General features: G+C 43.6%; 8 protein-coding genes and 1 long non-coding RNA gene across 15 annotated transcripts in view; 4 read left to right on the forward strand and 5 right to left on the reverse strand.

Moving 5' to 3' along the window:
• The first annotated feature begins 278 nt into the window (after positions 1-278).
• On the forward strand, positions 279-3,371 carry LOC115581318 (phospholipase A2-like). 2 transcript variants are annotated; one of them, XM_030416299.1, is made up of 4 exons: positions 279-334; positions 490-649; positions 733-854; positions 2,895-3,371. In XM_030416299.1, the coding sequence occupies exons 1-4, from the start codon at positions 295-297 to the stop codon at positions 3,005-3,007; spliced, it is 435 nt and encodes a 144-aa protein (XP_030272159.1). In that variant the 5' UTR covers positions 279-294; the 3' UTR covers positions 3,008-3,371. The 2 variants fall into 2 exon arrangements, with proteins under 2 accessions (XP_030272159.1, XP_030272160.1); XM_030416300.1 differs by having other exon boundaries at positions 493-649.
• Positions 3,372-4,020: 649 nt separating this feature from the next.
• Positions 4,021-18,557, reverse strand: LOC115581310 (5'-AMP-activated protein kinase subunit beta-1-like). 2 transcript variants are annotated; one of them, XM_030416289.1, is made up of 9 exons: positions 18,176-18,557; positions 16,375-16,527; positions 15,721-15,890; positions 15,524-15,617; positions 15,314-15,428; positions 13,798-13,931; positions 13,644-13,712; positions 13,344-13,391; positions 4,021-4,065 (listed from the first exon to the last, which is right to left on the reverse strand). In XM_030416289.1, the coding sequence occupies exons 2-9, from the start codon at positions 16,519-16,521 to the stop codon at positions 4,036-4,038; spliced, it is 807 nt and encodes a 268-aa protein (XP_030272149.1). In that variant the 5' UTR covers positions 16,522-16,527; positions 18,176-18,557; the 3' UTR covers positions 4,021-4,035. The 2 variants fall into 2 exon arrangements, with proteins under 2 accessions (XP_030272149.1, XP_030272148.1); XM_030416288.1 differs by lacking the exon at positions 4,021-4,065 and having other exon boundaries at positions 12,342-13,391; positions 18,176-18,555.
• LOC115581313 (phospholipase A2-like) lies at positions 11,146-13,083 on the forward strand. Of its 2 annotated transcripts, none has more exons than XM_030416293.1 (5): positions 11,146-11,173; positions 11,316-11,426; positions 11,582-11,741; positions 11,825-11,952; positions 12,187-13,083. In XM_030416293.1, the coding sequence occupies exons 1-5, from the start codon at positions 11,161-11,163 to the stop codon at positions 12,300-12,302; spliced, it is 528 nt and encodes a 175-aa protein (XP_030272153.1). In that variant the 5' UTR covers positions 11,146-11,160; the 3' UTR covers positions 12,303-13,083. The 2 variants fall into 2 exon arrangements, with proteins under 2 accessions (XP_030272153.1, XP_030272154.1); XM_030416294.1 differs by having other exon boundaries at positions 11,585-11,741.
• A 1,757-nt stretch (positions 18,558-20,314) lies between the features above and the next one.
• LOC115581309 (RNA-binding protein Musashi homolog 1) lies at positions 20,315-44,363 on the reverse strand. Of its 2 annotated transcripts, none has more exons than XM_030416287.1 (15): positions 44,184-44,363; positions 43,929-43,969; positions 43,407-43,488; positions 43,154-43,238; positions 35,588-35,629; positions 33,485-33,577; positions 29,116-29,164; positions 28,557-28,639; positions 26,904-27,021; positions 25,735-25,815; positions 24,168-24,224; positions 23,766-23,828; positions 22,709-22,863; positions 21,868-21,913; positions 20,315-21,788 (listed from the first exon to the last, which is right to left on the reverse strand). In XM_030416287.1, the coding sequence occupies exons 1-14, from the start codon at positions 44,240-44,242 to the stop codon at positions 21,872-21,874; spliced, it is 1,050 nt and encodes a 349-aa protein (XP_030272147.1). In that variant the 5' UTR covers positions 44,243-44,363; the 3' UTR covers positions 20,315-21,788; positions 21,868-21,871. The 2 variants fall into 2 exon arrangements, with proteins under 2 accessions (XP_030272147.1, XP_030272146.1); XM_030416286.1 differs by having other exon boundaries at positions 20,315-21,783; positions 44,184-44,362.
• Positions 44,364-50,180: 5,817 nt separating this feature from the next.
• LOC115581308 (hepatocyte nuclear factor 1-alpha-like) lies at positions 50,181-57,472 on the forward strand. 2 transcript variants are annotated; one of them, XM_030416285.1, is made up of 10 exons: positions 50,181-50,777; positions 51,623-51,822; positions 53,525-53,705; positions 53,819-54,015; positions 54,961-55,103; positions 55,189-55,330; positions 55,411-55,596; positions 55,725-55,837; positions 55,921-56,005; positions 56,952-57,472. In XM_030416285.1, the coding sequence occupies exons 1-10, from the start codon at positions 50,476-50,478 to the stop codon at positions 57,080-57,082; spliced, it is 1,680 nt and encodes a 559-aa protein (XP_030272145.1). In that variant the 5' UTR covers positions 50,181-50,475; the 3' UTR covers positions 57,083-57,472. The 2 variants fall into 2 exon arrangements, with proteins under 2 accessions (XP_030272145.1, XP_030272144.1); XM_030416284.1 differs by having other exon boundaries at positions 50,456-50,777; positions 53,501-53,705.
• On the reverse strand, positions 50,296-53,627 carry LOC115581322 (uncharacterized). The gene is made up of 2 exons (XR_003984024.1): positions 53,512-53,627; positions 50,296-51,958 (listed from the first exon to the last, which is right to left on the reverse strand). It is a non-coding gene; the product is annotated as an uncharacterized LOC115581322 (long non-coding RNA).
• LOC115581312 (protein CUSTOS-like) lies at positions 57,277-59,721 on the reverse strand. Of its 2 annotated transcripts, none has more exons than XM_030416290.1 (6): positions 59,546-59,721; positions 59,181-59,211; positions 58,371-58,469; positions 58,202-58,287; positions 58,028-58,115; positions 57,277-57,887 (listed from the first exon to the last, which is right to left on the reverse strand). In XM_030416290.1, the coding sequence occupies exons 1-6, from the start codon at positions 59,661-59,663 to the stop codon at positions 57,536-57,538; spliced, it is 774 nt and encodes a 257-aa protein (XP_030272150.1). In that variant the 5' UTR covers positions 59,664-59,721; the 3' UTR covers positions 57,277-57,535. The 2 variants fall into 2 exon arrangements, with proteins under 2 accessions (XP_030272150.1, XP_030272151.1); XM_030416291.1 differs by having other exon boundaries at positions 58,028-58,117; positions 58,213-58,287; positions 59,546-59,720.
• Positions 59,722-60,555: 834 nt separating this feature from the next.
• On the reverse strand, positions 60,556-67,349 carry LOC115582311 (protein unc-119 homolog B-like). The gene is made up of 5 exons (XM_030418224.1): positions 66,976-67,349; positions 64,918-65,031; positions 63,361-63,469; positions 63,089-63,261; positions 60,556-62,987 (listed from the first exon to the last, which is right to left on the reverse strand). Exons 1-5 carry the CDS (start codon positions 67,202-67,204, stop codon positions 62,875-62,877), a joined length of 738 nt encoding a protein of 245 aa, XP_030274084.1. The 5' UTR covers positions 67,205-67,349; the 3' UTR covers positions 60,556-62,874.
• A 305-nt stretch (positions 67,350-67,654) lies between these two features.
• LOC115582312 (ribonuclease P/MRP protein subunit POP5-like) overlaps positions 67,655-68,082 on the forward strand; it is a 1,993-nt gene continuing 1,565 nt past the window's right edge. The window contains exons 1-2 of the mRNA XM_030418225.1: positions 67,655-67,739; positions 67,822-67,964. Coding sequence (XP_030274085.1) covers positions 67,720-67,739; positions 67,822-67,964 — 163 coding nt within the window. The 5' untranslated portion in view covers positions 67,655-67,719. The remainder of the gene's footprint in view (positions 67,740-67,821; positions 67,965-68,082) is intronic.

Consider the following 68,082-nt stretch of genomic DNA (forward strand, 5'->3'; position numbering starts at 1 on the left):
AACATCACTAGTGAACATTTAAAAGATGTCAAAGAACTTTTATTCTGGCTCTTCACCGGACGTCTTTTCAAGTCATCACAGACGTTGGTTTGGCGTCTCTTCAGTATGTTTCTTATCAGTGAGGTTGTTTAATGAACTGCTTGTCACATTTGGAACTGAACCAACACAGACAGTTTATCTGGTATGTCATCATTAAAGTTCACACCCACTTGTCTCCATCTTTTCTCTTTTTTTCTCACCTGCTGCTCTATAAGAACGGCTGCACCAACACCCTCACCATCTCTGTCTGCAGCCATGAACCTGTCAGGTCCTCTGCTGTTGCTGCTTCTCACTGGTAAGAAAAGAACTGACAATATGGATCCATGAAATGATCTTTATGTCTCTTTCAGGTCTTTTTTAATCCACCACCTCTCTGTCAATGTTGTACCACTGTTTCATGGATGTTTCTGTTCTGCTGATTTGATCCATATTTGTGTTTATGTACCTCAGCAGCCTGTGTGGTCAGCGGTCAGAGGGGGTCACGTGCGTTCTGGCAGTTTGGTAACATGATCCGGTGTGTTCAGTCTGGTGTTAACCCTTTCAAGTACAACAACTATGGCTCCTACTGCGGCCTCAGAAGGCGAGGAACTCCTGTGGATGAAGTGGACCTGTAGGTTGTTTTTCAGTCAACATTATAAAAACAAAATAAATGTGGGATTTTCTCAAGCATGCACTCTTTCCTTCTGTGTTCAGGTGCTGCAAAGTTCATGATGAATGCTACGCAGCACAAATGAGGAATTCTCGATGCAGGGGTTTCTTTAGCCAGCCATATCGTTATCAGTACAGCTGTTCAGGAGGCCAGCCGACCTGCTCAGGTAAGACTGAACCAGGATGCTTTAACTCAACAATTTAAACATTCAATTTGAGGTGTTTTTGAAAACTTTTGTGGTGAAAATCTACAACGCTGTGGTGAGAATCTGACAAAAGCCTTGATTTTAAAGGATCAGTTCACCCAAGAATCAAAAATGCAGGAACAAATTGTGGGGACCCACAGATTCATTCATTGTGGATTTCAAAATGGACTCTGAACTGACCTGAGGGGCCGTCCAGACGAGAACGCTCTTTTGCGAAAATGCACATGTATTGCATCGTTTTGGCCGACTGTCCACACGGATCCTGAAGACGCAGCGCCTGAAAACACACTTTTTTGAAAATGGGTCTTAGGGTGGAAAAATCAGAAAACGCAGCCCTCCCTCGACCTCTGAACCCCGCGACGTCTCATAACAACAACAACAACAATGGCGGACTACATGCTTGTGTTCGTGTTTCTTGCAACTTACTCGCCTGGTAGTTGAGTGTGAGTCGCAGCAGCAGTTCGACCTCATTAACGGTCCACACAAACGATTCTGGTTTCCTTACAGTAGCCATTTTCATCTTCTTCTTGGTGTGTTTGGTTTCTCTGTCTACTGTCTGTTTGTTTACAGCGCGCAAGCTTTATGCGCATGCTCCGTCTCTTCTTCTTCGTTTTTGGCGAATGTCAAGCGCCACCTATAGGCCTGGAATATGAACTACAGCATTTTCGGTCATTTTCAGTGGATCCGTGTGGACGCAAATATTCTTGAAACGATGCCGAGGAAGATGGAGGAAAAAAAGATCGTCTTTGTCCGTGTGGACGGCCCCTCAGTGTCCAAGAATTCCCCATTCCTCACACCTAGGTGCATAATTCAGGTTTGAGTTACTATTGGTCAGGGTGACGGACCCCCCCGCTGATCAGGTAGTCAAAACCCCAGCACCTTCATTGTTCTCTCTCTCTCACTCGACGCCCTCTACCGCCACCTCCCCCTACGGGGCTGCCTGCCTTCAAGATCTGTTCTTCTGGGCCCAACAAGCTGTGGAGAGCTGCAAGCTGCATTTGCAGCAGGCCCAAAGAACTTCTCCTCACTGCAATGACATGAGGTCCTGCCAATCTGAGGATCTGAGGAACACCAAGCAGGTTAGCACCTAGCTGCTATCCCTGCAAAGGAAAGGAGCGACCAGTTTCCTCCTCTGCCGACTTTCATCAAACCTTGCACAGAAAGAACAGCATTCAACATCGGAATCCCAACCTTCTCCTGCAACCACCAGCACCTTCTCTTCAAAGAATGGTAACGTTGAACTGGGCTTAGATAGCAAACCATAGCACAGGACTTCAAACCCTGGTTGATGTAATGTGTTCAATGTATGTGTTTGTTCACTGTTTTGGTGTTATTGTGGCCTCAGGTCAAATTATGCTTCACACAGACTCAGAGTCTCTGCATGCAACTAACCATCTTCTATATCCGGCATCACGTCACACACACACACACACACGTATACAGTACATGTTTGTTAGATTGTGTGTTTTCATCTTTGTGCTGAATAAAAGACTTTTGAACCTTCTTGCTGTCTACTTAATATCGTACAAGAGTGAATGTTTCCGACCTCTACACTGTTAAGAACTCCAAAATCCTTCAACCATTACAGCTGTTATGACAAATTTGGTTCTAGTTATTAAGTAAATTATTAATCAGAGTGATAAACAGTTTAGTACCTTTTTGTGAGACCAATTTGGTAAATTTGCTGTTTTCCCTTCTTCAAGGGTGGTGACCCGAAGTCATCTAATGTAAATTGGATCATATTATTTATTATGATTAATAATTATCCCTGATAATCATTCATTATTATTGATATCCAAATTTAACCTAAATTAAAATTTAAAATAAATCTCCCCTTTAATGTTGCATAAACACTACTTAATTGTGCTTCGTGTAATGCAAGGCCCAACAAGACCGCGCCTACCGCTTGCTCATGTAATTGCTCAAAAATGTTTTTAATTTGTTTATTGTTTGTAACATCACAGTCTGTATTATGTGTATTTTCTAACTTTGTCTTCACAGCAACCAACGACTGCTGCAAGGCTGCTGCATGTGAGTGCGATCGGAAGGCAGCTCTCTGCCTCGCTTGGACCAGACACAACCCTGAACACAAGAACCTGGATGCGATTCCGTAGAAACTGAGTTAACCAACAAAACACACAAGAGAGAACATTGGATTTCTCTTTAAAGTTTAATTTCTTCATGATTTTTAAAACCTGATTTGAAAGAAGTTTGATTATGATTTATATTTTCACTTAATCAAAAACAGGAAGTGAGATTGTCAGTTTGGATTTCAACCTCTCTGTGTCCTCATGTTTGCAGAGCTTCTGTAGCAGAGGTTACAGCTGAGCTGACCTCACCATCCAGTCACAGTCTCTTATGATTTTTACTGTTTTATCAGTTAAAGGAACAGTTCACATAAAAATACAAATCCAGTTATTATCTCCTCCCTCCATGCTGATGGAAAGTCGGGTGTATCTGGGGACTAAAACTTAAAAGCATCATTAAACGCTCTAAAACTACATTTAAACTTTGCTGAATTAGCTGTTAGCACTTCCTGTTAGCAGTGAACCTGTGGATGTACAGACAACTATCACTGGATCACTGTGATACTGAAGACAACTTAAAAACATGATTATTCTTAGGCAGGTTCTGCACATGTGAGGAGCGTCTTTTTTTAAGCAGATTTATGAAGTCATCATCTCCCTCCATGTTGATATAAAGTCAGGTGAAGTGTTGTATTCCACAGAACAGTTCTGGAGCTTCCAGATGCTTCAGTTGCTAAACAACTGATTTTCTTTTGTGGGTGAACTGTTCCTTTAAAGAATAATCTAAATCACGTGTTGTATGTTTGTGCATCATGTGTAACTACAAATCTACAGACAAATCTGGGTCCAATCAGTTCAGCATTAAAAAAATAAAAACATTCACGTGTGTTTCTCGTGTCTTCTGTCAGTTTCTGATTGATACTAACTTATAAGAGAAGACGCTTTAAACTGTCATTATTATGGATTATACATCGACATCATTGTGCAGAAAATTAGAGAAAAAGAAGGTAAAAACATCAGGAGAATATTTAGGTCCAGTTTTAACAAAACACTCCAAGTAGCAGCAACAACTTATTATCATTTCAAAATAAGAGTCTGGAACATGGCTCTGTGGATTATATTGGCTTGTAGAGAAGAGTGGTCACATACTTCTTTAGTACAGGTGTCACTTCTTGCTCTATATCCAAATAATCATTACTGAGACAAACAGACTCAATGTTTCCACTCAAAGAAAGAAAGAAGTTCATGTAGAACATTTGCTGAATTAACAAGCAGGTCCAAATAATGCAGAATGAGTCAGAGACAGAGTTTCACAGAGTTTATAAAGTGTCTCCAACTCAACAACTCACTAAACTGACACATTTGTTAAGGGAGTCTGGGGACTTTCTCCACAGCGACAAAGAAGTAGCCTATATTGTTACTGTTTAGTGTCTTTGACAAATGTGACATGTTTAGATCAATAACATGTTTCTTCTTTCATAAATGCTGCTGGGGCTGTGGAAGCTCAGAGAGGGACAGGAAGAGAGTCAACAAGCTGGTCAGAAGGGCCGGCTCAGTCTTGGACCGCCCTATGGACTCCATTGAGGAGGTGGGTGAGAGGAGGATGTTAGCCAAGCTGACATCAATCATGGACAACCCCTCTCTCCCCATACATGAGTCTGTGGAGGCTTTAAGCAGCTCGTTGAGCAGCAGACGGCTTCACCCACAGTGTAAAAAGGAACGTCATTCATTCCAACTGCTGTCACACTGTTCAACACCAATAGGGGAGACAGGGGGATGGTTGAAACAAAGGGATAGTTGTAACATCACTTTCACCAATAAGGGATAACGTAAGAGTCATGTCATCAATTTCATGTATAACCTCTCCCTCCCTGATCTTGCATGTGAATTTGCATGGCTGTGATAAGAAGTGTGCAGATTTTAGAGCCAAAACATACATTTTCAGATAACAAAGTAATTTTTTGGATCAAGCCTAACTTTTGATTAGTGTACTGATTTGATGTTTGGTAACTTATGTTAGTTTAAAGAGAAGGTTCTTATGTAAAATATGAGTCATTTCATCTATGCCACTTTCAAACAACCATGCTGATACAGCGAGCTAAACAATAGCTGACGGGGGTGGGGATGGTTGTAACACCTTAGAAGAAAATGTCACAACCATCCCTGAATCACAGTTCACATATTTTATCTACTTTACTCTGGATAGAAAGCTGCCCAGTGCGGGCGATCACAGCAGTTAAAGTCCTTGATGTACAACAAATTACAAACCCAAAGAAATATGTAAATTGCAAGTTCTAGAACTGTGACTCTGATCTCTCTGACAGACACAGTGTGCATGATTGTTGTTTTACTAATTGTCAAACAACTTCCTGTGACTTTACGTGGACTATGAGCTACTTTTGACCTCCTGCTGAAGGCTTCCATTTTTATGTATATAACACTCATGGGTATTATCACAAAATGTTCTTTAAGAAAGCTCTTGTGATGTTAGGATCCACACCGCTGACACTGTTCTTCATTTAGCTATCAGTGATGAGTGATCCTGTTTCTTAGTGAAGCACAGGAAGATGCTTTAGTGTCAGCACATGCACAGTAAACCTCTATCGATGCATATTTTGTGGTGTGGTCTCAGTTTTTAGTTATTCAATCTCACTGTTACAATTGACCCCAGGTTGTGTTACAACATACCCTGGTAGTGGGGTAGGTTGTAACAATGGCACTCCTTGCATTTGACATCACAAAATGATTTCTGTGATATAGTTGGAGAAGTGAACAACATTGCTATTTGTAGTAGACAAACAAGGGTACTTTGTGTCAATATTTGAGTGCCCTACCGCAAACATTCTGCAAGTTATAGGAGCTGAGACAAAAAGTGTTACAAGCATCCCCGGTCCCCCTAACCCTTAATGTAGCACCATAAGCACCTACTTATCTTACACTACTTCACTTTACCTCCGCCATCTTGTGCAATTATCCTGTGCAACAATACCATTTTATTTTTTGTACATATTCATATTCATACACTCAGTCTGTTTATTTTTAAACACTGTATTCAAACACTATTTACTGATGCATCCAACCTCAACAAGGCAATACTCTGACACTTAACTTATAGTCCTTTCTATCTTTTTTCTCTTCTTCAAATCTTTTTTAGTATTTTTTAGTATTCTAAGTCCTGTGTTTATTGTATGTCTGTCTACGTGCTATTGTGACAAGTGAATTTCCCCGAGATGATTAAAAGACTAAAGTCTAAATGGAGTGTAAATGGTGAAATCAGTGTAAACAGTGTTTTCAAACAGCTGATCAGTGTTGCCAGGTAAGACTTTAGCACTTTAGACACAAAAGCAGACAGGCTGGTACAGACATGCTGCCACAAACTGACACTTTTTACAAGGAAACAAACAACTTAAGCTTCTGATTTTCAAGTCATCAAAGACGTTAGTTTGACATCTCTTCAAGATGTTTCTGATCAGTGAGTTTGTTTAATGAACTGATTGTCGCACTTGGAACTGAACCAATACAAACAGTTTATCAGGTAAGTTTAGTAAGTTTAGCAGTTTATCACCCTTATTTAAAGTTCACACCCACTTGTTTCCATTTTTTCCTCTTTTTTTCCTCAACTGCTGCTCTGTAAGAACGGCTGCACCAACACCCTCACCATCCAGACCATCTTCACCATCAAGACTATCCTCACCATAAAGACCATCCTCACCATCCAGATGACCTTCACCATCCAGACCATATTCCCCCTCCAGACATCCAGACCATCCTCACCATCCAGACCATCTGCACCATCCAGACCATCCGCATCATCCAGACCATCCGCATCATCCAGACCATCCGCACCATCCAGACAATCCTCACCATCCAGACGATCTTCACCATCCAGACGATCTTCACCATCCAGACCATCCTCACCATCCAGACCATCTTCCCATCCAGACCATCCTCACCATCCAGACCATCCTCACCATCCAGACCATCCTCACCATCCTCACCATCCTCACCACCCAGACCATCCTCACCATCCACACCATTTTCACCATCCTCACCATCCTCACCATCCAGACCATCCTCACCATCCTCACCATCCAGACTATCCTCATCATCCACACCATTTTCACCATCCTCACCATCTAGATCATCCTCACCATCCAGACCATCTTCACCATCCAGACCATCTTCACCATGCAGACCATCCTCACCATCCAGACCATCCTCACCATCCAGACCATCTTCACCATCCAGACCATCTTCACCATCCAGACCATCTTCACCATCCTCACCATCCAGACCATCATCACCTCCCAGACCATCCTCACCATCCAGCCCATCCTCACCATCCATACCATCCTCACCATCCAGACCATCTTCACCATGCAGACCATCCTCACCATCCAGACTATCCTCACCATCCACACCATTTTCACCATCCTCACCATCTAGATCATCCTCACCATCCAGACCATCTTCACCATCCAGACCATCTTCACCATCCTCACCATCCAGACCATCATCACCTCCCAGACCATCCTCACCATCCAGCCCATCCTCACCATCCATACCATCCTCACCATCCAGACCATCTTCACCATGCAGACCATCTTCACCATGCAGACCATCCTCACCATCCAGACCATCCTCACCATCCAGACCATCCTCACCATCCAGACCATCTTCACCATGCAGACCATCTTCACCATCCAGACCATCTTCAACATCCAGACCATCCTCACCATCCAGACCATTCTCACCATCCAGACCATCTTCACCATCCTCACCATCCAGACCATCCTCACCATCCAGACCATCTTCACCATCCTCACCATCCAGACCATCCTCACCATCCAGACCATCTTCACCATCCAGACCATCCAGACCATCCTCACCATCCAGACCATCTTCACCATCCTCACCATCCAGACCATCCTCACCATCCAGACCATCTTCACCATCCTCACCATCCAGACCATCCTCACCATCCAGACCATCTTCACCATCCTCACCATCCAGACCATCTTCACCATCTTCACCATCCGGACCATCCGGACCATCCTCACCATCCGGACCTTCCTCATCATCCAGACCATCCTCACCATCTTCACCATCCAGACCATCCTCACCATCCAGACCATCCTCACATCCAGACCATCTTCACCATCCAGAACATCCTCACCATCCAGACCATCTTCACCATCCTCACCATCCACACCATCTTCACCATCCAGACCATCTTCACCATCCAGACCATCCTCACCATCTACACCATCCACACCATCTTCACCATCCAGACCATCCTCACCATCCAGACTATCCACACCATCCAGACCATCCAGACCATCCTCACCACCCATACCATCCTCACCATCCGGACCATCTTCACCATCCAGACCATCCTCACCATCCAGACCATCCTCATCATCCAGACCATATTCACCATCCAGACCATCCTCACCATCCGGACCATCTTCACCATCCTGATCATCCTCACCATCCAGACCATCCTCACCATCCAGACCATCCTCATCATCCAGACCATCTTCACCATCCTCATCATCCAGACCATCTTCACCATCCAGACCATCCTCACCATCCAGACTATCTTCACCATCCTCACCATCCAGACCATCTTCACCATCCAGACCATCCTCACCATCCAGACCATCCACACCATCTTCACCATCCACACCATCTTGACCATCCAGACCATCTTCACCATCCAGACCATCCTCACCATCTACACCATCCTCACCATCCACACCATCCTCATCATCCAGACCATCCTCACCATCCTCACCATCCCCATCATCCAGACCATCTTCACCATCCACACTATCCACACCATCCTCACCATCCTGACCATCCAGACCATCTTCACCATCGTCACCATCCAGACCATCTTCACCATCCAGACCACCTTCACCATCCAGACCATCCTCACCATCTTCACTATCCAGACCACCTTCACCATCCTCACCATCCAGACCATCTTCACCATCCTCACTATCTAGACCATCCTCACCATCCTCACCATCCAGATCATCCTCACCATCCAGACCATGTTCACCATCCTCACCATCCAGACCATCCTCACCATCCAGACCATCTTCACCATCCAGACCATCCTCACCATCCTCACCATCCAGACCATCCTCACCATCCAGACCATCCTCACCATCCAGACCATGTTCACCATCCTCACCATCCAGACCATCCTCACCATCCAGACCATGTTCGCCATCCTCACCATCCTCACCATCCAGACCATCCTCACCATCCAGACCATCCTCACCATCCTCACCATCCAGACCATCCTCACCATCTCTGACTGCAGCCATGAATGTGTCAGGTCCTCTGCTGTTGCTGTGAGCAGCTCCTTCAGCAACAGACAGCTTCACCCACAGTGTAAAAAGGAACGTCATTCATTCCGGCTGCTGTCAGACCGTCAACACCAATAACCCTTAATTTGGCACTATAAGCACCTACTAACCTTGCACTACTTCACTTCTCCCTACACCATCTTGTGCAATTATCCTGTGCAACAATACTATTTTATTTTTTATACATATTTATATTCATACACTGAGTCTGTTTATTTTAAAACACTGCATTAAAACACTATTTATTTATGCTTCCAACCTCAACAAGGCAAAACTCTGACACTTTATTCAAATGTATATAATGCACATTTTTGCCTCCTGTATATATAATGCACATAATGTATAGTCCGTATAGTTTTAGTATTCTAATTCCTGTACTTGTTGTATGTCTGTATGTCTGTTTCCTGAATTTCCCCGATGCGGGATAAATAAAAGTCTAAAGTCTAAAGTCTAAATGGAGTATAAATGGTGAAATCAGTGTAAACAGTGTGTTCAAACAGCCGATCAATGTTGGCAGGTAAGACTTTAACACTTTAGACACAGAAGCAGACAGGCAGGTACAGACATGCTGCCACAAACTGACACTTTTTACAAGGAAACAAACAACTTAAGCTTCTGATTTTCAAGTCATCAAAGACGTTAGTTTGACGTCTCTTCAAGATGTTCCTGATCAGTGAGTTTGTTTAATGAACTGATTGTCACACTTGGGACTGAACCAACACAAACAGTTTACCAGGTGAACCCTGAGTTAAAGTTCACACCCACTTGTCTCCATTTTTTCTCTTTTTTTCTCAACTGCTGCTCTATAAGTACAGCCGCACCAACACCCTCACCATCCAGACCATCCTCACCATCCAGACCATCTTCACCATCCTCACCATCCAGACCATCCTCACCATCCTCACCATCCTCACCATCCAGACCATCCTCACCATCTTCACCATCCTCACCATCCAGACCATCCTCACCATCCAGACCATCTTCACCATCCTCACCATCCAGACCATCCTCACCATCCTCACCATCCAGACCATCCTCACCATCCAGACCATGTTCGCCATCCTCACCATCCTCACCATCCAGACCATCCTCACCATCCAGACCATCCTCACCATCCTCACCATCCAGACCATCCTCACCATCTCTGACTGCAGCCATGAATGTGTCAGGTCCTCTGCTGTTGCTGTGAGCAGCTCCTTCAGCAACAGACGGCTTCACCCACAGTGTAAAAAGGAACGTCATTCATTCCGGCTGCTGTCAGACCGTCAACACCAATAACCCTTAATTTGGCACTATAAGCACCTACTAACCTTGCACTACTTCACTTCTCCCTACACCATCTTGTGCAATTATCCTGTGCAACAATACTATTTTATTTTTTATACATATTTATATTCATACACTGAGTCTGTTTATTTTCAAACACTGCATTAAAACACTATTTATTTATGCTTCCAACCTCAACAAGGCAAAACTCTGACACTTTATTCAAATGTATATAATGCACATTTTTGCCTCCTGTATATATAATGCACATAATGTATAGTCCGTATAGTTTTAGTATTCTAATTCCTGTACTTGTTGTATGTCTGTATGTCTGTTTCCTGAATTTCCCCGATGCGGGATAAATAAAAGTCTAAAGTCTAAAGTCTAAATGGAGTGTAAATGGTGAAATCAGTGTAAACAGTGTGTTCAAACAGCCGATCAATGTTGGCAGGTAAGACTTTAACACTTTAGACACAGAAGCAGACAGGCAGGTACAGACATGCTGCCACAAACTGACACTTTTTACAAGGAAACAAACAACTTAAGCTTCTGATTTTCAAGTCATCAAAGACGTTAGTTTGACGTCTCTTCAAGATGTTCCTGATCAGTGAGTTTGTTTAATGAACTGATTGTCGCACTTGGGACTGAACCAACACAAACAGTTTACCAGGTGAACCCTGAGTTAAAGTTCACACCCACTTGTCTCCATTTTTTCTCTTTTTTTCTCAACTGCTGCTCTATAAGTACAGCCGCACCAACACCCTCACCATCCAGACCATCCTCACCATCCAGACCATCTTCACCATCTCTGTCTGCAGCCATGAACATGTCAGGTCCTCTGCTGTTGCTGCTTCTCACTGGTAAGAAAATAACTGACAATATGGATCCATGAAATGATCTTTATGTTTCTTTCAGGTCTTTTTTAATCCACCACTTCTCTGTCAATTATGTACCACTGTTTCATGGATATTTCTGTTCTGCTAATTTGATCAATATTTGTATTTGTGTGCCTCAGCAGCCTGTGTGGTCAGCGGTGTGAACCTGTACGCTTCTGTAGCCAGCTTTGGGAACATGATCGAATGTGTTCAGCCTGATGTTAGCGCTTTACAGTACAACGGCTACGGCTGCTACTGCGGCTTTGGTGGGCGGGGAACTCCTGTGGATGAAGTGGACCAGTAGGTTGTTTTTCAGTCAATATTTAAAAAACTAAATAAATGTGGGATTTTCGCAAACATGCACTCTTTCCTTCTGTGTTCAGGTGCTGCAAAGATCATGATGAATGCTACGCAGCACAAAAGAGGAATTCTCAATGCAGGGGTACCTTTAACCAGCCATATGTTATTTCTTATGATTACAACTGTGGACGTGGCTGGGCGAGCTGCTCAGGTAAGACTTAACCAGAATACCTTAACTCAACAATTTAAACATCAAATTTGAGGTGTTTTCAAAGACTTTTGTGGTGAAAATTTGCAGCACTGTGGTGAGAATTTGACAAAAGCCTTGATTTTAAAGGATCAGTTCACCCCAGAACGAAAATGCATGCACAAATGTTTTTAATTTGTTTAGTGCTTATAACATCACAATCTGTATTACGTGTATTTTCTAACTCTGCCTCGACAGCGTCCAACAACTACTGCAAGGCTGCTGCATGCGAGTGCGATCGGGAAGCAGCTCTCTGCTTCGCTCGGACCGACTACAACCTTCAAAACAAGGGCGTGAATAAGAGATTCTGTTGAAAATGAGTTAACCAACAAAACACAAGAGAGAACGTTGGATTTCTCTTTAAAGTTTAATTTCTTCATGATTTTTAAACAATACCTGATTTAAAAGAAGTTTGATTCTATAAGAAAATGTTTAACTTGATCAAAAACAGGAAGTGAGATTGTCAGTTTGGATTTCAACCTCTCTGTGTCCTCATGTCTGCAGAGCTTCTGTAGCAGAGGTTACAGCTGAGCTGATCTCACCATCCAGTCACAGTCTCTTATGATTTTTACTGTTTTATCAGTTAAAGGAACAGTTCACTTAGAAATACAAATCCAGTCATTATCTCCTCCCTCCATGCGGATGGAAAGTCGGTGTATCTGGGGACTAAAACTTGAAAAACATCATAAAATTCTCTAAAACTACATTTAAACTTTGCTGAATTAGCTGTTAGCACTTCCTGTTAGCAGTGAACCTGTGGATGTACAGACAACTATCACTGGATCACTGTGATACTGAAGACAACTTAAAAACATGATTTTTTTAAGGCAGGTTCTGCTCATAAAGTCAGGTGAGTTTCACAGTAAAACAGAGTTTCATCATGCTGAACAACTGAAGCAGCTGCAGACTTGATTTAAAATATAAAAAACAACCAAAACAACATGAAATTACTGGATTTTCATTTGTGGGTGAACTGTTCCTTTAAAGAATAATCTAAATCACATGTTGTGTGTTTATGCATCATGTGTAACTACAAATCTACAGACAAATCTGGATCCAATCAGTTCAGCATTCAAATAAAAACATTCACGTGTGTTTCTCGTGTCTTCTGTCAGTTTCTGATTGATACTAACTTATAAGAGAAGAAGCTTTAAACTGTCATTATTATGGATTATACATCGACATCATTGTGCAGAAAATTAGAGAAAAAGAAGGTAAAAACATCAGGAGAATATTTAGGTCCACTTTTAACAAAACACTCCAAGTAGCAGCAACAACACATTATTATCATTTCAAAATAAGAGTCCAGATCATGGCTCTGTGGATTATATTGGCTTGTAGAGAAGAGTGGTCACATACTTCTTTTTGTATCGGTGTGTTGCACTGAGAACCATCACCCCATCCTAAAAAAAAAAGCTGAAGTTAACAATGTTTTTATCACTTCTGTCTCAATTTAATAGGAAAGATTTATAGTACATAATAATTATTGACAAAAGATTCTGGATAAAGATAGAAATATAAGGGAAAGTCAGTGAATATAAAATTTAAGATTATGACGAAGCATCAAGATCTTTAATCTAACAGACAGAGGGGTTGATCCATATTTCCTCCTGATTTCAAAATAAAAGCACTTGTGTTCCAGGTGAACGTGTTACCTTGATGGAGAGGGCGTACAGGTGATTGAGCATCACATGGTTTGGTTCTGGAAGCAGCGTCGGGTCACACTGATGAAGAATCAGAGAGAAGATGAATTCTACTAGTTTGCGTGCTGTAGTAACAGATTTACAGAGTCGTGGAGTCCGTACTCACAGAGATTCCTGTGTCCTTGTTGAGCAGCACTTGCAGCAGGTGTGGAGGTAAGAAAGGAGGATTTTTGATCTTGTCTTCTGGTCGGATGACATATGGATCCTGTTGGTACGGACCAGGAGGGGAACTGGACAAGTCTGTTGAACAATGACCACATGACACTATTTAAAAACAGCTGAATGAAATGAATAAAGAAGGTCTGTGCAGCCATGTTAGTCATTAGTTATAAAATGACTGACATTCTAATATGTCAAGCGAATTAAAATAATTAGAGGCTGATCAGACCAGGTATCAATATTCATTCATATCAGTCCTCAGTGAGCACCTGTGATCAGGTGTCACTTCATGCTCTATATGCAAATAAACATCACTGGGACAAACAGACTCCATGTTTTTACACAAAGCTGAAGTTCATGTAGAAACATGTGCTGAATGAACAAGAAGGTCCAAATAATGCAGAATGAGTCAGAGACAGAGTTTCACAGAGTTATAAAGTGTCTCCAACTCAACAACTCACTAAACTGACACATTTGTTAAGGGAGTCTGGGGACTTTCTCCACGGGGACAAAGAAGTAGCCTATATTGTTACTGTTTAGTGTCTTTGTAACATGTGACATGTTTAGATCAATAACATGTTTCTTCTTTCATAAATGGAGTGTAAATGGTGAAATCAGTGTAAACAGTGTGTTCAAACAGCTGATCAATGTTGGCAGGTAAGACTTTAGCACTTTAGACACAGAAGCAGACAGGCTGGTACAGACATGCTGCCACAAACTGACACTTTTTACAAGGAGACAAACAACTTCAGCTGAAAGATTTAATGCTGAATTAACAACAAGGACACAATGAGTTAGAATCTGTTGTAGATATAGTTGCATAATCTTTATAAAGTGTTACGCTACTCGACAACTCCTAAAATTAGCTGATTTGTTAAGGGAGTCTGGTGAGGTTGTGATGAAAGTTGGCCTCATGTATTATATTTAATGCTGAATTTACAACGAGGACACAATGAGTTGGAATTTATCAGAGACACAGTTTCACAAAGTTTGTTAAGTGTCTCCTCACTCAATAATTCTCAAAATTGGGCGATTTGTTAAGGGGGTCTGGCGATATTGTGATTTATAGCTGTAGTTGTTGTGGCTTCTTTTTCTTTGTGTTTCACAGAAACAAACTGACACTTTTTACATGGAGACAAACAACTTCAGCTTCTGATTTAATGCTGAATTTACAACAAGGACACAATGAGTTAGAATCTGTCAGAAACACAGTTTCATAATGGTTATAAAGTTTGTTTGAACTCAACCACTCTTAAAATTACTACATTTGTTAATGGAGTCTGGTGATGTTGTGGTTACATGTTCAATGCTTCTTCGTCTTCTCTCAAATGTGTCATCAATGTGTTTTGATGTCTCTGGAGTTGGATCACTCAGGATGGATGTTGACACGAGGTCTGAACAGACTCTTGTTAATCATTTCAGTTTGAAAGCAGTCAGTAATGAATGAATACAGGTGTGAGTACCTGAGAGGTCTGCAGAATCCTCTGAGTCGATCCTGAGGGCATCAAACACCTCAAAGTCAGTCGTTTTCACCTGGATGACGTTATTCACCGTCCCTGTTTTAGACGTCATGACGGCCTGGGACACAGACAGACAACAGGTCACAAATTAAGAGTTCAGCGCTGATGTAATTTAAGAAGGAAGAATTCTCTCTGAGGCGTTCTCTTTCTCACCCCGGTAGGATCCAACGTCCACTGTCCGTCCACACAGAACTTGTACTGGTGCTCTCCCTCCGGCAGGTCCACAATCGCCACGAAGTTCTTCTGACTGAGTTTGAGAGGAAACCATGAGTGACACCAACACAAACACACACACACACACACACACACACACACACAGAGACCATTCAGCACTCAGCGTGAGTCATCACCTCCTGTTCAGGGGGATCTTGGTGGCCCAGTTGTTAAAGGAGCCGGACACAAAGACGTCTTTGGCGACTCCAGACCACCTGAACACGGTCGGTCTGGCCTGCGTCGGACTCTTGCCTTCACTCTCCAGGTCCTGCTGCCAGGCCAGAAACTCCTGTATTTCCTGTGGAGCCTGAAGAACATGATATGAGTGAGATACAGGGAGATAAACATGAGTTTATATGAGATCTCTTCTTCTATCTGTGATCTTCCTGTCCTGAGTCAGAAGAGACTAAAAACATGAGTCCAATTCACTAAACCCTCTTGTATATCTCAGACCAGGGAAAGCATCTAACTAAAAGGTCCGTGTGTTTGGAATCAGACTGATAACATTAATTAATACTAAAATAATTAAAGGAGCAGTCTGTAGTTTAATCAGGAGAGAAAGCTAAATAATCAAACTCTCTTTGTTTTCACGACTGAACAAACAAACTGACACGATTCATACTGTTCTACTTTGTTTACATGTGGCGGACCCTGCCACCCCTCTAGCTTCAAACAGTGTTCTATGATTAACTTAAAAGGTAACAGTTCACACACTTTCAACAAGAAATAAAAATGTGGTTTCTCAAAAGCCAGTCTGGGGTTCTGGTTCTGGTACGAGCTTGTTCTCACACCTTTGGGTCATCTCTCTGGAACAGGTCCGCGTCCTCGGAGCTGTCCATCAGGATGTTGGGTCGAGCCTCCTTCCCTCCCTGCTGTCCGTCTCTGTAGGTCCGGTCCCCCTGACCCCCGCCGGACCGATCGCTGTTGCTGTTCCCCATCTCAGTCTGCAGACACACCAAACACACCTGCAGTTCCACAGCTGATTATATTTAATCTGTCTTCACTGATTCTGATACTCAAATGTATCATTTACGTTTCCAGGAGCTTCGTCCTGACTCTGTGTGTACGTTTGTATGTGTACAGTTGCTTGTAAAATCATTCACCCCCCTTGAACTTTTCCACATTTTGTCACGTTTTAACCACAAATGTAAATGTATTTTATTGGGATTTTATGTGACAGACCAACACAAAGTGGTGCTTGATTGTGAAGTGGATGGATTCTCCCCCCTGAGTCAATACTTTGTAGAACCATCTTTTGCTGCAATGACAGCTACAAGTCTTTCTGGGTAAGTCTACCAGCGATGCACATGTAGAGACTGAAATATTTGCAAAATAGCTCAAGCTTAGTCTGATTGGATAGAAAGTGTCTGTGAACAGCAATTTTCAAGTCTTGCCAGAGATTCTCAAGTGGATTTAGGTCCGTTCCATTGCAGCTCTGGCTGTATGTTCAGGCTCGTTGTCCTGCTGGAAGGTGAACCTCCTCCCCAGTCTCACGTCTCTTGCAGACTCTAACAGGTTTTCTTCTAAGATTGTCCTGTTTTTGGCTCCATCCATCCTCCCATCAACTCAGACCAGCTTCCCTGTCCCTGCTGAAGAAAAGCATCCCAACATCATGATGCTGCCACCACCATGTTTCACGGTGGGGATGGTGTGTTCAGGGTCATGTGCACATTGCGTTTTGCATTTAGGCCAAAAACGTCAAGCTTTGTGGAGAGCATGACTGATAGTTGTCCTGTGCACAGATTCTCCCTCCTGAGCTGTGGATCTCTGCAGCTCCTGCAGAGTTATCAGGCGCCTCTTGGATGTCTTGGCAGGTTTGCAGTTGTGCAACACACTTTACATTTTCAGGTGATGGATTGAACAGTGCTCTGTGAGATGTTGGGATATTTTTTCATATCCTAATCATGCTTTAAACTTCTCCACGACTTTATCCTTGATCTGTCTGGTGTGTTCCTCGGGTTCCATGATGCTGTTTGTTCACTAATGTTCTCTAGCAAACCTCTGAGTCTTTCACAGAACAGCTGTATTTACACTGAGATTAGATTACACACAGGTGGACTCCATTCACTAATTATGTGACTTCTAAAGGAAACTGGTTGCACTGGATTTTATTTAAGTGTATCAGAGTGAAGGGGGGGTGAATACTTTTGCACACCACCTTTCAGTTCTTTATTCTTAAAAATGTTTGAAAATGATGTATCATTTTCCTTCCACTCCACAGTTATGCATCACTTTGTGTTGGTCTATCACATAAAATCCCAATAAAATACATTTATGTTTGTGGTAAACGTGATAAGATCTATCTATCTATCTATCTATCTATCTTCTATTGCAGTGCTGTAAAAAGTAGTGAAAAGTCCGGTTTCTCTGAACTCTAATACCCACAATGCTTTGCTGATAGTCACAATTTGACCTTCTGGATCCTCAAACTTTCTGCTTATTTCCAGGTTTGCTTTCAGCGGCAGCAGCAGCTCGACCTGTGAACACACCTGGCCGTGTGAACCTGGTGGAATCACCCTTTAAACACAAGTTTCACTTTGTCTGCTGCGGCCAGCTGCGTGAGCGGATTTCAAAATAAAACCAAGATCCCACCTGAGTGCTGTGATCCCGTTTCTATGTGGAGGTCTGACGCCTCCTGTACATCAGTCTGTCTGCTCGGTGTCTGTCTGTCTGTCTGTCTGTCTCTCCGCTCTCTCTCTCTCTCTCTCTCTGTCTGTCTGTGTCTGTTGTTTCCGTCTCTGAGCTGCAGCTCCTCTTTTTCCTCTCGGGGTGAAAACTCGGTTCCGTTCCACAGATGAGGCTCCACCAGCTGCTGTCGGCTCGGTTCTGTCTCCTTGCTCCGGTTCTTCTTCTGTAAACCCGCTCTGAGGAGCTGATATCAGCGCGTTTTCACCTCTTCGGTGTTCTTTAACTTCAGAGTGCGTGTTTGTGTCCGTGCGTGAGTGTGCGTGAAGCGTTGAAAACACACCTCTTCCGCCTCCTGTCCGCGAGCGCAGGAGTTAAAGTTTAACCCCACTGCTGCCGAAGACACGGAAATACACTGAGGGGGACAGAGTAACGGAGTACATTTACTCAAGTCACGTAAAGTGCATCAAACACACACTGAGGGCAAGATACAAGGTAATTTAACTTAGCGAATTATAGTGTATCTGAGTACATTTACGCAAGTAACGTAAAGTTCATCAAATACTCACTGAGAGAAAGATACAATGTTACTTAACTTAGCGAGTTACAGTGTAACTAAGTACATTTACTCAACTACCGCAAAGTGCATCAACCACACACTGAGAGAAAGATACAAAGTAACTGAGTACATTTACTCAAGTTACGTAGAGTTGATCAAATACTCAGTGAGAGAAAGATACAATGTAACTGAGTACATTTACTCAACTACCGCAAAGTGCATCAAACACAGAGAGAAAGATACAAAGTAACTGAGTACATTTACTCAAGTTACGTAGAGTTGATCAAATACTCAGTGAGAGAAAGATACAATGTAACTGAGTACATTTACTCAACTACCGCAAAGTGCATCAAACAGAGAGAAAGATACAAAGTAACTGAGTAAATTTACTCAAGTAACGTAAAGTTCATCAAATACACACTGAGAGAAAGATACAATGTAACTAAGTACATTTACTCAAGTTACGTAGAGTTTATCAAATACTCACTGAGAGAAAGATACAGTGTAACTTAACTTAGCGAAATATAGTGTAACTGAGTACATTTACTCAAGAAATATAGAGTCAAATACTCACTTAGAGAAGTTACAATGTAACTGAGTACATTTACTCAAGTTACATATAGTTAATCAAATACTCACTGAGAGAAAGTTACAACGTAACATAACTTAGCGAATTATAGTGTGTATAGTGTACATTCACTCATCTACCATATAGTGCATCAAATACACACTGAGGGCAAGATACAAAGTAACTGAGTACATTTACTCAAGTAACGTACAATTTACAGTATCTCTACTTGAGTATTTCCATGTTCTTCTACTTCCTCATTACTTTATTATATTTAATATTTTCACTACTGGTACTGACTAAATGTTTCACATTAAAGTTCAGTTCACTGTAGCTGAGGTGGAGGTTTCCTCAGTTACTTTCCCAGCATGCATCAGTTCCTGCATGTCTGTGTCAGGTGGACGTGTGTCGATAATAAACATGTTGGCCTCAGCAGAGCGTCGACTGATTCTCACCGTCCTCCAGTTTCATGTTCCCACTTCACTCTGACACAAACAGAGCAGAACACTTCCTGTAACTCAACCTGCTGTTCTGTAGGAGCCCGTTTATTATTTATTGTTCTGTTTCACATCAAACTGAAGACTGATGACTTTAATTAACATCCATTCATTACTTTCTCCTCGTTAATATGTGGAAAAACACGATGATAACTTTGTTCTGCTGTATCGATTTGGATCATTTGTTTTCAAACCGTCCAGAATGAATCCAACAGCTTTTCAAAATATGCCGCCTACATTACCCACAATGCACCAGTCTCCTTCTTGCACCGACAGCTAGATTTTTAAGAAATCTTTTCTCACTTAAAGATTAATTCTTTGTCATTTTTGTAAGTTGACCATGATTCCATTTATAAAAGCAACAACAGGAAAATGATTAAATCCTGTTTTATGGTCACAGAACGCAGCCGGACTCCAGAGTTACACTTTAATAACAAACACAGACAAGAACTGCATCAAAAGAGTCAAACAGGACATATTGATGGAATGTTTTAAAATAATTTATTAGGAATTTTAAGAAGTTATTTTTTTTTCCCAACGGAATAAAACATGACAGAAAACAAATCAGAAAATGTTACAGTGTCGACAAAGATTGTTATTTCTCAGTGAAAACAGCATCAGAGTGTGAAACTACCAGCCGTGTATGAAAGTGTAAAAACTGGCAGATCCAGAGAGTTTTGTTCTTAAACTAACAGTCAAAGGAAAAAAAAACAAAAAAACAAATAAAACATGTAATCGTGATCAGCCAGTGCAACGTTCCTAGTAGCTCTGAACATTTAGTTTTGGTCTAAGAGAAGCCGTCACGTTGCTACAGCTGTGACCTCCAGTGGATACGCAGCGGTGAGCGGGGAGGCAGGTAGAAACACCTCCCGCTCTCACCTTCTCTAAAAGGTTCAAACATCCACACGCTGACATCGATGTTAATGTAAAAACAACAACAACAACAAAAAGAATCAGGTTGAAATTTCATAAATTTCACATTTAGCCGCTGAGGTTCCGCCCCGCACACATCAACACAACCTGCAGAGCCCCCAGCTGATCGTCTGCACCAGTCCTTCATTTTCCTTCACAAACAATCATTTCATATTGAAAATCACAGTTATAACAACAATATGACAAAGTAAGAAAACAGCATCTTTTGTTTGTTTTTTTTCCACCCCCCTCGCACCCAAAAACATCCGCGTCAGCAAAGCGTCCCGGCGTCTCTCTCCCTCGGCTGGCGTTAACGTACCGACGTGTTCTCGACCTTCATGTGAAGCTACGATGTGTAACAGTCTTCCAACGCCAGAAGGATCGACGACGCAATCAATCCAACGTTTATCTCCAAAAAAACCTCCCGCCGCCCAACACAAATATCAGCAGATCCCTCCCAGAAACCAGAGTCGTATTTACAATATCTTACAGAATTGTACAGCTCGTGTCAGCCTATTACGCAACTGTGACTAATGACCTTTATTAGTGTGACGCGTTAAAAACCTACCAAGATATACACTTTGTGACACATTGTCAAGAAATCGTATTAATCACAAATGTGTTGTTAACATTCAGTATGAACTAGAGACAAATATACAAGTTTGACTACAAATTACAGCTCATGACCTTCATACAGGCTTCACGTGGAGAGAGAGAGAGCGTTCTCTTCTCCTCTCAGAGCGATCAGGATAAAACACAAAGAAACGACGCAGCCGTCACAAAAAAAACAGCAAACATAACGACAGGAAAAGACTAAAAAATACAGCATCTGTACGATATAGTGAGAATCATTTCACTCCCGTCCTGAACGTCTTCTTCTTCTTCTTCTTCTTCTCAGGAGGGGGAGCTCAGTGAGGCGTCAGTATCGTCAGGGGTGGTGGGTCGGCTGCCCCGGGCCGAGAGGTGGTGCTGGCGGACAGAGACGGACCGGATCAGCTCCAGAGCGGCTTCAACTCCTTCCAGCTCTCAGTCGACAGCGCTGCACTGAGAGAGGACAGCTGGGTTACTCACAGGAGACGTCAGGTTTAAAATCAGGACGAGATCACAGAGAACAGACACTCACACTCTCAGTGGTAACCGTTGGTGAAGGCCGTGGCAATCAAAGGACCCTGTGGAGCAGAAACAAGTTCAGTGACGGCACAAAGTACTGATTATTAAGTAAGTGATGGACCTGCTGATAACAGTGTCTGATGCAGAGCTCATTCTTTAACCCTCAAACACCTGGAACAAGTCTCGAGACGCCTGAATCTCCCGTTTTTACTCAGTTTTTCCATCAGCATCAGGCGTCATACGTCACTTATTTCAGGAGAACCTCAGGAAATGTGTTTTTTTAATTCTAAATAATGTTCTTGGATGTTTTAGACAAGTTACAGCCATTTATTATAATATTATCTGATGTTTTCAGTAAGAAATGTGGCTACGATGCTCCTGAATACCCAAACAAGACGTGATTTTTAGAGGATCAGAGGTTCAAACGTTTTCTAATCGTCTGAGGGTTAAAATATTTAAATTCTTTATCGTTTATCTTCATCATTCTCTTCCTCTTCTTGTCTGATGACATTTCCAACTTTTTATCAGACATGTTGTCGACTACAATATGGAACAGATGTCACAACCTGCAGCTCTGAGTCTTCTGGTTTCTATTTATGAAAGATGAATACAGACTAGCGCCACCTGGTGGTACTCAGAGTTATTTCCAGCTGTTCTACCATCAGCTGTAAACCTGTGTGGTGCGTTCAAGTGCAGGAGGAGAGGCCGCACCATCACTGTCTTCTGTTGTTGCTCTGTGTGTCTGGGCCCTCAGGCTTTAGCAAACTGCTGTTAGCTAAATTATAGTCCTAAACTAAACTAAGGACTATAATTCTTCTGTTAAAGACAGTAGATCAGTGGAGAGGCGGTCTCACCCCCAGACTGTGGCTGAACCCGGTGCTCGGCGCCGGGCTGGCGGCGCTGAGGTAACTGCTGACAGCCGACTCCTGACTGGCTGTTCCGTACAGGTCGGCCATCGGGCCCGGGCTGCTGGTTCCTAAGAATCCAGCTGTGCGAGACGGGGTGGAGCCTGGAGGTGGAATAAAAAACAGCAACGTCAGGGTTTTAATGTTGAACTCAACGATCAATGGCTGAGTTTAATCCTCTATAAGACCGACGTAAACAAACGAGACCATCAGTGAGAAGATCAGCTGCTCCTGTAGAGGAACTTTAAAACATTTCCGACTTTGAGCAACTTTAAATAACCATCAAGGAAGCAAGTTCTGTTTTTCTTCTTTAAAAGTCCTCTGATGCACGTGATAGATGTCTATATCAAAGTGGCTATAATCGATATTTGTTTTCCTGCAGTTCCATCATCGGTCAGCTCAGTGTTTTCTTTCTACGACCTGAAACTTTACTGTTCATGTTCAATCTCACAAAACTCAACAGTGATGTTTCTAACTACAGCGGCGAGCGTGAAGCTGAACAGTGGAGCTGAAAGGAAGGCTAAAAAAAAGTTAATTTTAGAAGCTTTTTGTAGAAAATTTCAAAAAACCAAAAGCTCTGACAAAAAAAGGAAAAGAAGAATCAGGAGTTTGTGGCTGTTCGAGGTCTCTAATATCTAAATTAACCTGCTAAAATGAACGTGATCGACTCCGTCACTAGTGTAGCAGTTTTCCTTTTCTGATTTTTTTATCTTTCTTCAGTGTGAACAAGCTGAAACAAGACGTCTCTCTCCTCGCTGTGACGTGTCTACTTCAGAGTTCAAATGATTTTAGACTTTTGAAAACAAGTTTTAACGTCTTCTGACGTGTGATGAGCTGTTCCATCTGCTGCTTTTCTACTGGTCCCTGTTGTTCCGGCTCGTTTCTCATCATGAATGTGACAAACAGAGCTGCCTGTTCCTCCAGCAGGTTTACGTATGTGTATAAAACCTGCATAAAGATGTTAATCACAGTGTAACGTGATGGTGGTGCGTCTCAGTTTTCGTACCTCGGACTACTGCTGCCGCCGCCGCCGCTGCCGCCATCGGCCCGTACGCTGTGAGAGGAATCGCTGAGGAGACGGAAAAGATAAAAAGATTGAGCTCAAATGTGTCACAACATGAACAAAACAAATAACTAATGGCACAAGTTAAAGTCTCACTCCAGTGACCCTCTCAACACATTTTAGATTACAACAGAAGAAATTAGCAGTGAAACAAAGAGGAGGTCACTGCAGGAAGACTTTCAACCTTCCTCATTTACTGTCAGCAATCCTGCCTTCAGACTGAGACCGAGGAGGACTGACAAACACAAACATGCACACCAGAAGAGAGATGAGTGTTGGTGCTAACGTGCGTGTAGCAGACCGACAACGTGCTGCTTGTAAAGTCCAGAGGAGGGACTGACTGACCTGTGAGCTCAGGGGGGTGGGGTGAAGTCAGAAGGGGAGTCCTCTCTAAGTGGAACTCTAAAACAGAAACATCAGAGTGCTGTGAGACACACACCACCGCCGCCGGCAAGGACAAGAACACACACACACACACACACACGCACGGTGGCGAGGACAGGAAGTGTGTGTGTGTGTGTGTGTGGCACAAATCAAAACACAAACACAGGGTGAGGAATGCAAACAGGAAGTAAAAAAGGATGAGCGTTAAAAATCATCTGAAGAGGAGCGAGAAATACACAAGAAACATCACAGCAGTCACAGAAAACTTCAGTTCAGGAGTGTGTTCTGATGTCATCAACATGTCACACACACACACACACACACACACGCACACACACACACACACACACACGCACACACACACACACACACACACACACACTTGTTCACAGGTTAAGCAGATGTGATTCCACTCCCTGATGTTTACAAGCAGCCATTTACTCCCACAGCGCTCGACTACTGTGTTACTATGGAAACATGTTTGTATTTGTGACAGTGTTGAACACACGACTAACACGAGTGGATCCGACCAGCACCGACACCAGAACCATCATGTTTTAACCACACGCTGACCCGCTGCAGTCGGTCCGGATGTCTCACACTGACTTCTTTTCCTCTAGCGCCACCGTGAGGTCGACGTGTCTGACTTTTCATCTCACGCCACCATCAGCTCAGAATTTGTTTCCTGCAGTTGTACTTTAGTAACTCTGTACGGTGTGATGCTTGTAGTTTATTGACTGAATGTGCAGTAAAACACACTTTTTCTCTACATTTTCCAGGACTTCTGCAGGCACACGTCTGTCTCGCTGGCTTCAGTTTAAAACCCTGATGCTGTTTTCTCTCATTATTTACACGATATAATCCAAAGTTAACTTTGCTGGCGGCTTTGCTTTAATAAAGAGCAACAGTAAATATATAAAAGTAAAATAAATACGACTCTAAATCCATATTGTATTGTGTAAATAATGTTCCAGGACAACACAAGGTTCTCCAGGTCGTTTTGCTTTTGGTTTAATTTTCCAGAACGTGTTGGATTCCTGTATTAACTCTGTCAGGATGCATTCAGGTGTTCAGGACGCTGCAGCTTCCTGTTTCTAATATATAAACAAATAAATATGAATATCAGACACTCCCAGATCCAACATTTTAGGCATTATTTCTGATTTCTTATCAGTAACACGACAACATAACTTTGGTTTGATTAGCAAATGTACCTAAACTATGACGGTGAACCGTGTTAGCTTTAAATCAGGACGGCAGGATGTTTTATAGTTCAACTGAAACAGGAACTTCACAGAGAGATCAATCATTATAAAGTTTTTATATCCGTTCATACTGATAAATAATTATATACGACTTATTTAAGGAACATCTGGAAAACTTTACAGCGAGTCAGTTTAGATTATCCTGAGTGTGAAGTGATGATTCGGTGTCAGTGCTGTGAACACTTTAACGACATGCTGACTGACTGACTGGCTGTGTATTGATCCATCAGGTCATGTGACGTGTGTGTGGGTCATGTGATTACCAGGGAACTGGTAGGTGTATCCAGGAGTGATGCCAGCGTAGCTCCGACTGGTGTAAGTAGCAGTCTGAAAGCCCGGATAACCTGCAGGAGACAGAACCGCCGTTAACATCTGCTTCTCCCACAGAGAGCCGACAGTGAACGCAGCACAGGTGAGCATGTCAGGAGGCGTCGTACACCTGAGCTCTGGACTTCTTCATGAGGACAGGACTGAGCAGACCCGACAGCTGCAGAAGTGACTCACTCAGTTTTATTTATTTTGTCTGATTCTCTGATTTTTCTGAATCTTTTGGCGTCGCTGTGATTTAAAATCAAAGCTGCTGTTCTCAGACTGAACAGCAGGTGGCAGCATCGGTGAAGCGACAGGTTCTGACTGCTGCGAGTCCAAATAAAATGTCACCGAGTCTGTGGAGGATAATGAGCGGATCAGAACCGATAAAGGGCCATTCCACTAATTCTACCCCTCAGCTGTACACAGTTACAGTGAGTCTTCTAATCAGGCCACTTTCTAAATCTACTCCATTACATCTCAGGGGGGAAATACTGTACTTTTTACTTCACTACATTCATCTGACAGCTTTAGTTACTAGTTACTTTACTAGTTAAAGGGTAACTCCACCAAATGTCCACATTAAAGTGTGTTTACAGGTCTTAAGAAAAGAGGAGGATAAAGTCTTTTGTGTCTGCAGAGGAAGCTGCATGTAATCTGATATACGGCCTCCAGTGATGTCACTCAGTGGCTAAGATGCATCGTGGGTAATGTAGTCTCCAGGTTTTGAAAAGGAAGAAGAACAAGTGGAATAAAAAGTTGGTAGCTCTGGTTCTGTTGGATCGAACCGTCCAAAATGAGTCAAATGCTTTTCAAAACCTTAAGGGACCTACATTACCCACAATGCAGCTCAGCCACTGAGTGACATCACTGGAGGCAGTTTAACAGATTACATGCAGCTCGAAAAGTACAATGCTACCTGTGGAGGTGTGGAGGAGCAGAGGTAGAAGTACAAATACCTCACTTAAAATAAGTAAAAGTACTCAGTTACTCTCCAGGGATTACTTCTGTGTTCTATACAGGAGGCTGCAGCTCAGTTAATGGTCAGCTGTCTCCCCACGAGGCACCAGGTGACCTTTAAGGGCCGTCTGGCTGCTTCCTGTCCTGATCAATATTACCTTACCCAGCATACCGATGCCCAGCATGAAGGCGTCCATTCCATAGGGCATCACCCGAGAGCGCCCCCTGGCCGAGCCCGTGGGGGACATCACCTCCTTGGGCTGAGCTTTCTTACACTCCACCTGTTAGCAGACGGAGGAGACGTCAGCGGTTGTGCACATTTAAAGGGACAGTTCACCCATCGAGGAGAGAAATAACAACAAATAACAACCAGTCCAGTCAACATTTCTGGAGCTTCACACCCAAAAAAAAACATAACATGGCTCCATGCAGCTCGTCAGGTGTGTCCAAGTCTCCAGAAGATCCCAAATGTATTCAGTAAAACTCATTTTCACCCTCGATGTGTTGGTTGAGCTTGATGATGCTTTTAATTTAGCAGCTACAGCCGAGTTTAACTTCACTAATCCTGATGTTTTAAATGAAACCATCCACGTGTAGATTGGTTTCTTACAAACTGTCACTATGAGCTAACTGAAGCTCACGTCATATTAATAGAATTCAAAGACTATTAAAGTTAAAGGTAGAATCAGTAGGATTTGTCCCAGCTGTTCCTGAACGCACCACAAAGACAGTTGATTGTTGAGTCTCATTCCCAGGACGTCAAATAGTCACATGTTGGGTTGGTAAAGCGTCCCGAGCAGCAACAAAGAGAGAAAATCAGAAACTCTCTGCAGATACGAGACACTAACACGCCTTTTCTCCACATTCCAGTCTCCCTCTCTGTCTGTTTACGCCTTCTGACGGCTTTTACGTCTTTGTCTCGTCTCGCTGCGTCTGCCGTGCGTGATGTGCTCTGATTGGTCCACATCAGTCTGCTGATGGTGGGAAATAACAAGAATCCAGAATTCACCTCAGATGCATCAAACTAAAGTAACGAGGCTGTTCTGAAGCTGTGAGGAGGAGAAAGTTCACATGTAGAGAGGAGAAGTCAGAAGATGTCAGAGAAATAAATACTCAAGTCGAGCAGTTTAAGTAAATCTTCAATGTAGCTGCTCAGCAAAAAGCACATGAATGAGCTCGACTGAACATCGAGGGTGTAATTTACATCTTTTCGAATCAGTTTGGGATCTCGAAGCGTCCAAAGACTGAGATGAGCTGTACGGAGACCAAGTTTAGTACTGATGTCATTCTTGGATGTAACCACGGTTTGCAGAAACGTTGCTAACATCATATCGTGGTGACTGGGCTGAAGGTTTCAGTGGTTTCTGGAGGTGAACATGACCAGCGTTTATTCTGGAGACTGGGTTTGAACTGGTTCTGATCTGTGTCCGACCCATCCACCAGGAGGTACAGGAGTCGGCCTGTAACGTCCTCCATGTCTGAGGCAATCAGACCTGATGCAGGAAAACCTATTCAAGATCTGAGCTGCTGCTTTCTCTCGCTCCCTCGTCTCAGAGACACTCGAGTAAATACAGATACATGAAACATCTACTGAAGTACAGTAACTAAGTATTTGTACTCTTTTAGACCTAACTTGTGTCTCTGAACATCTGACTTCACTTCTACAGACTCGTATGGAGCCATGTTATGTTTTTATGATCAGTTGCATCAACTCTTGTTTTGCTGCGAGGCTCCAGAAATGTTTTGTGGACGATGAAACTTCATCTGCTTGTCGATCAGCGTGTCAGAGGAGGAGTTCTCCCTTCACACCGCTCACCATTTTGTTGTTGATCTCGTGGAAGTGGATCTCGCAGACTTTCTCCACGACGTCCTCGTTCTCAAACGTCACGAAGCCGAAACCTGTTTGGGGAGGACGAGGCGAGTATATGAGGGGACACATTTCTCACAGCGCGCTGGACTCAGACAGTCGGCTTTTCTCTGCAGCTAATAGTCTCCAGTAATCAGCGCTGTAATAGCCGCTTAACACATTTGCCCCCCTTCCCCCCCGATTCAATACTGCTACTCTGCACTCATCCTTTCTTCCCTCCCTTCCAGGCCAGAAGGCCGGGCAAAGCTGGTAGGCTGTCATAATCGATCAGTCCCAGGGTGGGGAGGAGGTGCTTAAGGCTTTATCCTTATCCAGATTAACGGACTGGCTAATTAGACTAGCCCCGTTCGTCTCCTCCAGCTCAGCCCACAGGAAGGAGGCCCGCGGGGGGGCGGAGGAGGAGGAGGAGGAGGGGATCGATAGATACGGAGGAAGAGTAGTAAACTGGAGGAAGAGCAGCAGAGACGTGGGGAGCGACGGGACGGGGGAGAGGGGTCAGTCGTCTCACCTCTGTGCCTGTTGGTGGTCTTGTCGAACATGAGCATGGCATCGTCGACCTGAGGGGAGACAAACAACACCGATTTTTAGTTCCTGCTCGCGCTCTGTTGCCACGCGGCATATTGCCTGACCTCAGCCCTTCTCAAGTTCTGCAGGGAGGCTCAGCAACAGATGGACAGAAAGGAGGGGGAAGAGGGAGACGAGCGACAGGTTACAAAGAGGAGGCCGGCAGGAGGAGGAGGAGGAGGAGGAGGAGGAGGAGGAGGAGGGGGGCAAGAGAGGAAGAAATACTGTACAACAAGCTGCTGCTGCTGCTGCTGCTGCTGGATGTGACTGAGCTGTGAAGTTGTGCTCACAATCCTTCGCACAGTGAGCCCATAATCTGCCCTCCACAGCTCCACATTCCCATGGCAACTTTACAAAAAAAAAAAAGTCCATATAAAAGAGCTCGAGCCAACATCAAATATGCCCTTATGAATGGTGGGAGAGAGGCCAGTGAGACAGAGAGAGGACGTGGCCAGTCAGAGCAGAAAGGTGGGCCGGAGGGAGGCTCGATGAGAGGGCCGGAGCTGATAGCCAGAGAGGGGAGAGCGACAGGTGGAGATATGGTGAAAGAGAGAGCACAGAGAGTCCTGTTAGAGAGAGAGAGAGAGAGAGAGAGAGAGAGAGAGAGAGGGGAGAAAGATTGGGTCAAAGTGGAAAGGGAGGAGAGAGGAGAGACAAAGAGAGGCAGAACAAAGAGGCCTGGAGGCTTTGTTTGTTGGCACAGTCAGCCAGAAGTCCTCCTCCTCTTCTCCCTTTGACCTCTCCCTCTCCGGCCCGGCCCGGCCCGGCCTCCCTTTATGGAGCAGAGACACAGGTGTCTGCTGCACACACACACACACACACACACACACACACACACACACACACACACACACACACACACACACAGAGTTTCTTATATCAAACTCTTCCTCGCTCGTCTTTTTTCCCAACATGTTTACACTCCGGTCTCCGCATAAACATTTGGTAAATGGATCTCGGGCTATAATAAGTTTACTGGATTTGCTCCACTGAACAGTCCGTCTTGTTCACATACTAGCACACGGTCTGGACGCGTGTGTGCATGTGTGTGTGTGTGTGTTCGTGTGTGTGTGTGTGTGCAGACCCCTGAGGGCAGTTTGCCTACAGAAAGGTCAAAGGTGATCGCGGAGTGTCAGTGTGAAAGAGGACCTGTTACTCTGATGCCTCTCGAGTCAGCGCTTCCTTCCAGTCGGCAACATGTTGGACTCTCCGTCTCTTTATCTGAGCCGACACTTTTATCTGCGGCGGCCCGACCGCACCATCTCCTCAGAGTGTAAAACTAATAAACAATCAGCTGAAGAGACGGGACGATAAAAACACTGTGAGAACAACAACACTCTTCATCAGCACAATCATGAATAATCGTCTCGAGGAAGTCGTCGATGTTCAGTCCTGTGTTTGTTTCCTGATTTATTTTGAAGTGCGTCAGCTTGTTAAAATTGGATTTAAACTACAGAACAACAGTGAGAAGAGCTCCCCGACATTTATTCATCCTTCATGTGTGCACGACCACCTTTTGATTTATGATTATTTATTCAAGACTCTCTGATTGATTGTTTATTCGTCCCCTCTGTGACGGAACACAAACATCCGTACGTTTAAAGTGACTCCAGTGTGTTTTTATGCACTTTTAGTTTTTAATTTAAAGGTGTGAGACTTAAAAATCATTCAAAGATTAAATGCAACAACGTCTCCTTAAGTTATTAGCATGCTAACCAGCTAGCCTCGTCCAAAGCTCCTGCGCCAGCAATGTAAACAGCAACACTTCCTCTCAGTCTGAACCTCTAGCTGCACTGCTAACTGAGCTAATTCGCTAACATATTCTTACATAAACTTTGTTATTAATCCAAGTTTGAGCCCATTATGACATCCAGACTTAAAGGGGAATTCTGCTTTCTGCCAGGTTTTGCTGTGAAAGATTCAAACTTGCTAAAAGTTTCAGATATAAATATAATCCTTTGGGGCAACTGCGACCATCAAAGCTGCGCCCACTGAACGTGTCTGTTCTTACATTATATTTTAAAACAATTCCTACAGAAAGAGACTTTTTGGTTGATCAATAAGATCCTTTTAGTAACCAGATACACAAAGTCTCGTTCAAGGAGAAGTCTCGCTCTGAAATCTCGCGAGAGGTGAGTTGTTTCAGTCGTTGGCTCGTCCAGATCGTCAGAATCAGTTAAATATTCAGCCGTGACTTTGTAAATAAATTCTTTCAGGTAATTATTGGATGTAATCAATTACTGGGATATTTGCAGTCATGTTTTACTGCATTTTCCAGCTTTTATTTTGAAAGGAAAACGTGCTGAAGCTGTCGTGGCAGCCGAGTGACGGGTGAACCGGTCCGATGTGGCGTCACGCACACACACGGAGGAGTCGGCAGTGTTTGGGGTTTAAAACGACAGAAAACGTGGAGCTAATATCAGGCAGGACCATATCGTGATGTAAAGTGTTGGATCTGGTCCAAACCCAGCTGCCGGTTCCTCGAGGTAAACTCCAAACTCAAACTCTGAGTCACGTTTCCACCGTCGTCTCACGAGCTCACAGAGGGAAACTTCTCCGTGAATGACACTTTGAGTTTCTGGTTACAGACAGGAAGATTTCTGTGATGTTGTCAGACACACACAGTAACAACCTCCACCTGTCAGGGACCAGAACCAGAACCTCAGGTGGACGTGACGTCACAGTCACAGTTGCCCCAAAGGATTACACTGCAGGCGGGTCGAGGCCGTCGACTGGACCGACCCCAAAACATTCAACGAGTCCGACTCATTCAGACGCTGAAACACGTCGATGTAGAGTTCAGCTTTTCATAAACAAACAAACAGGATTCTTTACAAACCAAAGAGTAAAACCACATAATCGCTCTGAGGGATCCGATCAGAACATCACACCAGCGCCTGCAGCTGAAACAGACTCAGTGAACGGCAGCTCGCTCTTTAGATTTCAAACACTGGGCATTTTAATGGCGTACCGCCGGACAATATTCCCTCTTATCCTCTTTTTTTTTCCACCTCTCATCTTCCCTGTTATCCCCTGCCCATCCCTCTCTGCGCTCCTTTGTCCTCACCAGGACGGGACACAAAAGGTCCAGTGAGGCAGTATAATCAGGAACTTCCATGGATGGCTGGAGCCCGCATTTCACCGTCCATCCCTCGATATCTCTCTCGGCAAAAATTCATCTCCGCGTTATGATTGAGGAGGGAGCTCGGGGAAACCGGAGGCCCGAAACCGCCGGCGCTGAAAATATAAAGTGGAGCCGGAGTCGTCGCATGTTTGGACTTTGTGAAAGTTGGACAAACGGTCGTCCACCTGCTGTTTCGCTGAGGAACTTTGTGTGTGATGTGTGTTTTCTTGTTTTCGCAGCGTTTCACCGACGATCCAGAAACTTCCAGTATGCAGATAACTTCTCAGCAAACCAACAAAATATTTGTCCAGCTTTGTGGCGAGGCATAAAGGCCCTCGTAAACTCCCCCCGCGCACACACACACACACACACACACACACACACCCCATCTTTGCCCCAGTTCCCTCTCAATCAGGCCCTCCTCCCTCCTCCTCCCTCCTCCTCCCTCCCTCCTTTTGTCAGCCCATCATCTATTCTCCGCCTCGTGTCGCTCGCAGTCTTCAGAATTCAACAAACTTTAGACAACTTTACATTAAACATCATAAAAACACCTGAAGAAGAAGAAGAAGAAGGAGAAGAAGAAGGTTGGTTTTTTTGCAGCGTTTGTCGACTTTTTGTCACTAAACTCCTGAACTCACATGCTTCACACTCCCCGTCCTCCTCCTCCTCCTCCTCCCCCCTCCTCCCTCCTTCCCTCACCCTCTCCTCACCCCCTCACCCACAGAATTACTTGGGGACAATAGGCAAGCCAGGTCGCCACGGTAACGGGCCAGGAGGGGGTTGTGGGTAGGAGCAGCTGTTACATCAGATTAATTCAGATTCTGATAATCCCTCCTCCTTCTTCACAATCACCACACACACATTACAAAACTTTTCTCTCCCTCCCTCCCCCCCTCGCTCTCCCCTCTCCTCCCTCTTCAAGTCCCCCAGAACTTCGCCCGCTGCTCCCGGAGCCTCTCGGCCTCGTTATTTTTCCCTTCCTAGCCTCTCCAACGAGTTTCTCTCCCTCCTCTCCTTCCTCCTCTCGCTGTAACCCCCCTTCGACTTCCAGGCGGGTCGTGAAGTGTTTCTCAGAAAGTTTGAGCAGCTGTGATGTGGTAACAAGTGTTTCTGCACCAAAACCACAAAAGCGATCCTCGTTCTGATTCTGATCCGTTCGGGACGATGTCGAACGATAAACGACACTCACCTTCCCAAACTGGTCGAAGTACTGTTTGACGTCCTCGATGGTCGTGTTCACCGACAGGCCGCCCACAAAGATCTTCTTGGTCCGAGTTACTAACTGGAAGAGGAGGAAAGACGCCGATCAACACATTTTTATGCACCAACAGTGTTTTATCGTCTCTTTTCACCCTCTGAGTTTTTCTCAACGGCCTTTCTAACTTATTTCCAGTCGAACTCTTCCTGCTTTAATCCAATCTTCTGTTTTTTCATCCCTGTATGTTTTTCTAATTGTGCCTCGAAATTCGTTGACTAGTTTTTGTTTAATCCAGCAGACACACACGGGTCGTGTGTGTCTGCTGGATTAAACAAAAACTAGTCAACGAATTTCCACAGAACTCGAACGCAGGATGAGTTTCGGGTCCAGAACCGAGCCTGTTAACATTTGCTGTGGATCCTGATAAATAGACGGGTCCTGCAGGTTATTCTAACTTGACTGCTTCGTTCATTTCTGACGGTATCATTCACGGACCTTGATGAAAAAAATGCAGCGTATTCTGGTGGCTGGCGTCTTTGAGCGAGTACAATCTGATGCAGATAAATGAGACCTTGGCGGAGGTATGCACTCTACTAAGTGTCATTCTGGTTGCATTTACGTATCAGCTTCTTTCATGTGCCGTTTATTTCTTCATCTGCATCGACACAGATTCTAAATTTGTACTTTGGGTTGTTTAAAATGTGTGAAATAAATAAACTGACTCGACTTTTACATTTTTAACTGATCGTATGTGTTAGTAACAGTTTAACATTCAAAATGTTTATTTTTTACTGCAGAAGTGAAAACATGGAGCCGTATAATAACATTTAAAACACGCCTTTAATTTGTTATTCTGTGTCACCTCCTTCCTCGACATTCAAACAGCCGAGGAGAAAAAGAAGAAGAAGAAGAAGAAGAAGAAGATTTCTCTCTTTAAAAGTAATAAAAAATCAACGATGTGGAAATATTCTGGAGCAAACTGCCTGCTGAAATTCACCCTGATGTCGAATCTGGAGACTTAAACCAGCGGTGAAAAAGAAGAATTATGAAATAAAATAATAAAACAGGTAGTTTGTTTTTTATATACGAGTAGAGGAAAAAGTTTACAAGCTGCTCGGCTGCTTCGTGTAATGAAAAATAACAAAAGATTAAGATAACAATGTTTTTTTGTCTCTTTGACAGTTGAACTGAATCTTATACGTCGAGTTTAAAGTAAATTTTTTTTTATTTACGTGTTGTTATTTTCTTTATGGATTTATGGAAAATAAAGAGACGGCAGATTCTTCTGCAGCTGCGTTCAGCGAGCATCGCCTCCAATCGATCGCAGGAGGAATCAGATCGATCGTATCGCTGTCTGATGAATCATTATGACGTCAAATTGTGATGAGAATATGGTTTTTCACCCGATTAATTAAATACAACTTTTAGTAACTGTTCTACGTTAATACACCGGAATAAAACTGTTGTTTTATTTGAGTGAAATGTTGCCAAATGTTCATGACTCAGTGATAAACCGGTGTTCATTTTCCACTGCTGCCTTCTTAACGTCGAGCTTTGCAGATAAACTCGGCTAACTGAGCTAATGAGCTAATGAGCTAACGGCAGCTAATTACAGCCGCTAGCTAGCGTGAAGCAGTTGTCAGTTACTCTGGTGAAACGCTGCCTTCAAATTCTGGTTGTATTTTACAAAATTACATCTTTAAAAACATAAAAGAAATCAACAGAAATGAATAAATAAAATGTCTCCACGCAGCTCGTCAGAGCTGATGTGAACGGAGACGGTTTGTGTTTTGGGTTTTATTAAACTGAAACAAAATGACTGAATGTTCCTTTTTTTTTTTTTTTTAAGTGAACTGTTCCTTTAAGCGCTGCTCTCTGCGTTGCCGTGGATGTGAGGAACAGAGCGTTCCTGAAACACAATCCAGACGTTTAGCGAGCTTCAACAATAGCGAGTGTCTCTGAAGTTGTGAACGTTTTTGTTAACACACGATCACGTAACAGTGCGGTGATGTCAGCCGCTGCTCAGGTTCATCAGATTACCAGGCATTAACCCCGATACAAAACACACACACACACACACACACTTTGACTCACCTTGGGCTGAGCTCTGCGAGGGAACGCAACCTTTGGATCGATCTGCGGGAGAGAAGAAGTGGGACAGGTGAGTGCTGTGCTGTGATTCAGGTGAACACCTTCCCTCTGTGACATCACACACTCTCACTCTTTAACGACTCATCACTGAAGGTGTGACACGTGTCTGTCCACCTGGCACAACTTCCTCACTGATACTACAGCAGAATGACAGAGAGGTTTGATTTACACGGCTGGAAAACAGAACGACATTCACTCAGAAAGACGGCCGACGGGCTCTGACTACGTCCTGGTGTCCTGTTTGTTGTGTGTGTGTGTGTGACAGTGACGAGGAGGTAAATCACATTTTAGAGAATAAAGTGGTCTGTGGAGGTGTTTCAGTGTTTCCATCAGGGCTTCATGAGGCGCTCGAACGTTTCCCCCTTTAAACTGTAAAGATTTATTCATACTGTTTCCTTCAGATGTAAAACAGAGTTCAGACTTCGAGCTCCTCGAGTTCATTTTTGAAATTATTTGTCTTTATTTTTTAGCTTTCGAATAACTTGGCGGCCAAATCGAACCTGAGTTTGGGCTCCACGTTATCAAGTTAAACACATCAGTCTGGTTCAGTCAGAATGAAGAAGGAAAAACATCACAATGAAATGAAAGAAATAAGAAAATATAACACTGAGGTTTCTCTTACAAAGAAGTTGTACACCTCAAGTTTCATGTTTAAGTACATTTATATACTCGTACTGCTTCAGTACTTGTTGGGACTAAACTGACCCACTTTAACGGTGATAAAAGTATAAATCTGAGTACTTTAAACTTATAATGTGCTGGTTATGAACTTGCATCGCACTTTAAGGTTTACGGAAGTGAAACACAAAAGTTTTGAAGTCTTTGAGAGGAAAGTTAACACGACTGATTATAAATAACATGAACTTTAATGAGAAACTGGAGAAATTAAATGTAGAACATCAGTTTCATTTTCAACAAAATACATGAAATCAGAATCGTCCTCATGTGTTTATATGATAGACAATAAAACTGAATATATTGATGATTGATAGCTGGTTGCCGGGCGTAACCACGTTCACTACGGGGGCTCTGAAGGCTCAAATAAGAGAAAACTCCACTTTACGTGTGTGTGTGTGTGTGTGTGTGTGTGTGTGTGTCCTCTGCCTCTCTCGTCACCATCATGTGACATGTGATCTCCTGGAATCTCACACAGGCTCAACAACCACAAACACACCTCCGCTCCTCTCGGCCCGGCCCGACCCGACCCGACCGCCCGGCCGGACCCAGGACGGGACAGAGGACAGGGAGCTGTCAATCAAACCCCACCGACAGCAGTCTTGTTTGTGTGTGTTTGTTTGTTTTTGCCAGCTTCACTTCTTTAACTCGTATTAATCTGAACACAGAATAAAACACAAGTCCGTGTTGTCGGACTGAGCGACACCGAGGTGAAGACTGGAGACAGAACCACGCCATGCAGGCCGGGTCCACACACACACGGGGAGGTTCGTCTGCCAGGGTTCAAACACAAAGACGAATCCTACGTTCACGACTCTGACTCACTTTAATCTTCAGTCCTTGTGTAAATGTGACGGGTCTCAGACGGGTCAGCCCGTTTCCCTGCTGGATTCTGTGTTTAACTCGTCTGAGGACCGTTTGTTTGTTGGTTGGTTGGTTTGTGAGCAGGATTACACAAAAACTACACAACAGATTTCCACTAAACTCGGCCCAGAGTTACTGAAGGCGGCGAGTTATCTGCTCACACATGTTGATGGTCAGGTAGGGACTGATCGACGATGTTGATCGGCATCTGTGGAAGCTAATCGCGTTAGCTAACTGACTGAAAACAGCCGATGAAGTGAGGAGAGGGTTCGCCGAACGTTAGTCAGCTAATATGACGGCTAACGTTAGCATCAGAGGCTTTCTATGGAACGCAGTCGCTGTTGGGAACAAACACCAGCGCTAACGTTAGCGCAGCAGCTAAACGCCGTAAACCAAAAATACACTTAAAAGTTTTGCATTTATTGTTAAACAGGTGCAGAAAATGAGCGTGGACGTGAATCTAACTGGTTCAAAGACAATTTTTATTTAATTTTGATACTTTTAGTTCTTCTACAACATTATTAAAGTTCTGATTCCATTTCATTGTTTTGTTGTGCAGATCTGCTGACACTGACACGGAGCTGTCGTGGCTACACTTCATTAGGCCTTGGTGGAGGTATGCACTCTACTGTCAACATATCAACAGGCGTATTTGTCCGTCCGTCCGTCCCACTGCTGTATTTAAAAGTCTGTTTTATTCGACTCTGTACAGACAGAATAACGTCCACCCGTCCGTGTAAACACTCAAATACCAAATAGATGAAATCCAGACGTAAACACGGACGGCAGACTGTCTGAATATCTTCAGTTTCCCAAAAACGTCGTGTGTACAAAAGCCAAAAACACGTAGGAAAACCTGAGTTGTAAGAACGGTCCGTGTGCGTGTGGACAGGCTGTAAACTGGAGTCTGACACCTCTATATTAGTCTATTCTGGTCTAAGAGAGCTAGAGAACGACTAGACTACACCACACTGTACTGCAGTTACACTAAGAGATGGTGAGACAGTACAGCACTAAGATTAGTCCGTAACCATGAGAGGGTAGAGTTGAACTACAGCAGAGAGCTACAGCCTCTGTGTGACACACATGCGTTAACCAGAGGGAAGGCCGACGGCGTCGATGCCACTCGAGCGTCACCGCGACTCCTTCGTTTCTCTATCGTCACGTTTCTCTGTCTGTTGTTTCTAGAGAGCAGAGTGAGAAGACTAAGAGGCTAAAGACTGGAGGATCAGATGCAAGAGTCTACTGTTTTAGTTTCTATGGTGGCTACACTACTCTCATAGTCACCTCCGGTCACCAACCCTCCTGATGTCCAACACTCCTGTGCACATTCAAAAACAAACAGACACACACACACACACACACACACACACACACAGACAAACAAGAGTCAAACACATGGCGGCCGCAGCACGTCCGGAGGAACTGTGGACATTAAACACACAAAGTACTGACGTTGTTTAAAGACCCACAATGCTTCACTCTGCAGATGTTTGATTCATCCGCAGGAGGACGGAACGTTCTTCATACTCACCTTCAACAGTTCAGTGTTTAGTTTTGGAGAAATGAGTCGTTTCTCTTTGCAGAAGTCGACCTGGTGACTGCAGACGCTCCACAGACGTTGTTGTGAGCAGACGAACGTAGGAACTATTTTCTTTTTGCAGCACAGATATTCATCAATACTCAGCATTTTTCTGATTTTCAATATTTGTGTTTTTGGAGTCAAGCTGCCGATAAAATACATTTATTTAAAAATGCAGTCTCCTCTGTCTTCACTCAGTCTGCAGATAACAACGATATTTTAAAGGTTACACGTCAAAAATATTCGTCTATCAACAGGAGTTCCAGTTAGAAACTCATCATTGAGTTTTGTTGGTTTGTCAGCAGGATTATAAAAAAAAAAAGTTTTCCAACAAACTTGGATGGAGGATCAGTCTCGGTCCAGAACAGACCTCGTTAACTTTTTGGTGTAGATCCACGAACACTTCTCTCTCTCTTCTTCTAATAATCTACATTATTTTCCTCTGGGAATAATTCCTGGATCCTGATGAATAAACGGCAGCATGTTTATGTGGCTGGTATCTGCGAATGAGTAAAATCTGATGTGGATCCAACTAAACATTTGGTTCTGGTGGACTTCAAAGTTTCATATGTTACGTTGGATTAGACTTGATTGACTTAAAGGAGGCTGTTGGGCCTTGGCAGAGGTATGCACTCTATTGAGCACCACTCTAGTTGTTGACTGGTGGTTCTGGTCTCACAGGACACAAACACAACGGGACTTTGGCGCCACAAGAAGCTCGCTCACGTTACAGCTCAGCCGGTCGGACGCCATCAGAAGAAAGACGCCTCCGTCTGCACGTTGATGCAGAAGGAAAATAGTTCTTACATGAAACTGCTCACAACAAGACCTGTGGGTTCTCCTGAGTACCCCGAGAGTGATTTCTGGAAGGGGACACATTTTGTTTTGGCGCTTTGAGACCGCGAGACGACCGACATTTTAAAAACTCTGCAACTCAACGAAACACCTCAGGAGAAATGTACTGCGATGATTGTGACGTCAGTTGCCCCAAATTGTAGTTTTCGGTGACGTGGGCGTCATCTCGTGTCTGTCAGTTAATAATCATTTTTATTATTATCATTTTTCCAAGCAGAGTGTTTCTAAATGTCGTCCGGCCTTTCTGACGGAGATCTTCACCTCAGACAACATCCGTGCAGCCGTCTGCAGGCAGTTTCACCTCCCTGCACTCGCAGCGAGGTGACGGAGAAGAAGCTGGAGGTAATTCTAAGAGAGGTTTATGTAATCAGGCCAATCCCCTTTGACCAAATACATCCCGGCTACGCAACAGTTGGCCGAGCGCGCCGCCCGTCACCGCCTGAGCTGCGAGCGCACTTAACACAACACGGCGATTGGGCAGCGCTCAACATCTCTGAGGAACAACTCAAGCTTGTTGACTCCAATCCTATTAGTCAGGAGGGCCATACTGATCACAGATGGGGTTATCCTGCCCCTCCACCCCCTCCTGCACCTCCTGCACCTCCTCCACCTCCTCCTTAACACTCTGGTCAGCATGGAAATGGTTAACGGGGGCCACAAATATGCAACAGCGCAAAGAGCTGTGTGACCGTTGTAAAAACCCTCCGCTGAACCTCGGAGCTGCGATTGAATGGAAACTTTGTCCCACAAAGGTGCAGTTTACATCGGCCGTCAGCGGCTTTACAGATAGCAGGAAGCCGGGAGGGCACCCAGAGGGGCGACTAACACACCCGCACTCTTAAATCTCAGTAAAAACCTGCCTCGTCAAAACCGGCCCGCATCTGTCCTTCAGCACAATAAGTACCAATAAATTCCTCTGCAGCACTGTATTTGCTCTTTAGCCTCTCGCCTGTGCAAAGCTCTGTTAATTCCAGCGGCGGAGCGGTTCAGTCGGTCACAGCATGGCACATTCTTTCTGTTGCCACTGGAGAACTTTTCTCTCTAACAGGATAACCTGTCTGCATGAGAGCCAGGCGGAGGGGGGCAGGGCGAGCGCTCTGCAAAGGCCCACTCGACTCACCATCCAACCCCCGTGGCTGCTCGCTGAGCCCTCACCGCACCACACACACTCTGTCCCAGGCTGCGAAAACGCCACCGACACACCCGACCGCCCGCCGCCAGAGGCCCCGCCGCGCCCACGAGGAGAAACTCTCATCTGTGGGTCCTCCGTGAATTCACTTAATGAGTTATCAGAAGAGCAGCGTGAGGACAAACAGCCGCATCGTGACCTCCTCTATCTGTTCACGCTGTCTGGATTTCTCTTCCCCAAGAAATGATTGTTAATGAAATGCTTTGTTATCTTCCTTTTTGTCTTTTGTGACAGAGCCATTTTTCAGCTGTAACGGAGGAGGGGGGGGGGGTCACTATGGCAACAAACCCCATGGCGAGTTACTGGCGTCCAAGCATGATGGCGCTACTTGTCACAGCTCGGGCGCCTGCGAGTGAAACTACATTCAGTTTCACAATCAAACAGCTTCCAACGCTGCTAATTTTAGATTCAGAGCAGAAAATGATCTGATTCTCCGGAAACTTTCTTTTTTCTGTCTCTGTTTTCTCCCTCAGAACGTCCACGTAAAGGAGCAGCTCACCCAAAAACTCATCAGCTCCTCCGTCCACGCCGGCGGCTGATCAGGTGGAGCGTCGTCGCCCACAGAACAGTTCTGGAGCTTCACAGTCAAACAGAGTTGCAGCGTTCTCAAAAAAACTAAAACCCAAAACAACATAAAATGTCTCCCGACGCTCAGAGATCCCAAACAATCTGAAAAACATCATTTTCACCTCTTTAAGCCGTCGTCTTCACTGTAGCTGCTGAGCTGAACGTGTTAGCGTGCTGACCTGCACGTCAGCGCTGTGAAGAACATCTTTCATTTATTTCTTTTGTCTTTTTTACACTTCAGTTATTTAGGAGAAAACACTGCAACTACTAACGACATCATCACGATAACTGTCGAAACATCAAATCTATCTGAAACTTCATTAATTTTGTGTTTTGTCTCTTTCTTCAACAAATAAACGGCCCACAAAATCAAAGTGTAGGGAGGCGGAGAGTCGAACACACGAGACACACGAGGCCGAACATCGTCGCTGCAGAGAAGATTTCAGCTCCAAAAAGGTTGAAAAATGTTTTTAAAATAAAATAAAATGGCTCCATTAATGAGAAAACACGTTATTGACACCTTTTAAGGTCAAATCTTTACTGTAGCTGCTAAGCTAAATTAGCTCACACGAGCTGTTTGGCGCCATTTTATGTTTCTTTGGTTGTTTCTCTGTTTTAAATCAAGTCTCAGCTGCTTCAGTTGTTCAGCAGAACGCTGCAACTCTGTTTTTACTGTGAAGCTCCAGAACTGTTCTGTGGACGACGACACTTCACCTGACTTTATATCATCAGGAGGAGGAGAGGATGCCTCCATTAATCTGCTTAAATATCCTAAAAAATATATGTTTCTTACATTTGCAAAACCTGCCTTAGAAAAGTCATGTTTTTAAGTTGTCTTCAGTGTCACAGTGATCCAGTGATAGTTGTCTGTACATCCACAGGTTCACTGCTAACAGGAAGTGCTAACAGATAATTCTGCAAAGATTAAATGTAGTTTTAGAGAATTTTATTATGTTTTCTGGTTGTTTCTCTGTGTCAAGTCTCAGCTGCTTCAGTGGTTCAGCAGAATGCTGCGACTCTGTTTCACTGTGAAGCTGCAGAACTGTTCTGTGGACGACGACACTTTCCATCAGCATTTTCAGTTTTCATTTTCGAGCCAAACTTCTCCGTTAACTCTTGAAGATTTGAAAGAAGCGCGTCACTAATAAGAGCACAAAAGGAAGTAGCTGCTCCTCATTTAAATACAGTGAGCGGCCTGCAGGAGAGAGGCCGGGGCCGCCGTCCCTATGGCGACCACATTGTTCCCAAACGAGCGCACATTCATCAATGACACCACACGACAGGGAACTGATATACTTTGAGAAAGAATTCAGACAGCTGACAGTTTAATTCTCCCTGAAATCAACAGGAAGTTGTCGCCTTGTTGCTTCTTTCACACCTGAGAAACTTTCTGGGTTCAGTTTCCCCTCAGGGAGGAAAAAGAGACGCCGGACAAGTTCTGCTTCTCTTTTTTCCCAGAGAGCTAAATCAAAGATCGGCAGTGAGAGCGACTCGGCTTCCCCTCCTTGTTTCTATGGAAATTGACACTGGGCGACATTGTGTTGGCTGAAGAGGGAACACATTCTCCGTGTGCCTCCATGTGTCCACGGCCGACTCAAACATGTCACAGTGAACGCATCTGAGGTGTGGCGCCCGGCACGGTGCGAGGAAAAACATCAGCATAGTGGAAACCTCAGTAAACACGCTAAAATGTAGCAGCGGATTATTGGAAAATCCACTAATCAAACACTGAGCGATGGGATTAGCTGGTGGTGGGAAGTAAATACAGAGAACTCACTGTTTTGGAGTCCAACTCGTGCCGGGTTTGGGCCAAAACTTTATCCACGCCTGCCTGATCAACAAAGGTGACGAATCCAAACCCTCTGCAGACATCAGGGAGGGCGAGGAGGAGGATGGAGGGAGGAGGGGGAGTATTAATGACACAGAAACTGATGTTGACATGTAATGATACGTTATGAGCAGGGAGGAATCACACAGGTCAGATAAACTTTCAACTGCGGCCCGAGAAGCCGGGCTCGCAGTTCCCTCACCTCGAGCGCTTAGTAACCGGATCTCGCATCACCATACACTCCTTCACCTCGCCGTACTTGCAGAAGTACTCCTTCAAACCCTCTGAGGGACAAAACAAGATGGAGAGGAGACACAAGAGCTGAAGGATCAACAGGGAGAAACTGGGAAATTAAGCAAACTGTTTCACTCCAAGCTGAGATTCTCCTCAAGAGAGTTCAGACTATTTTCCAACATTAAAATGTTAACTAGACGCAAACAAAAACATAAAATCACACAATTCAAACTGAATTTCACACTTTTCTTTTTTTAATGAGCTTTTTTAAGAATCACTGATTCCGTTTATGCAGTTCTGAATGGGGGCATTCATCCTGGAGCAGGATTCTTATTTATAACTTTAAGGACAAGTACAAAAAAATTATAATCACTATTTCAATGTAGGCAAACAGAAATATTCAGAGATAGAGCTTTAATAAAAAGTTTATATTAGTTTTATCTGAGCTGTTTTAGGATCTGTGAACACATGGAGGCATAAAAAGATTTACCTTGTGTGGTCTGCCAGCTGAGTCCACCTATGAACATTTTACTGTGGAGAAAAATAAAGAAAATATGATAAAACATGAGGATTCATCCAGCTGAATATTTAAGGAGTTTTTCCACAATAAAATAAAATAGTTCTCGAGGTTTTTCCTGAAGATCAAACAAACTTCAAAGAGTGCATCCTCTCTGATTCACAGTCCGCACCAGACTCCACTTAGAAAACAGTGAATTCTGAGTTTGAACAGAAAGTTAGTAGTTACCAGGGGTCGTGCGGGGAGTCCGCGGCGGACAGGGCGCTCTGGCTCCCTTCTGTCTCCATTCCGTGTCCTCGCTGCGTGTGTGTGCGTGAGAAGTGAGGGCCGTGTGTGTCCGAGCCGTGCGGTGCGGTGCGGTGCGGGAGAGCGGGCGCAGAGTGAGAGGAGCGAGGCGGGTCTGGCCCGGGGTGACCGCGAGGGGAGAGGGCCGGTGTGGGCGGGCCGGACAGACTCCGCCCCCTCCTGCTGCTCCGGCCCGAGGGGCACGTGGCTGCCGCGTCAAGCCACCGGATATCAACCACGCCGCTTCCGCCGTGGCCTTTCAAAATAAAAGCTACATTTACATTGGTTCCGTCAATAAAAAAAACAAACATATTTTGATGTTTATGAAAAGCGAGGGGCACTTTTTATCTATTTCAAAATAAAATGGCGGTAATTAGCATAATGAACTGCACTCTCTTAAAGGTCCAGTGTGCAGGATTTAGTGGCGTCTTGTAACAAACAAAATCAAAGACCTTTTTAAGTCTTGCCCAAATCTCCAGGAACAGCAGCCGGCTCTGAAGCCGAACCATCGTGTGATGCACAGTGGAAGAATTGTCTGTAAAATGCTGGATAATTTTGTTTTTTAGCATCACAACCTCCAAAATGACCCATTTGTCTGTCATGATTTGAGCCATTTGGGCCAATAAAATTTGGAAGGTCTCTCATTTAATTTCTTTTAAAGGTAGATGAGCGCTAAACCAAAAGTTAGCTTCTAAGAAGTCTCTAATGTGCACGTTCTGTTAGCCGCAAAACAACAGATCCAGTTAATTCTATATCCGGGAAGTCGAGCCATCACTGTGGTGATCCTGCTGTGGCTGTATTAAAGCAGACGATTGGCTTGTTGGGCTGATTGTGTGTCTCAAAACCACCATTTCTGGCGCTACAGGGATTTTTTTTTTTAAATGCTTGAATGGTTTGCGTCCTCTCTTGTAACGACTCTGAACACGACTGGTTTCATGGGAGTATCTCTGTTTTGGTCATTTCAAGACTTTAGAACAGCTGATTGTTGAGTCTTTCAGGTTTTTGCGACACAAATGTCGACCTTCTTCAAATAAATGTAAATTGAGTTTTGTGGATGTGATTGCACCATTAAAAGCAGCTGGTGTGTAAGTTGCATTCGACTCATTCCCTGGTCAACAAATACTGCCGGCTTCTCTACTTTTAATCTCCCAAATACAAATCAAACGGGAGTGTCCTGGTCAGTTTTCTCTCTGGGATGTGATCCGTGGTGCCTGGCAGCCGACCTGAACCAGAGGTGAGCGTGCACGACCTCAGTCACTCACTCCTGCTTTCCCCTCTTAAGATGAATGAAACAGCACAAAATAAGAAATACACGTCTGAATTTCACTCAGCTTGGTTAGATGTTGACGTTTTTCGGGAAATGTTTAGACAAAACTAAGATTTCTGAGAAAAGGTTGGAACACAAATACATTTTTCACAGCGGTGCTAATCATCTTCTGAACATATTCACTGTTACACAAATCTAATTCAAAACAAAAGTCATTTAAATCCATTTGCATGAGGTGGCAAACATTTAACCTTTATTTTGAAGGCAGAAGCTCCTGACTTCCTGTTCCCTTCTGCCTGATTTTGACTACCTTTATGCAGTTTCTCTTCTTGTTCAGTGAAAAGCTCAACAGGCAGAACTCAGTTTCATGAACTGATTTGTTTAAAGTCTTTTTTACATTTTAAGGACTTGAAATGTTCAAACATCAGCCTGAAAACTGTGTTTATGGTCGTGAAACAATAAAATCCTGTGCTATTAATTAGACTTGGTTAAAGAAATATGAAACAGCAGAAACAAATATAGTAACAACAGGAAGTCTTGCAGGTTTCAGATGTTGAGTTTTCCTCACAGAGTTGATAATAATGATCCAGATCAAACTGCAGCCAGAGTTTCTCATACTGCTCCTTTAATGCACCAACAGGCTTAAATGTCAGACGGGCTTAAATATAAAACACTTGTGGTTTGTCACATTGTTGTCGTGCAGAATTTTTCTCCAATGATTCATAAAGAATAATAATGTGTTCATTCTCTAACTTGCTGCAACGTCCAAACTGCAAACCAGCTTATTCTGTGTGATCTAACAGGAGGTTTGTGTGCTCATTCATTTCTGGGGTTTAAGTATTTAATTAGTACCAAAGCCAGCTCCGGCTAATCTTCTCAACACTGACTCAACATGTGACCCGGCTGCTAACCAATGTGAAGTCCAATCAACAGCCTGAGCCACTCAGAGACAATGACGGCTTTGACTTACTGCCGGGTGCCCAGTGGACAAAATGGACGCTGCCCGACCCGATCGAGGCTCAGAGTTTGGAGCAAAGTTTGACGAGAAAGAGATTATGGACGTTTTTAAAAGTGCAAAACACTTCAAACACACACAGAACGACCAATCAGGTGATGCAAGGTGCCTGGACTGAGATCCAGGTGAGTCATCATCAGAACTTTAGTAATTCGGCACCTTTAAAACTGAGTTTACAAAGCAAACGCAGGAAACTCCAGAAGACAGAATAACAGAATCACAAACAGAAACTACAGAGAAGTTAAAACAAAAAACAAACATTTCCATAAAGATAAATATGAATAAAAGGAATAAAAGTTTTTAAAGCCCCATAGAAGGAGATGAACCAGATGTTTTCTGACCCGGTGGTTTCTGTGCCTGAACTGAACCAGAACATCAACACAGTGTTCTGATGAGAGAGAAATATGAGATTCAACCTCGACAAACGTAAAGTTGCCACAAAAAAACGTTCAGGTTGAACTTTTCTTCTGCAGAAACGTCCTCAGATCACATTGATTCTGGGTCGTTTCAACCAGAGTTGATCAGTTAGTTAGTTGGTTGATTGGGGGATTGATTTGTTGCATGATTGCTTGTTTGATTGTTGATCAGTTTGTTGATTGATCGTTTGGTTGGTTGGTTGATCGGTCTGTCAGTCGGTCGGTCAGTTGGTGGAATACGTTCTCAGTTGGTTTGTTTGTTGATTGATCAGTTGGTTGGTCGATTGATTGATTGGTTGGTTAGTTGGTTGAGAGACGATGTTATCTAACATCTCTGCTGACTTCTCAGGGATCACTGAATGGATCTTGAAGTTATTTGCGTGGCAGGTATCTTTGACTGAGTAGTCAAAGTTTCATTTCATGCTTTCTAGTGATTTTAATCGATTTTATTCAAAAAATGAAAATCAAGCCTTTTTTTTTATATCTCTGCTTGTGGCCACGACGAAGAAAAACGCCTTGAGTTTTAATATTAAACTCTGTCTTCTGAAAACAAATTAGCACAACATTCATGTTTTTATAATCCAAGTTAGTGAGCAGACTGAAAGGAAACACGGACGTCTCGTCGGTCTGCACACAGGCCGACTCCCTCCGCTGCAGATGAAGCAGATGAAGCTCTGGAAGTGGGACAGGCTATTTGGACAGGAATTAAGGGGTGTGTTAAATTTCTGCATGCATGATCAATGGGGTTGAATGGCAGGGACGGGGGGGAGGCGGACGGGGGGACACAGACAGCAATGGCTCACTAATGAGAGATGGACCGTGTGGCTTGTATCTCATTACCAATCAAAATAGCTTTGAGTCTTGTGCAGAGGGAGAATGAGGGCTGCAGTGTGTGCTGCATGTGCTGGGTTTTGATAAACCGGCCTGTGTGGTGCAGCATTAGTCACAGCAGTATCTGAGCTGCTGGACACACACACACACACACACACACACACACACACACACACACACACACACACACACACACACACACACACACACACACACACACACACACACACACACACACACACACACACACACACACACACACACTGCCCTCTGTCTGCTCTGCCGGGGAGTTCTTCTCTATAGTACAATGGGACTTAATTACAGGTCAGTGGCATGTCTCAGGGAGATAGAGGGAGCTCTGTTACCCTTCCAAATACAGTATAATGCCATCTTCCCAAGGGTGGGGTGAGGTAACAAGAGCTCCGCACAAAAAGGTGCTGATAGGCTGAACCTGAGAATGGTATAAGGTGATCCAGGCGGAGAAAGTGAGCGTTTCACACTGAAAGAGAGAGGAAAAGATAAAGGAGTGCATTAACTCCGAGAGGGTTTCCCCCCATTCAGTTTGTCCTCTTTCCTTCCCGAGCGATCGTTCCAGGAGTCTCAAACAAGAGAGAGCATCCGAGACAAAGACGTCTGAAAGTTTGGGAATTCAAGAAATCAGATGCAAACGTGCACACAGGATGATTTAAACTTAAATAATAAAGTCTTTAAACAACATCAGTGGCACAAAGTGTTCACCGTGTCTGCATGATGTGACATTAAACGTCCTGATCCTGGACACAGAGTCAGTCATGAATAAAGAAAAGATGTTCCTGAGGAGACGAGCGCAAAGAAAAATACAACAGAGATAAACATGGTTTTATAATCAAAATTATGACATTATGTTGATATGCAAGTTTATTAAGGGCCAGATAACAAAGTGCTTCAAGAGAAAAATGTTCAAATACAAAGTTAGAAGAAGAAGAAGAAGAAGAAGAAGACACAGTATCACCAGACTCCCTTAACAAATGTAGTAATTTTGAGTGTTGTTTCATGAGGAGAAACTGAACAAACTTTGTCAAACAGCTACAACAAATTCTGAATCATTGTGTCCTTGTTGTAAATTCAGCATTAAATCAGAAGCTGAAGTTGTTTGTCTCCTTGTAAAAAGTGTCAGTTTGTTTCTGTGAAACACGAAGAAGAAGCCACAACAACTACAACTATTAATCATAACATCACCAGACCCCCTTAACAAATCGCCCGATTTTAAGAATTATTGAGTAGGGAGACACTTAACAAACTTTGTGAAACTTATCTATGATAAATTCTAACTCATTGTGTCCTTGTTGTAAATTCAGCATTAAATATAATACATGAGGCCAACTTTCATCACAACCTCACCAGACTCCCTTAACAAATCAGCTAATTTTAAGAGTTGTTGAGTAGCGTAACACTATAAAGATTATGCAACTCTATCTACAACAGATTGTAACTCATTGTGTCCTTGTTGTAAGTTCAGCATTAAATCTTTCAGCTGAAGTTGTTTGTCTCCTTGTAAAAAGTGTCAGTTTGTGGCAGCATGTCTGTACCAGCCTGTCTGCTTCTGTGTCTAAAGTGCTAAAGTCTTACCTGCCAACATTGATCAGCTGTTTGAACACACTGTTTACACTGATTTCACCATTTACACTCCATTTATGAAAGAAGAAACATGTTATTGATCTAAACATGTCACATGTTACAAAGACACTAAACAGTAACAATATAGGCTACTTCTTTGTCCCCGTGGAGAAAGTCCCCAGACTCCCTTAACAAATGTGTCAGTTTAGTGAGTTGTTGAGTTGGAGACACTTTATAAACTCTGTGAAACTCTGTCTCTGACTCATTCTGCATTATTTGGACCTTCTTGTTCATTCAGCAAATGTTCTACATGAACTTCTTTCTGTCTTTGTGCAGAAACATGGAGTCTGTTTGTCTCAGTGATCAACATGTTAGACACATGTTACTGTCAGGTGTTACCGGGTTCTGGAGTCAGTCCGGTTCAGGGCTTCATCCTGATGTGTGGACGTTCAGATGTGACACAGCAGCATTCTCTAGTGGCGTGTTGGACACATGAAGCATGTTGCATGTTCTGTTAATCTTATGTCGTCTTTATGGCCTTTAGTTTGACATTTTTTACCATCATGCATCAACTTTAAAGTTTCTACTACAGTTAATTCAAACAAATGAGTGAGAGGATCTCTGGACTCGTCCTGAGCTCTGTCTCACTGTGAAATCAGAAATATCTACATGTGTAAATCCACCACTCTGCTTTTCTGTCATGTTTTCTTTGCTCGTCTTCTTCTTTGTCTGCAGCGTCTGCAGCTCTGAGCTCAGCCGTAACATCCCCTCATTGTTATTTATTGTTTTTAAATTGTACTTTGGTCGGTGTTGGGGATTGAGGGAGAGGGGACAAAGTTCACAGGGAGCATGAAGGAGGAGGGGGTGAACAGGAGGAAGGTTAACAAAAAAAAAAAAAAAGAAAATTGACCTTTGAAAGGAAAACAGCAGGTGGAGAGCTAAAACCAGGCGGCTCAGGACACATCGGGAGGAAACTCTACACAGGAAAAATGAAAGTATAAGAAGGACTTCAGACACGATGAGGCCCGCCGCTGCTCGTCTGTGAGCCTGGAAGTGCACACAGGAGCCGTGTTTGTTTGCGAGGCGGCAGCGAGGTGAGGCGTCAGAATAATGGAGGAGAGGATAGAAGAGAGAGAAAGAGTCATGGCGAGGCCGAGCCGTCTGACCGCCCTCCAGGAGCAGCTGGTCTGGGCCCTGCTGGGGTCCGGACTGTCCCGGGACGTCCTGGTCCAGGCCATCGGGGAGCTGGAGCGGGACAGAGCGAGCGCCGGCGCCGAGAGAACAGAGAGGGGGGACGGAGAGAGCTCCGAGGAGGGAGAGATGGATTTCCCACCGCCGATATACCGAGAGCTGGAGAAGCTTCCCCCACAGGAGGCGGCCAAGCTGAAGGCTGAGGTGGATCAGCTCCTGCAGTGAGTCGCTCCTCTCTTCTTTCTCAGGCTGAATTATAAAATCATCTGTTACCTCCAGGAGATCTCAACCAAACACCTGAGAGTTCAAATATAAGTTAACCTGATGACATTTTTCTCTTAAAGCTCAGTTAAATGTCTGCCTCCTCCTCCTGCCTCTCCGTCTCTCTCTCTCTCTCTGCAATCCGGCTTTTGAGGCGAATTTAAAGCGGGTTCCTCCTTTGCTAGTTACTAATTACCCGACCCCATCATTATACTCTCCGGCCATTTCTTAATAAATAAGCTGCATGCATAGGTGAAGATTAATGGAGCAGGGCTGGTCATGTGGTCTGTGTACACACCGTGTGAGGGACGTTTCTCCAGGCGACAATCAGCTTTTTTACTGATATTTGGAAAATGCTGCACATGTTATCAGACACTGTTGAGTATTTTTAAGAGGTATTAAAATGCTTAATTAGCAGCTGTTTAAAAACATATTTTACAACATTTTCTTGTATAAACAACGTCTGAATCGTTTAATTTGTTGTATTTTTTTTAATTCTGTGTATTTTTCTGCTCCTGAACTGACAGAAACTGTTAAAAAAAGGCTTCTTAAAACCTTTAACATGTTTTCCCCTCCACTGATCTGAGTGCTGGACTTTGCCCCGCTGTGCTTTCTCTTATCTCGCTCTGTCAATAAGCCTCTCTACTTCCCTCTGACAGGCCACACTATATGTCTCCTGTTATGACAAACTGAGCCTGTTAACACACTTATTAAAAGACGTTTAACTGAGAGAGTGAAACACACAGAATTACACCAGAATATAAGGGAGGTTAACACACACAAACATGATGTGTCTGTCCAACAGAGGCGACCCCTGGCACGTCGCAAAAATGGTGAAAAGCTACATGCAGCAGCACAACCTCCCTCAGAGAGAGGTGGTGGAGTCCACCGGACTCAACCAGTCACACCTCTCACAGCACCTCAACAAAGGCACGCCCATGAAGAACCAGAAGAGAGCGTCTCTGTACACCTGGTACGTCAAGAAGCAGTGTGAGATCAGCCAACGTGAGTACAACCAGCAGCTGCTTCAGACGAGCATCAAACATCTGGAGATTCAGACCTGGTGTCAACATCTGTCCTGAGAGACCACCTGTGATCAGATCTCACTTCCTGCTCCGTATGCAAATAAACACATATGTCACTGGAATAAACAGACAGAGAGAAGTTCATGTAGAACATTTGCTGAATTAACAAGAAGGTCCAAATAATGCAGAATGAGACAGAGACAGAGTTTCACAGAGTTTATAAAGTGTCTCCAACTCAACAACTCACTAAATTGAGTGTTTTTTAAAGGGAGTCTGGGGACTTTCTCCACGGGGACAAAGAAGTAGCCTATATTGTTACTGTTTAGTGTCTTTGTAACATGTGACATGTTTAGATCAATAACATGTTTCTTCTTTCATAAATGGAGTGTAAATGGTGAAATCAGTGTAAACAGTGTGTTCAAACAGCTGATCAATGTTGGCAGGTAAGACTTTAGCACTTTAGACACAGAAGCAGACAGGCTGGTACAGACATGCTGCCACAAACTGACACTTTTTACAAGGAGACAAACAACTTCAGCTGAAAGATTTAATGCTGAATTTACAACAAGGACACAATGAGTTACAATCTGTTGTAGATATAGTTGCATAATCTTTATAAAGTGTTACGCTACTCAAAAACTCTTAAAATTAGCTGATTTGTTAAGGGAGTCAGGTGAGGTTGTGATGAAAGTTGGCCTCATGTTTTATATTTAATGCTGAATTTACAACAAGGACACAATGAGTTGGAATTTATCATAGATAAGTTTCACAAAGTTTGTCAAGTGTCTCCTCATTCAATTATTCTTAAAATCGGGCGATTTGTTAAGGGGGTCTGGTGATATTATGATTTATAGATGTAGTTGTTGAGGCTTCTTCTTCTTCGTGTTTCACAGAAACAAACTGACACTTTTAACATGGAGACAAACAACTTCAGCTTCTGATTTAATGCTGAATTTACAACAAGGACACAATGAGTTACAATCTGTTGTAGATATAGTTGCATAATCTTTATAAAGTGTTACGCTACTCAAAAACTCTTAAAATTAGCTGATTTGTTAAGGGAGTCAGGTGAGGTTGTGATGAAAGTTGGCCTCATGTTTTATATTTAATGCTGAATTTACAACAAGGACACAATGAGTTGGAATTTATCATAGATAAGTTTCACAAAGTTTGTCAAGTGTCTCCTCATTCAATTATTCTTAAAATCGGGCGATTTGTTAAGGGGGTCTGGTGATATTATGATTTATAGATGTAGTTGTTGAGGCTTCTTCTTCTTCGTGTTTCACAGAAACAAACTGACACTTTTAACATGGAGACAAACAACTTCAGCTTCTGATTTAATGCTGAATTTACAACAAGGAGATAATAAGTTAGAATTTATCATAAATAAGTTTCACACAGTTTGTTCAGTTTCTCCTCATGACACAACTCTTAAAATCACTACATTTGTTAAGGGAGTTTGGTGATGTTGTGGTCACTAGTTGTAGTTGTCATCAGTTGAGTCGGCCACAGCTGGAGGACACATGTTGCGTACACGTCGCTCTGAATGTTCTCTACATGATCGGATGCATGTCGGGGTCGTTCACCCCTCAGGACGGATGTTGACACCAGGTCTGAGCAGCTATTAGAGGGAGTCTGACAGAGAGGTTTAAAAAAAGGGAACTATTACCTTTCTCTTTCAGAGTTCACCAACGCCAAACACGGCCTGTCGTCAGGGGAGGAGCCGGGGGAGGAAACCAAGAAGGGACGGAGGAACAGGTTCAAATGGGGTCCAGCGTCTCTTCAGATCCTCTTCCACGCCTACGACCGACAGAAGAACCCCAGCAAGGAGGAGAGGGAGGGGTTAGTGGAGGAGTGTAACAGGTGAGATTGGATTATATTAAAGGAACATCCAGCCATTATCTCCTCCTCCCTCCATTCATTCATTCATTCATTCATTCATTCATTCATTTATCATCATGCTCTTCCTCCGTCAGGGCGGAGTGTATCCAGAGGGGGGTGTCTCCCTCTCAGCTCGCCGGCCTCGGCTCCAACCTGGTCACCGAGGTCCGGGTGTACAACTGGTTCGCCAACCGCCGCAAAGAGGAGGCCTTCCGACACAAACTGGCTCTCGACACGCCTTACACCACCCAGTCATCCTCTCACCCCACCCTCCCACCAAGTCCTGAGCACGGTAACAACCGCCATTCACCCGGCAGACATAGTCTTCTGCATCTAAATATTATTATTGGTTGCTTAATTTTGGGATAAAAACAAATATCTGTAATAGAACTAATCATCGAACTAGAACCACCAGACTCCATTAACAAATGTAGTGATTTTAAGAGTTGTTTCATGAGGAGGAACTGAACAAACTTTGTGAAACTTATTTATGATAAATTCTAACTCATTGTGTCCTTGTTGTAAATTCAGCATTAAATATAATACATGAGGCCAACTTTCATCACAACCTCACCAGACTCCCTTAACAAATCAGCCAATTTTAGGAGTTGTTGAGTAGCGTAACACTTTATAAAGATTATGCAACTATATCTACAACAGATTCTAACTCATTGTGTCCTTGTTGTAAATTCAGCATTAAATCTTTCAGCTGAAGTTGTTTGTCTCCTTGTAAAAAGTGTCAGTTTGTGGCAGCATGTCTGTACCAGCCTGTCTGCTTCTGTGTCTAAAGTGCTAAAGTCTTACCTGCCAACATTGATCAGCTGTTTGAACACACTGTTTACACTGATTTCACCATTTACACTCCATTTATGAAAGAAGAAACATGTTATTGATCTAAACATGTCACATGTTACAAAGACACTAAACAGTAACAATATAGGCTACTTATTTTTCCCCGTGGAGAAAGTCACCAGACTCCCTTTAAAAAACACTCAATTTAGTGAGTTGTTCAGTTGGAGACACTTTATAAACTCTGTGAAACTCTGTCTCTGACTAATTCTGCATTATTTGGACCTTCTTGTAAATTCAGCAACTGTTCTACATAAACTTCTTTCTGTCTTTGTGTAAAAAACATCATGTCAGTGTGTTTTGTTTCTTTGCGTGCAGGAGGGGAGGTGACGTCTGATCACAAGTGCTCACTCAGGAGTTCACTTTAACTCCTTGTTGTTGTTTCCAGGTGTGAAATACAGCCATCAGATCCTGTGTGACGCAGTGAGCTCAGTCAGAGGAGGTGGAGGAGAGAGAGTGGGTCGTCTTGTGGTCAGTCCGATCCACCTGGAGCCCAGTCACACACTCCTCGAGACTCAGAACCTCAAACAGGTGAGAGGTCGTGTCACAATCCCTCCCCAGCGTGTACAGTAGACTACCTGCACAGCGTCCTGATCATGCTGTTGTCTGCTCTCAGGTGTCCAGCGGCGGCCCACTGCCCCCAGTAAGCACTCTGACGTCACTGCACAGCCTGTCCGCCTCCCCCGCCTCCTCACAGAGCCTCATCATGGCCTCGCTGCCCGGCGTCATGAGCCTGGGGGAGTCCTCGCTCCTCATCGGTAATCAGGCTCTCCGTTTCCTTCCTGCGTTATGTGAGAATAAACAGAAAAATCACAGAACAATGTCGTTTGTTTTCCAGGTTTGACCTCCACGCAGCCTCAGACTGTGCCTGTCATCAACAGCGTGGGGGGCGGGTTCACCACGCTGCAGCCAATCTCCTTCCAGCAGCAGCTACACGCCTCGTCACAGCAGCCATTAGCTCAGCAGCTGAGCCACATGGGCGCCAGTCCCTTCATGACCACCATGGCACAGCTGCCCTGCCACAGTACGTCCACAAAAACCACTTCTGTTTCCTCTCACCTGTCGTGTTATTGATCCATCTAGATTTTTGTTTTTTTCATTTTGAGGTGAACTGTCCCTTTAACATATTCACTCACCTGTTCCTCTTCACAGTGTACAAGTCAGACTCACCTCAGTACCACTCGTCCAGTCTGCTGTCTCAGGCCATGGTCATCGCCGACGGCAGCAGCCTCGGGACGCTGACGAGCCTCGCCGCCGTCCGGCAGGTAACGAGCTCTGACGTGGAGCGACTCTGTTAACAGGTGAAGGAGGAGATACTCAGGTGATCGCTCATTTCTGTTTTGTGCAGATTCTAACAGCAGATCCTGAGGAAGAGACAGACTCACCTTTACAAGAAGACTCTCTACAGCTGCAGCCACACACACCTGTACCAGGTACGCAGCCGGAGGACCAATTACATCCTGATAACTAGATCCTGACAGAACACTTTAATACTCTCAGCTGCTTCTCAGAGACCATCAGGTGGAACAGATCACCTGGCTGAATCCAGTTACATCAATTTGAGACACTGTAATATTTTAATGAAACTTACATTCGTTAACTGTATTCTATCACACATCCTCCACCAGGGACGGAGCTGGTTGGTGTTCTGGGTCTCTGAGATCTTCATGTAGATGTTTTCATGTTTGTTAACAGCTGATAACACCTGTCACATCATAAAACCAGGGAGGTTTATAGTTCATGAAACTTTAATATAATACATTTAATTTGTTATAGTGCCTTTCAGGGTACGCAAGGACACTTAACAAAGTGGAACAAACAAAACAAAGAATAAATGGATAAACAAAACATACATATCAGATAAAGAAAAGTGTCTGGATCTAGAGCTGATAGGCCTGATTAAAAAGTCTCTTTTGAAAAGTTTTAGTTAGATTTACTTCACTCTTAACAATGAAATGCTTCATAAACTATTTATCAGCAGTTCATTAAAAGTTGCAGCTGTTAAAACTGAAATGTTAATCAATACTGTGAAGTCCACGTATAAAATCTTAAACATTCCTTCCTTTTTTTTCCTTATTCCCTTTTACCGTCTTCCTTTCTTTTTGCATCCTTATTTGTCATTCTTCCCTTTTTACTTTTTTTCCCTTCCTTCCCTCTTCATTATTATCATCATCATCATCATCCTCGTTATTATTATTATAATTATTTACACTTTCTGTAGTTCAGTCTCGAAGCTATAGATTGTAATACGAGCGTACCTGAACGACCAGAGTGACAACAAACATCTTCATCTTCATCACTTCCACGCTCACATGGACAGAAACAGAATCAGAACCCGTCCTTACAAAAGTTCTTGTGTTGTTGTGTTTTCGTGTCCAGCCTCCTCAGAGAGCCTGGATCTGTATCCTGCTCCTCAGACGACGGACAGCCATCAGTCTCACCTGCTGTCAGCTTCACCTGCAGACATCAGCTCCTACATCCCGACACAGATGGTGTCGACCGCACAGTAACAGAGTTCTGTCATCGCGCCCGGCCGGACTCAGGTGGGCCGCCGGCTGCCGGCTACCTGTGGAGTGAAGCTGGTGATACACCTGCAGTCAGAGGACGAATCAGCTGAGACGCTTCAAAGACTCTGAACGGCTGGAACACGAACAAGAATCCACGTTAGAGAAGATTCACTTTTGATACAACAATCAACTGAAAATCAACACTGAAACGTATTTTTATTAAAACGTAACATTCAGAAATTGTACATTAACTTGGAACTTTTAAACCGCATGTTACCTGCAATTTGTTTTTGTTTCTGTCACAGCCTCTGAATGTTTCTTAATGAGCAACAATATGAAAAGATTTAACTGTGGCTTCCTCACATACAATATACAAATGTTTTGGAAAATAAATCCTCATTCTCTCGTTTCTCACTCGTGACAGACTGGATTCAGACCAACATTAGAAAACATGATTCAGTCCAGAGCTTTTTGCTCCTCGCCGTTTCCCTCTCGCTTCTTCTTCTTCTTCTTCTTCTGTTTCACTTTGACCGGTTCCGGCTCCGAGCTGCCGTTCTGTTGGAGAGGAGAAGCTGCAGAGTCACTCTCTCCTCCAGTCTGTTTCCTCTTTTTCTTCTTCTTCACAACACAGCTCTCCTCGTCCTCTTCCTCCACCTCGGCCTCTTTCTTCTTCTTCTTCTTCTTCTTCTTCTTTGGTGTTTCAGAACAGGGAGGCTCTTCCGCGGGAGTGGAGGAGAACGAGGGTAAGAGATCTTTGACGGACACCGCTGCCTCCTTCAGCCTGGTTTCCATCTCACTGTCGCTGTCACTGTGACCAACACAGAAGCCAAATTAAAAGTTGAGTTACATCCTCTCCTCTTACCTGGAGAGTTAAAACGGTATTTTTGGTTTCAGATGCTCCTTTAAAGATTTATTTAAGATGAATAAAACACAAAAGAGAATGTGAACCTTGAGCTTGGAGCAGGCCGACGCCTCACAGCAGCTGGAGGCTCCTCGGCCGTCTGTCCCGGGACGGACGTAGAAAACAGACGAAATCCTGAGAAAGAAAACAAAAATGTGACCGAGGAACATTTACAGAGGAGACAGCAGAATCTAAGAATCAGGAATAAGAAGAAACTTCACCTTCATCATCATCATCATCATTATTATCATCCCGGTTTGCTGATTTCACACATGATGGAGTTTCAGTCCGCGTCTCTGAAATGCAGCTGACAGTAACACATGTTGTTCAGGTGTGAAACTGATTGTAGCATTAAAACACAGACAGCCTCTCCGTGCTGCAGCGACTCACCTGTCCAGCAGGGTTCCTAACTTTTTAGCGACGTGTGTTCGGAACCCCTCGGTGACCTGGAGCTCGTTGCCGTCATGTTCATGTTTGGCGACGACCAAACTGTAACACAGCGAGACGGAAATCAACATAAAATTCACTTCTGACGTTTAACTCAAGCAACAGCAGCTGTTTTCACTGCAGCACCAACGAGCTGTAACTAACTATTTATTTAATGCATTAATTATTAGAGATGCACCATATTAACAGAGCAAAGCTTTATTTTAGTTTTTATTGTAACACTGAAATTAAAACCATTAAATACGTAATACAAAGCTGGAGAAGATAATAAGAATATAAGCTTTTCATCTTTGCTCTCTACACCCAAATCTCTCTCATCTTGATGTGTGCAGGCTGTAAACTTATCTCAAAACTATTATTATCATCTAATAATCATCTAGAAAATGTCAAATAAACTGAAAAATGACAGAAAAAAAATCTGGGCGAAACTGAAATTAGATTTTTGAGGCCGATGCAGATAAACAGATACTGAGAAGTGACATTATAATAAACCTGAGCTGCTGCTGAGGACTTGTGGGAGGACAGGTGAGTCACCAGGTGAGTTACCAGGTGAGACTAGCAAGTAATTTGATATATCAAACCAGTTGGCAGCTAGCTTTGTTTTGATCAACTAATTGTTGCAGCAATTCAGGCAACTACCTGTGAGATCCTTCAAACATTCACACGTTTAACTTTATGTTAAACTTTTACATGTAGTCGTTACTTCTGCAGGTGTCACACTCGGTGCATGCGTCACACTCGGTGCATGCTTACCGTTTCGACTGTTGCACACTGGCGTCTCCATCTACAACACAAAGACAGCAGCTTGTCATCAGCAGGTAAAACAAACCCCTGTGTGAGTGAATGAGTTCAGTTTATGGTGCCGGAAGTTAAATCCTGCAGGCTGCAGGAGGTTAAAGCTGAATAAAGAACTCTGGAGTGCATTAATGACAGCAGAGATGTCGGAATGTGTGTTTCTGACGTTCACACATCTGCAGTCAACTTTTAAACCTCCTCTGCCTTTAAATTAGACATATTCCAGGTGGAGTTCTGAATGGGCTGGTGTTGTGGACCGTATCAGTCCGTACAGTTACTTCTTCTTCTTCTGTCTTTATTAATTCAGCAGGAAAATGTCTCACCTGTGTTTGTGTCCCTCCGTGTGTCCCACACCGCCTCCTGACACCTCCGCAGCGCCTCGTCGTCACTGCTGCTGGAGTCTTCACACACACCGACCATCTTTCTGACGGAGGCCGCCATGATGGATCCACATGTGCCGCTGCTGGGCTCTGTTGTCAGCCGGGGATTCTGGGTAATGTAGTTAGTTTGCTGGTCGAGAAGAAGTGAGCAGACACAAACAGGCTGACAGCAGTGCACTCTGGCTGTCAGGTTTATACAGAGGCACATTTAAATCATTAAACTGATAGATGTGGATGAAAAGTAATAAATAAATATGAGGAAAATGTATGACATAAAAATGACATTTTGAGTCATGAATAGTAAGTAAGCAAGTTTTTATTTATATAGCACTTTTTTAAAACAAAGTTTGCAAAGTGCTGTACAGGGCACAGTTAACATAAAACATAAACAACCATAAAAATAAACAAAATAAAGTTAATAAATGACTATGATATGAAAAGTCCTAATTTGGGATAAAAAAAAGTCAAACATGTAAGATAAAAGTCCTGTTTATGGGATTAAAATTCACCACTGAGAGATATAAAATAATAAATATGACACAAAAGGTCAAATTATGAAAAGGTCATAATTGTGACATGACAAATTGAAATTAGAAAAAAACATAATTACTACTAATTATTACTATTTTTGGGATAAAATGTCAAAATTATGAAATAACAGTTATAATTATTATCAAAATAATGAGGAAAAAGTATGAAATGTGAAATAAAAGTCATAATTTGGGATAAAAGGTCATAATTATGGGATTAAAAGTAATTTATCTGCCATACGAATTGAAATCAGACAATTCTGCCTTTTTTTTTCCCCTAAAAAAAAAATGACTCAAACGAATCAATTGCTTAGCAAAATAGCTGATGATGAAAAACTGATCAATTAATCGTTGCAGCTCCAGTTCTGACAGAACCATGAACTGAAACATCATCTACTTAAAATGAGCACTCAGTTTGCACCGTGACTGTTTGCAGACACTTTTATTTACAATAAATCCGAAACAACATGAAGGCATCATTTGTAAAAAATCAGCCGATACGAAAACAAGAGTCAGACAGCAGGTCACAGGTCACAGCGCGGATCAGAACATTTCAGGGTCGGTCGGGTCGTCTTTTTGTGCAGATGTGCGATAGTGTTCCCACTTTTCAAGGCATTTAAATCATCAGATTTTAAGGTGATAATAATTTACAGTCTGAGACACATCGACTGTGTCGGGTGACGGAGTGAAGTGTGAGCCTGATATCACGTCTGCTGAGGTTATTAAAACTGTAAAATAACTAATCATTCAGAGTAAACAGTTTGTGAAACGACTCAACACACGCTGTTCCACACGAGGCAGAAATGCAAGATGAGAAATGTGACAACGAGCCTGATGTGAGTGTTTGTCTGACACGGAAAAGGACAAAACAATGAAAACTTGGATTTAAGGCACGTTGGATCCAGTGAGAGGAAGCCCAGATCATCAGGGAATTTAAAAACAACTTCCAGACTGTTCCGGTTCCCATTTCATAATTTAAATGATGAAGTCATGTGAAGGTTTAAAAGCCTTCTGACTTTCTGGTCGCTGCTGATTTACATTCAAATGTGAAAATCAAAACAAAACAATATAGTTGGATCAGAGTGGACACACAGACTGGAAATGACGTGACAACAGGGATCAGTGCAACTCTTCATCGTTACAACCTCTCCTGTGTACAAGTCAACATTACTTCTGTCTCTTGTGATCAAATCAACACCAATCTGATAAAGTGTAAACAAAACAGATGAACATCCAGCCGGGTCTTTGTTTTGTGGACTGTGAAACTTCACCTGACTTTACGTCAGCGTGAGGGAGGAGATGATGACTGGCTTTTTTATTTTGGGGTGAACTGTTCCTTTAACTAAAGTAGAATTGCAGAAATCATCAATATCGTCAACGAGCACTTTAAAAACAGGTCAACTTTTGTTTCTCCTTCATTGTTATAAGAGCATAAACCAACAGATGGATCGCTGCTGTCGTTTTGTGCGTCTGTGGTGTTTCATCAGAGAGACACAATCAAGCTCTTCTCCACCAAATGAGCTCTGGTTCTTCAAAGTCGGAGCTTTCTAGCGAACCAGCACACCAGTTCTGAGCGTGACGGTTATACAACCGACGTGTAGAATATCAAACATCCACTTCAGGTGGAGGAAAACCTGCCATTTTCTGGTTCTAGTTGGGAAAGATCTTTTCTGGTCAAAATACTCCGAACAGTCGAACATTACGGGCTTGAACCCAAACACAAACATCTAAAAAGGACACTCCTAAAGAATGGGATTCACAGTGCTGCATCACATAAACCAGGAAGGCCACAAAGGATTAAATAACTGTGATTAGACGAACTGTTGGGGACACAGACGGCACACTGAGAGTCTGATTCTGCTGCTGTCTCGTCTGTTTCATGAATCCCAGAGTTTGATAGAACAAACAGTCGATTTCCTATTGAGAGCTAAGACGTAACGGATATTATCAGGATGAACACGACATGGCATCATGAAAAGAGTTCACGCTGTTCTTGAATTATAAGACTAGAGACTAGATTGGTCAACATTTAAGGAACAGTTCACACAAAAGCTCCGGAAATGTTTTATGGACTAAAACTTGAGAACAAAATGACAAAATCTTCTTTTTTGGGTGAACTGCTCCTTTAAATGTCGAGATGAAGCTTAAGTATCTGACACAAACATCCTCGACGACTCACAACTGATAACAGATATTAAGGAAGAACAAAACTCAAAGTCAGCTCATGCTACATGATCGTCTACGACTAACAACAATACTGCAAAACATCTACACGACTGCTCGCTGCGTCTCCACACACCAAACACAACTGTCAGCTGCAAAGAAAACACACTGATAACATACTTCATACTTCCTTAACTATACATACTTTAGTAAATGAAGTTATAACTAACACAGTCTAACACAGGCTCCGTGACTCATAGTGTCCCTTTCCAGCAGAGACGGCAGGAAACTTAAGGCAGTAACATGAAGCTCGTACAACAAACCCAAAGACAGAACAAAAAGGTTTCAGTCAGATTTAACAGAAATATTTAAGAGCATTCCTCTGAGCTGTACGAGGTCCTGATGAATGGATCCAGGATTTCATAAGAAGGCAGACGTGGTCCATTGATGCTGAAGAATGTTGTAACGTTCGTAGGAATGGAGAGAATAATTCTGTCCCCCAAGAAGAAGCTTCTGGATGGTTGTAATCCAGGAAATCAATCCCCTGGGAAGTATTGCACACATTCTTCCCTTCAGCCTTTACAGACCTCCATTGTAGGCATAGTCTGCCTTGTTGTGCATGATGAGTTTGTTGTCCACAAAGTAGAAACTGTCTGATCTGGTCTCGTAAGGGTGCGCCACCATTTGGCGAACTGGAAGAGGAGAAGAAAAGGAAAGCAGTGAGGACCAACATGTGGATTATTGTGTGAAATGTGCATCAACGTTAGAGAGTCTTGATGAGATCAGAACTCACTGAGGTCGTCTGGAAGCTGTGGGAACTCATAAATGTGTTCACAGGTGTTGCGGCTGTTTGGGATGCAGAAACCGAAGTCAAAGTCAAAGTTCTTGAGGAGGCGTCCCTGGAAGTAATGCCTCTCGATCATCCGGAAGCTGTTAATGGGCCGGTCGCCCACCGTGAACTCCACACTGAGGTTCAGAGACGGAGCAGAGAAAGAGACTGAACATAAGAGTCTGATTATTATGCTCATGCATGTTTAATCAGAGAGTTATGATCCATTTACTTACGTTGCACCGACTGTACACAGTTTTAGGAAGGCTGGTGTGAACTGATATCGCACAAATCGTCCTGCACTGGTGTCGACGTCTCCACCGTCCTCCACACCCTCCACAGGACCTGATGGAGGACGCACGTTTAGTCTACTGGCATTTAAATTGTTAACGATAATGCACCTGCATACATCTTTTTATTATTATCTGTTACATGTCATTGCTCCCACAGTCTCCTCCTTCATGATGATATAAAGTCAGTGAAGTGTCGTAGTCCACAGAACAGTTCTAGAGCTTCACAGTAAAGCAGAGTTGCAGGATTCTGCTGAACAACTGAAGCAGCTGCAGACTTGATTTAAAACCGGGATATCAACGGTTACATATGATGATCTTTAGGTTCATTTCCACACCGACACTTGCTGTGTCTCAGTTCAGGGTCTGCATCCTCTGAAGGACTCGGCCTTTATGGTCTTTGAAGGCGAGTCCTTCAGAGAGACCTTGTTAACCTTGTCAGCTGTTGTTAAATGTGACCTTTGGAGCATTTCCTGGTTGCGTCACCAGATGTTTTACCCTTATGTCACGATTTCTGCGAAAGTGACGATCTACGCCAGGTGATGTCGCCATTTTCTCTCTTTCTTTCTTCTTTTTCGGGCACGCAAAGAATCTTGGGATATGTGAGGCCACGAAGGATCGTAGCGGTGCGTCCTCCAAAAACAGGGAAAAGAAGGAGCATCTGGAGGAGCCTTCAGACTGGGACAGCCTTCACGTAGCGTTGTGACGTAATTGGCTTTCAAATGCTCCTCTGAAGGATGCAGACCCTGAACTGAGACACAGAAATAGTGTCTACTAACGGATTCGTTTTTAATTGAGGGCGAGGGATTTAAAGAGTTAGTCCAGTACCGTTAACTCGAGGATCAGCTTCAAGTCAAGCTTGCCAGGGCAGACAGGCTAATGTTAGCTCTGACAAGTGAAAGTTAACTTCACAACTACCTGTCACTTCATCAGTGCTGACTGGGAGTCAGGAGGTCCAGTTAGTGTTCTCCTCACTCAGAGCCTCTCGGTCCAGGACACGTCAGACATCATCACAGAGAAGCTAGAAGGACAGCTTCTCTTGTGTTTCACGCCATTTTGTGCTTTCTTAATAATTAAATGGCAACTCATCTGTTATTTAACTGAAACTTATATCCCTTTTTAAAATGTTAAGAAATAACTGGTTGTGTTCAATGTCCCCAGCCACTTCAGTTATTTAGGAGAATGCTGCAACACTGTTTTGCTTTGAAGCTCCAGGAATGTTTAGTGGACTACGAAACTTCACCTGACTTTCCATCAGCATGGAGCGTAACTGTGTCTGTGTGCAGGCATCAACTTATAAAGTGTTAGCGCTCCTGTGACAACACAGACAGAACGACAGTCATCAAGCAACTGACTGCACGAATGTGTAAACTGACAATCACTAACTTGAAGTTGAATTAAATGATTCTCCGGACAGAAAACTGAAACTTACATATGCATTTTATTGGAATCTGTCCTCCAGTTTAGGAATATCAAGTTTAGTGGAGTTTGTACGTCACTTACCACAATTGGGAGGTTTGGCGATCTCAAACAGCACAGTTCCCGTCTCCAGGTCTCTGATTTTGAAGCGTGTAAAATCAATGTTGTAGATATTGTCCTCAGGTTTACAAAGATAATCTGGAATGAGTTAGAACACAGAGAGTTCATGTTTAGACAATCTCAAACATGAAGTGAAAAGGAGCTCCTGTGCACGACAGTCTGGGATATTTTGTGAGATTCACCAGGAACTTAAAGGATTCATTTTGTGTCTGGTTAGAACACACTTTGTCACCCTCACTTAAAGAACTGGGACAGAACCTGATGAACAACCAGGAGTTTCAGTATCTGTTTTCTGGCTCCTGCACCTTGCAGCAGTGGTGATTAATGCTGCAGCTCGCAGCTATTCAGCAGAGTTAGAGGAGGGAAGTCATGCCATTGTTGTCTGGTCCGGGAAACAGCCAAAAACAATGGGAGGCATTAAGCATTAGCTGCTACAGTGTTGGACCGGGTGTCAGATGACGGAGCCTGGGGTCTGACTCACAGGGTTCAGGGTGGAAGGCGATGATAATTTAAGGGAACCAAAGAAAATAACAGATCAGATTCCTGTTAGCAGCACTTAGCAAAAACTCTGACATTAACAATGAATCAAGTGATTACATGTCATGTGAAAGCGGTTGGTCGCACTTTCAGCTGCGTCGAGTCAAACTATATCTTTACTTCATTAGTTTTACCATGCTGGGATGGACCGTCTCCAGAGCTGGGCCAAAGCGTGCCCGGCTGACCCATGATGATCCCCCTCATCCCCCTCAAGACCAGAGAGAAGGGCCTTTTTAAATGTTTCCGTTTATTCAGCTCAACTTCTGTAACTTCTAACTGAACAGCTGTGATTTGAAGTCTCTCCATGTCACTCTTTTTTAAATAGCTTTTCTCGGCTTTAGGGAAGTTGAACAAATATAAAACCACCATGGATCGTTTGTCGTTCAAGGTGCCTATTAACAGTTTTATATGTGTCTGACATTAAATTCAAAAAGTAGCTCCTAAATCCTGTTCAAAATGGACTCATGCCTAAACAGAGCACGGCCCAGCTCGCAGGACATCACCAAAGTCCTTTAAAGCAAGTCTTGGCACTTGGTAGCCATCTTGGCAACGCACCGTGCAGTTTCAGTACATCAACTTCCTGTTACAGCTTAATTGGACTTTAATTGGACTACTGCCATCGTCCCAGTATACAACAACCAGGAGGGAATCAATATACTGAAAGAAGTTTGTCCAACTCCACCACGAGCTTTGGTATTTTGAAAATGTTGCATCTCCACAGTTTCCTTCCATCAATGTAATTCAAAATGTTTAATATCTTCAGCTGAAACAACATTAACTGAGTCTCCTCATCAGTCCAAAAATGTGTATTCTTGCTTTAACTCGCACCATGTTGAGACCTTTGTTATCGTCTAACTCGACTTCCAACCTCATCCTCTGGCTGTGTTAGTCCAACTTTTGAGAAATTCAATTAAGTACAATTAACACAATAGTCCCACTTTGTCTGACGTCATTTGAACGCAGTGAATGTGATTGGCTGATATCTTTCTCTGAGGCAGATGATTGTTTTTTCTGGGGGAAGGAGGCGGGACATGTGTCAGACAACCCTGACATGAATAAAGTCATTCATCTCTATTTTCTCTGGTCATGTGGCACCAGTTTCAAAATATTAATGTCTTCATTAATTAATCATCAGCCCACAGAACACTTCTCTAACGCAGCTTTACAAACAGGGGGGCCTGAACTATATTCTAACTGGGGAACGTTAGCTCAAATTCTCCGCTACGTCCCTGTGTACATCCTTCTACGGTTAACAATAGACTTGAGATGCCTCATATTAAAGCAGATTAAAACGTAATCAGTTAACGTTGCGTGTTTGACTCACACAACACCGTTAATCAGTATTTTTTTTAAAGTAAAGCTCGTTTAATGAACTTATTGGTGAACCGATCTAAAAACTTAGCCACAATTAGCATTGGGTACATGATGTCCGTTGAGCGGGTGCGATCGTACCGACTTTAATTCCGTTAACTCCACATAACGTACCCTCGGTGACAGCCCGCAGACCCAGGACGTGGTCCGGGGAGATATCTTTGCCCAGAGCCCGGAGTTCATCCTCCGTGACCACAGGCCACTTCTCCGGCTGACTGCGCCTCGACTTCAGCTTCTTCAGCATTCCTCCGCCACTCTTTCGGTCCCTGTGGTTGGTCTCTGAGCCGGTGTCCGCGTCTTTCTGAGCCTTACTGACTGCCGCTTTGTTCCGGGAACCGTTCATACCGGACGCGGCGGCGGTTATGAAAAGAGCTGAGCTGCTTTTTAATTAGTGGTCGACTCAACAAACTGCGGGTGTCATTTCAAGATGGCGTCAAACGTTTATTGGGGACGGAAAAGTCCGATTGTGATTGGCTGAGAGCGGTGCCGATTGTCATAGTTACCGAGGGGGTGCGTTTGGTTTGATGCGCAGGTCCTCCCGTTTCTTCGTCGACCGTTACATTTAATGTGTTGCGAGAATACTATTCCCATGCGCCATTTTAAAATCTAAAAACTGTCACATAACATCGAGTCCGTTTCGCGGAAATATATGAACAGTCGGTGTGTTTGTTTCTGTCTCAAACAAACAGTCTGGATGTGCTGACGAACAGACAGCTACGAATTCCTGCTGCCCCGTGTCCAATGTCGAGTACACCCTTTGTCCCTGATGTCGTCCACCGGGGGCGCTAGTGCTCTCTCTGCCCGCCCGGCGGGCAGGTTTGTTGCCGGAAGTTCCCACGGAAGAAGAGCGGAGCAGCGATGGTGCGGGTGAAGTCGAGGTAAAAATGTGCCCTCATGGAACACATGCACACATGTTGTGTGTTCACCGTTGTTTTCTGACGGCTCCTGTTCCTCCTGAAGGTATTTACTGTGCGAGCTGAACGTGTCGGACAGGAGCAGCCTGCTGCTGCTGGATGACCGAGCTGTGTCAGCGGCAGTGAAGGCGGCGGTGGCCCGAACACACGGAGACTATGGAGCCGCTCTGTGCAGCATCAGGTTCAACGGTGAGCAGTGGAGGAAGTATTTAGATACTTTACTCAGGTTACAAATACAAGCACTGCATTCAGATAAAAAGTAGAACAAATAATCAGAAAAAACCTTAAAAGTTACTATAAATTTGTG

This window comes from Sparus aurata, chromosome 5 (assembly GCF_900880675.1).
Source record: "Sparus aurata chromosome 5, fSpaAur1.1, whole genome shotgun sequence".
In the NCBI taxonomy this organism is placed as follows: Eukaryota; Metazoa; Chordata; class Actinopteri; order Spariformes; family Sparidae; genus Sparus; species Sparus aurata.

Bases quoted from the DNA above. Each gene is read 5' to 3' on its own strand.
- LOC115581312 (XM_030416290.1), bottom strand. From the start codon at position 59,663: ATGGCGGCCTCCGTCAGAAAGATGGTCGGTGTGTGTGAAGACTCCAGC. The intron at 58,288-58,370 runs GTGAGTCGCTGC...TGTTACTGTCAG, and splicing joins TTAGGAACCCTGCTGGACAG to CTGCATTTCAGAGACGCGGA. The intron at 57,888-58,027 runs GTTCACATTCTC...TGTTGGTCACAG, and splicing joins CGGCCTGCTCCAAGCTCAAG to TGACAGCGACAGTGAGATGG.
- LOC115581310 (XM_030416289.1), bottom strand. From the start codon at position 16,521: ATGGGGAACAGCAACAGCGATCGGTCCGGCGGGGGTCAGGGGGACCGG. The intron at 15,891-16,374 runs GTGTGAGAACAA...CATGTTCTTCAG, and splicing joins TCCAGAGAGATGACCCAAAG to GCTCCACAGGAAATACAGGA. The intron at 13,392-13,643 runs GTAACACGTTCA...TTTTTTTTTTAG, and splicing joins TGTACGCCCTCTCCATCAAG to GATGGGGTGATGGTTCTCAG.
- LOC115581318 (XM_030416299.1), top strand. From the start codon at position 295: ATGAACCTGTCAGGTCCTCTGCTGTTGCTGCTTCTCACTG. The intron at 335-489 runs GTAAGAAAAGAA...TATGTACCTCAG, and splicing joins GCTGTTGCTGCTTCTCACTG to CAGCCTGTGTGGTCAGCGGT. The intron at 855-2,894 runs GTAAGACTGAAC...TTGTCTTCACAG, and splicing joins AGGCCAGCCGACCTGCTCAG to CAACCAACGACTGCTGCAAG.
- LOC115582311 (XM_030418224.1), bottom strand. From the start codon at position 67,204: ATGAACGGTTCCCGGAACAAAGCGGCAGTCAGTAAGGCTCAGAAAGAC. The intron at 63,470-64,917 runs GTAAGTGACGTA...GTCCTCCATCAG, and splicing joins CGCCAAACCTCCCAATTGTG to GTCCTGTGGAGGGTGTGGAG. The intron at 62,988-63,088 runs GTGAGTTCTGAT...CTCCTCTTCCAG, and splicing joins ACAGCTTCCAGACGACCTCA to TTCGCCAAATGGTGGCGCAC.
- LOC115581313 (XM_030416293.1), top strand. The intron at 11,742-11,824 runs GTAGGTTGTTTT...TTCTGTGTTCAG, and splicing joins CCTGTGGATGAAGTGGACCA to GTGCTGCAAAGATCATGATG. The intron at 11,953-12,186 runs GTAAGACTTAAC...CTGCCTCGACAG, and splicing joins TGGCTGGGCGAGCTGCTCAG to CGTCCAACAACTACTGCAAG.
- LOC115581308 (XM_030416284.1), top strand. From the start codon at position 50,476: ATGGAGGAGAGGATAGAAGAGAGAGAAAGAGTCATGGCGAGGCCGAGC. The intron at 55,838-55,920 runs GTAACGAGCTCT...TGTTTTGTGCAG, and splicing joins GCCTCGCCGCCGTCCGGCAG to ATTCTAACAGCAGATCCTGA. The intron at 56,006-56,951 runs GTACGCAGCCGG...TTTCGTGTCCAG, and splicing joins GCCACACACACCTGTACCAG to CCTCCTCAGAGAGCCTGGAT.
- LOC115581309 (XM_030416287.1), bottom strand. From the start codon at position 44,242: ATGGAGACAGAAGGGAGCCAGAGCGCCCTGTCCGCCGCGGACTCCCCG. The intron at 24,225-25,734 runs GTAATCACATGA...TTTCTGTTTTAG, and splicing joins ATACACCTACCAGTTCCCTG to AGTTCCACTTAGAGAGGACT. The intron at 23,829-24,167 runs GTCAGTCAGTCC...CCGTCTCCTCAG, and splicing joins CCACCCCCCTGAGCTCACAG to CGATTCCTCTCACAGCGTAC.